At 41.9% G+C, this 70,242-nt stretch overlaps 4 protein-coding genes and 1 long non-coding RNA gene across 7 annotated transcripts in view; 4 read left to right on the top strand and 1 right to left on the bottom strand.

Moving 5' to 3' along the window:
• The first annotated feature begins 238 nt into the window (after positions 1-238).
• LOC121346504 (homeobox protein CDX-1-like) lies at positions 239-13,977 on the top strand. Its single transcript, XM_041424368.1, has 3 exons — positions 239-811; positions 10,392-10,537; positions 13,720-13,977. Exons 1-3 carry the CDS (start codon positions 385-387, stop codon positions 13,975-13,977), a joined length of 831 nt encoding a protein of 276 aa, XP_041280302.1. The 5' UTR covers positions 239-384.
• Positions 3,481-39,291, bottom strand: LOC121346507. Of its 2 annotated transcripts, none has more exons than XR_005954087.1 (4): positions 39,092-39,291; positions 37,991-38,133; positions 13,003-13,146; positions 3,481-3,611 (listed from the first exon to the last, which is right to left on the bottom strand). It is a non-coding gene; the product is annotated as an uncharacterized LOC121346507 (long non-coding RNA). The 2 variants fall into 2 exon arrangements; XR_005954088.1 differs by lacking the exon at positions 3,481-3,611 and adding an exon at positions 8,031-8,137.
• CDX4 (caudal type homeobox 4) lies at positions 22,918-31,490 on the top strand. The gene is made up of 3 exons (XM_041424370.1): positions 22,918-23,343; positions 28,295-28,440; positions 30,890-31,490. Exons 1-3 carry the CDS (start codon positions 22,920-22,922, stop codon positions 31,094-31,096), a joined length of 777 nt encoding a protein of 258 aa, XP_041280304.1. The 5' UTR covers positions 22,918-22,919; the 3' UTR covers positions 31,097-31,490.
• Positions 39,292-39,302: 11 nt separating the features above from the next.
• Positions 39,303-58,861, top strand: CHIC1 (cysteine rich hydrophobic domain 1). The gene is made up of 6 exons (XM_041424371.1): positions 39,303-39,516; positions 45,911-45,965; positions 52,337-52,492; positions 54,072-54,128; positions 54,318-54,377; positions 55,065-58,861. Exons 1-6 carry the CDS (start codon positions 39,347-39,349, stop codon positions 55,113-55,115), a joined length of 549 nt encoding a protein of 182 aa, XP_041280305.1. The 5' UTR covers positions 39,303-39,346; the 3' UTR covers positions 55,116-58,861.
• Positions 58,862-62,110: 3,249 nt separating this feature from the next.
• Positions 62,111-70,242, top strand: part of LOC121346518 (pre-mRNA 3'-end-processing factor FIP1-like) — a 21,175-nt gene continuing 13,043 nt past the window's right edge. The window contains exons 1-6 of one of the 2 annotated variants that reach the window (XM_041424387.1): positions 62,111-62,248; positions 63,030-63,069; positions 65,938-66,022; positions 67,157-67,263; positions 67,979-68,037; positions 69,069-69,179. In XM_041424387.1, the coding sequence (XP_041280321.1) occupies positions 62,155-62,248; positions 63,030-63,069; positions 65,938-66,022; positions 67,157-67,263; positions 67,979-68,037; positions 69,069-69,179 (496 nt within the window). In that variant the 5' untranslated portion in view covers positions 62,111-62,154. Of the gene's footprint in view, positions 62,249-63,029; positions 63,070-65,937; positions 66,023-67,156; positions 67,264-67,826; positions 67,870-67,978; positions 68,038-69,068; positions 69,180-70,242 lie in introns of those variants that run through there. The other variant, XM_041424388.1, reaches the window with a different exon arrangement.

The following is a 70,242-nucleotide window of genomic DNA, read 5'->3' on the forward strand; positions in this document are numbered from 1 at the left end:
CTGGAAGACCACGAGATTTCAAACCACATCCTCAAAGTAAAGAACGGGGCTGGCAATACATAAAGATCTGTGAGAAAGGAAGCACTGGAACTAGCAGCAAGGTGGGGTTGCCTGCATGGGCAGCCCTTCATTTGAATGCAAATGTAATTTTGGGGCAGGCAGTTATCTGTGACATCAGGCAGGACCTTAGTAAACTGTTACCACCAGCACCTGGTAAAACCATTGTTAATCATGTGTAGTAAAGGGACATCAGGGCTAGCAGGAGTCATTTATAGAGCCAGGCTGGGCTAGAAAAGAGAGAAAGAAAGAGGAGGGGAAGGGAGATCAAACAAACCCTGCGAGGAGCAGGATGTCCCAGCAAGACAAAGGCAGGCTGTGAGCATCATGTACGTGAGCTATCTGTTGGATAAAGACACCAGCATGTATCCGGGATCCGCAAGGTGCACCAGTAACACCCTGCCCGTGCAGAACTTCGTGTCTGCTCCAGCCTACTCCGAGTACATGGGATACCACCCTGTGCCAGCCCTGGACAGCCACGGGCAGCCGGCCTGGGGCTCCCACTACGGCCCCCAGCGCGAGGACTGGAGCGCCTACGGCCCAGGCCCTTCCAGCGCCGGGCCCGCTGCCCACATCAATGGCTCGTCCCCTGGCCAGGGCTCCTACAGCTCTGCTGACTACAGCTCCCTGCACCCCGCTGCTGCTGCGGCCTTACCTCCTGTAGATACAATCAATGCCCAGCAAATGTCTCCCAACAGCCAAAGGCACAGCTCTTATGAGTGGATGAGGAAAACGGTGCAATCCACTTCCACAGGTAGGAGGGCGCGGAGGTTTTGTGCTGAGAAGGGATTTTTATTTGTTGTTGTGTCATTGGGGGGGTTTTGCCAGGTTCCCTGTTCAGAGGAAGGATTCAGATTGATAAAGAAAGATCCCGATTGCTCTGAAGGATTCTCTTGCTAGCAGTTAAATATTGGTTTAATTACTGGATGCTGGGTTTGGTCAGTTGATTATTTCTTGGGTTTCTTGCTTGATCTTTAATCCTGTGGGAGATGGAAAGTAGTGTCCTTTCATTCCTCACTTCAGATATGTTTTTAAAGTTTGTGATATCCAATAGCTGCTTTTAATAGGAGTTCTATAGATTGGGATGACACAGGAAGTATTGTATTTACCCCCACCTATTCTTTGCTTACTTTCCTCAAGTTTTGGAGTACCTAGGAAAAGTTCAAGTAAAATATGCACAGCAGGGGGTTGGCAGTAAGGCTTTCTACCAGAAAGAACCCCTCCAAACCTCAGAACACTGAAATGAGATCTGCAAGATCAAACAATGAGTCAATGCTTCAAAAACAGGAATGATAAGGAAAGGCTTGCTTCACTTTGTAGTAGCAGCTCTCAGAATATGCAGGAATACAAAGATCCATGGTAACACAGCCTGGTAATACAGCCACAGATTAGGCTCTGCTGCAAGTCAAGGAGTACAAAACAATTCTTCAATTGTATTTAAGCAGCAAAAGTAAGCCATGAACCTTGAGGGAAAGGTTCTGTTTGATTGGGAGGAGGAACAAAAGAAAAATATTAACAGTGAGCATCCCTAAAACAAAAATCTGCACCCTGTATATGAAAAAAATATTAAACAAGAAAGGGGAGAAGAAAAAGAGGGGAAACTGCTTGAAAAAAAACAGAGGCATAATCTGCTGTATGAAAGTATTTGATTCTCTGAGGTGCTGAGCAGCTTTGACATGCACTGAGATCAGTAGAAATTAGGGATGCTCAATTCCTCCCCTAAAGAGATGATCCAGTATTTCAGTGCTGCATCCCAGGAAGGTTCTTTCCCTTTGCCTCCCACCCTCCACACCTGCCTGTAAATAAAAGTCTTCAAAGCAGGGACTGAATCAATCTCTGGTGGAAAAGCAATTACTTAAAACAGACATTAGAGAATTGAAAGCAACTGCATAGAAAACTTGTCTGTATTAAAATAATGCATCTAATTTGTATGGGCAGAGTCCTCCTCACTCATGGTGAGCACAACTTTAGTTCATGGAGAGTTCACAGAATTCAATAGAGCAATCAGAACAGGCTGTTGCTCTATGTGAATAAGAATTTGGAGGGACAAAAAAGTTTGTATTTTTAAAATCGTATTTGTCCTTCACTGAATATCATCCAAGAAAAAACAAAACAGGGCCTGTTTTGAAAAGACTTGCAGCTTACTTTTGAGGAATCCTACAAGGGCAACAAAATTGCTCATTAATTGTGGGATTTACAGATGGCAGAACCCTTGCTCAAAAAACCCACTGCCCCTCATCCCTCCCTGACCTGCTTTGTGCTCCTGTGGACCCCAGTCACACCAAGGGAGCAAAACCTGATTTGTTCTGTGCTGTCCCTTTGGTAGTGGAACACTGGGATAGATTGATACAGCACACACTCATACAGAGATATATATACATAATATAAAATACCACATTCTAACTGCTGCTCAAGAAGAACTTAGAGATTTCTAACTTTCCAAATTTCAAGCGTACAAAGGTCAGAGCATTCCCAGGAGAGCTGAGAGTGTCTCCTTTCTGGAGACACTTGTTCTGGTCTAACAAGACATTGAGCATATCTGTGTCCAGAACTGGAGAAATCAGCAGGCCATAGGAACAGACCCTCCCAAATGCCCATGGGCCAGTGGAAGGCTACATTTAAAAGCTGCTGAGTGCTGCTTTAGGGAAAAAATCCAGAGGAGGAATTCTCCTGCTGCTTCTTTCCCTCTTATCTATATATTAGTATTTCTGCTAGGCCAGGCAGTCTCAGTGCCAGCAGATCTGTTTCACTGGAGTTGGTTCCTTTCTCTCCCTTCACTCTTTATCCTCTGTCTTTTTCTGTTTAAAAGCAAGGGCACTGGTATCCTTCAGGGTTTCCCAAAAAATAAAATAATTTAAAATATTTTCTTGCAGCAGTGTCAGCTCTAGGAAAGCACCTGAGTGACTTTGGTTCTGTACATGCAGGTGTTGCAGTGATTTCAGGGGTGTGAGCAGGCTCACTGCAAATGTTGTTTGCTGCATCATGATCAAACCCCTCAGAATTTTCTTAGCTTTTTACATCCTTAAAGCTGTCTTTGTTCACTGAGAGTTATCCTTCTGTCTCTTTACAAAACCTTTGGGCATTTCAGTAAAGGTCTGGTGTTGCAAGAATGAAGGAATCACTCTTATTATTTATTAGCTTTCCTTATTCCCTGTGAGTGGATACAGACCACTGTTCTTAATGATGAAAAAAATGAGGCTCAGACTTACCTGAGGTGATCACAACAGTAATCATTTAGACAAAATAATTCTGCCATTTATTCATTACATTCTGCAAAGCACTAATTATCAATACTAATACTACCAATAATATTTCATTGTGAAAACAATAATTATTAAAGCAAGTAATTTTTGCAAGATATTCTCAGAAGTGTGCAAGAAATGTTCCTGTAGTCTTATCCCTTTAAGGCTGGGCGAAGTTCTTGCCAAAGGTTCACTCACTTTGAGTAGTCTGACTTGGAGCAGCTACAGAAACAAGGCCCTGAAACCGTGGCATTCCCATCTCCAGAGGTTTCATGCTTATCTTCTCTTACTGGTGCTTTGCAGCCTCATGTCCTGACAGATGACAAACAAAACACTTTATTGTAATTTCTACCACTGCCTCATGCCCTCCAGGTCTTTTGATACTGTTATCTACACAGCTAACCTGAAACAAAGGAACAAATTATTTCAAGTTTTACTCTGTACCTTTAAAAACAACATCGATGTAGAGCCATGTGTTCAACTGATGTAAAGTGAAATTTGTGAGGTTACCTGAAACCTCTGGAAGATCTCATTATTTAATGTGAGATTATCATCCTGATTTTATACTACTAGAACACATTTCCTGCAGGAAAGTCCTGCTGAGGCTTTCATGCATCCTTCTTTCTCTGACTGAAGCATGGCTGTCTGTCCCTGCCTTGGCACTGCAGGGATTGGATCCTCGATGCAGAGCATGTAGAATCCAGGGCCCTGTCTCTGCACTCCTCAGGAAAAAGCCAAAGTGTTTTGACTGAGAACACTTGAAGAGGAATCACTGAGTACTCGGGATTTTCAGCCACAAACACTGAGAGAAAAGACTCTGCTCCAACCCTTACACTGTGCCTGTCTTCTCTACCTCTCCTTAGAGAGGGTGAGCACAGCCCGGACAAGGAGCAGGCAGAAATGTGAGGTGGTAATTCCACACACACAAGACATAATTGCAGGCAAATTCTTTGATGGAAAGTAGAATAAAACCACCTTAGAAGAAGCTACAAATCTCATCCTGTTGATTTCAGGATTTTTATGGAGCTATGTCATCACTCACACAGGAGTAGACTTGACTTTATGACTGTGTGAGAAAACAACACACACCTGTTGTAAAAGTGTGCCCAAAACACTGAGTTTGGGCAGGGAACTCCCAAGAGAATTTGCTCACAAAGCTGAAAGTGCACTTTAAGATCTGCACTTATGTTACCATAAAATAGGGTGGGGACATGTTTTGAAACAGGTGAACTGATTCAGAGGAGAGATTTTTTCCTGTAGATGACAACTCTACTATCATTCTTCTTCAATAAAAATTTACTCTTCAGACACAAAAGACAGTTTTCTGCTGCTGATGACAGGAGAACTGAGAGCATCATGACTAAAAGCACTGCAAATGTATCACACTTAGTCTTTGAAGGAAGAAGTTCTATTCCCTCAAATGGAAGAGGAATAAGCCTCTTTAGAGGCCATTCCTGTAAAATGCTCAGTGCTAAAGAACATGCAACACTTGGGAAAAATCTCAGTAAATCACTTTCCTTTTAGTCTACAGTCATTGGCAATGGGCTTTCCCCTGGTTTGCCACTCAGAAATCCACTGACATTTTCTGCAGGTTGAGTGCAGTCATTGCTTAAAGATAATAAAAATTACTCTGCTTTGGATCCAATTCCTTCTCTAGATGAAGATGAATAGAAAAGTTGACACTAGCAAAGGGAAGAACAGAATTTGGCCAATGAGCTTTATTCCAGAATAGCAGAACATATTCAAAATTGAAAACAGAAGGGAAAATTCAAGTCTGTTGAAAGGTTTCAGTTCTATGATTCTATTCTGTTTTTTCAGCATGAACAATCTGAGCATGTATAAAAGAACAGATGACAAGATGTAGCAGAAAATACAAACAGAGAATTACACTGGGTTTCCCAAACCTTTAGCACCTAACTTTGCACTAATGCACAGGACCAGGACACCCACTCACCACACTAAGGTTTCTGGCAAGAACATTATATAAGATTGGATCTATGTCACATTTTTTAATACAGTGGCTGGTGGGGTTTTTTAAATTTAGCTTTACAGAACATCATGCGCAGCACAATGTTTGTCTTCAAAACTTGTTTAAAATTACTTTTGCTTCACAATTTCAATTAAGTCAGTGAAATTACTGACTTAATTCAGGGAGAATTTGTCCCTTACTTTTCCTATGCTTCTAAAGTACATAGGTAGTTAGAGTCCTAAACAAAACTGAGGCCTGATCTCTGTCAGTCTGTATCTTTATAAACTCAAAAATTAACATCAGTTTTTAATACTAAAGTAATAGAGATGCAAGTGGGAACAGAGCATATCCTCAGGCCAGAAGCTGTTTGACATTTCTGGGATAATTTAAGGTAACATCCAGCCACCAAGCACAGCAATAACTTCCTCTGAAACGCTGCTAAGCCCTGGGATCCAGGCTGCAATGCTTTGTCAGCAATCCCACAGAAATCCCACACTATCCTATCCTAGAACATCTTCAGGCAGCTTCTGATTTTATGAAAGATGCTGTTTCAGGGCCTGCAGAATATTCCTGAAAAGTGAAGACAGGAGGCTCTGAAAGAGGGCCCAGGGCTGGTTCTAATGCTAATTTATTTTGCTTTGTAAACAAGTTGTGAGGTCCGATGGTGGGTTTTTTCCCTTTCCTGGCCTACATTGTCTGAGGTTTTGAGGCCTATCTGTCATATTGAGGCAACAGACCCTTTTAACACTTCACTTTGCTTTGATATGCAGTCTTGTCTCTTCCTTCTCCCTCTTTTCTTCAGGAGTTATATTGCCGGAAAGGGTGATGATTTTCACAGCAAATAAAGAGGCCTTCTCCCAGCTTTATTGTCTTCAGAAGAAATACTCTGTGAATTTTATGACCAATGGGAAAGCTGTTCCCTTCCCCCAACTCAAAACTTGGCCAGTCAAAAATTGCCAGAGTGGGTGTGATGGAGCAGCATTGTTAAACTATATCCCACAAAAAGATTTCCAGCTCTGAAATGTCTGATTTCTTGTGGGTCCAAAGGCACTCCTCAGTAGTCACTAGAGCAAAAGAGGGTTTTGACAAAACTCCCTCTTCTTATACAGCTCATTGAACCCAGGAAACCCACTCCCCCAGCACAAAGGCAGGCAGGCTGCAAAGGTAGCTGCTTCAAAGCCCTTTTGTTTCATTTCTCTTCCACCCAGCACCAATAAGCTCTGCAACCACAATTCCATGGGAGAACTGTCCATGCCAGAACATATCCCATATAGAACTGACACAGTACTGCTGACTGTAATTGTAACCTGTCACTAACAACAGACAGATTAATTAAGATGGTACGAAGTCAAATGTGGGCTATTTCACTCACCTAAGTGAGGAAAATATGCAGGATTCCATTAAAGAATTGCATTAATACAAGGACTTTCATCATTGCATTATTAAATTTTGCCATTATGTCCTCAGAAGTGAAGAACATCCTCCCACTATCTGTGGGGTGAATCCACTAGTCCCACCTCAAATTCTACTCAGGTAATATTTCTCCTGGAAATAAAATGCAATTGAAATTAAAACCAGTAGTTCTGCAGAACTCAGTGGAGTGGATCTGCTCTGTGTAATAGAAGGAATTCAGAAGCTGAAGTCCCAGACTGTTTAGGGATGGGTTCTGTTGCTGCTGTTTGTTAATTCTGGCAAAGAAAAGTGTGCTTTGCCTTTGAAAGGAAATACCATGTGCAGACTAATTCCAGCCCAGCATCCAACAAAGGCAGTAGGAAGACTCTCAGTAACACCAAGGAGAGTAAAGGCCTAAAAAACTAAAATATGGCTCTGCCAGAGCTAAAAGTGTCTCTTGGAAGACTCTGGCAGATCTCAGCTACCACTGTCTCTTGTCTCTCACACACAGAATTACTCCACACATTAAAAAAAATCAAATTATTAAAGACAAGGTTTATTTGACACATCAGAGAATTTTTCTCAGAGCATTTCTCAGAATTTCCTTTTGCTTTTTACTTTCTAAATTATTTTCTTAACTTTAAGAAAGAAATTAGATGTCAAAGCTCCCAATCTTCCTTCAAAAAGAATCTAGATATTATCAGTTCCACTAAAAAAAAACCCGGAGAGCTACTCGTACAAAAATAAAATATCTTATGGGAGAAAATTCTGTTTTCCATGTACATTTAATTTCTTCTTCTAAAAAGAAAGAAAAAAACCCAAAAACAAACAAAAAACCCCACCAAAACAAACAAAACAAAAAAAAAAAACAACACACCACAACCCTCTCCTATTCAGGCAGTAAGGGTTTAAGAACTTAAAACCAGAAACAGGAAGGTTTTTCTTGAAGTTTACCACCTTGTTTTGGCAATAGAAGAACATTTGATATTTGTCTGTGCCTTCTGAATGAGAATAGAGGTCAAGATAAGATCACCTTGTTGCTCTTTTGTGTACTCCATCTTAACAACACAAAGGACACTAAGGAAACATGTTAAACATTTTGTCCCGTAGAATGACCCCAAATTCTCATTTGAAGAGGAAAAAAACCCTTAACCAAACTACCAGTTAAAGAGATCAAAAGTTAAAAAATATCAAGCGAGACATTAAAGCACCACAGGTTCCCATATGTTAAACAAACAATTTACACTTCCAGTGAAGGAAAACAAATGTCCTGGTATTTATGTGGACTGAACTGAATCACTGCTGTTCCTTAGAGACTCTACAATTCTTACCTTAGTGTTCTAAAATTAGCAGCACTTTTCACTGGATTATCAGTGTAAACGTCACTGGGCTAATTCTTGCTCCCACTGCAGTTTCCCAGAGGTGGAAATGCCAGCGAATGAGAATGTCCTGCACATCTTCCCCAGCCAGACAGCACCTTCACAGACAGGTAGCAGATTTGAGACAGGACTGAGCAGAACCCACAGCCTAAGGAGCAATCCCACATCTATTTTCCCTATTGAAATATTCCAAGTAATCAGGCTGATGGCCTTAAGAAGGGTTGGATGATGCCCAGAGCATTGTAAAGGCACTATTGATGCTCCCCCAGGCTTGGAACATGGGAGCTGAAGGACCAAATTCTGATGAAGATTTGGTTCTATAAGCCTGGGGAGAGTCCTAGAGAACCCCTGTCTTGTAGGGTGAACCAGAACCATCCCCATCCAGGTTATAAAGGGATTTATTTACAGCATTGCACTGCCCAGGACTTCCAGTGCTTACCACCTCTGGCTCTGGGATCTATACAAATAGTACAAAGAGGAGCAGAACCTGAAGAAACTTCTTATGCAAGCAATAGGTTGGTGAGCCAAAAATTCTTAGAAATAGCAAAGTCCTGACTGTCAAATACTGGAAGAGGCAAAAGTGACCCTATATAGTGTGTATGGCAAGTGGAAAGCAATGCTAACTTTAAATATGTTCCATAAAAAGCAAAGAAACACCACATCTCCCTCCACAGATGGGGGAAAAACACTAACCCAAGATTCTGCTGTAGTCCTGTACCCTGAATGCTGATCTTTGGGAGCTATGAAGGGGAGTGGGAAGGAGGGGCTGGGTAGGAATAGGCCTTTGGCAGCACTGAGAGATGGCCCCTCCTGCTCCTCTCTCCAGCCAGGGAAAGCTGGTGGCTCTGGGGCTCTGTCCCATTGGGATCTACTCAGACATGAAAATGTTACCAACTCCATGTCTGGGAATCCATTTCACCCCATTCCAAATTAACTGCTCCTATTAGAGTGTAATTATTAGGAGCTTGTGGCACCTGTTTTTTGAGGAGTTAGGCAGTCCTGTAACCTTGTCAGAAAAAGCTCTGTAAGCAAACAGGAGCTGCTGTGCAAAGCCACACGGCACCTGCAGCAACAGCAGGTACAGGTACAAACACCTGAGTTCTGTGCATCACCTGAGAGAACCTGAACCTGAGGGGGTTCTTCTGCTGCAGTGACCACTGAGGACACAGTTTCACGACCTCCAGCATCACAATGTGACACAGAGCAAAAAAATACTGAAAATATATTCCCTGTCCCAGACAATTCACTGGCTAAATATGCACATCTGAAGGAATGTCCATATAAATACAGGTAAACAAGGAAGCACAAAAAAATGGTAAGATTGTGGTCAGCAAAGATGAGAACACTGGTCTTAACACAACAATGATCCAATTTGTTAAAAATGTGGGAAGACCTCAGGCTTTGGCTTTAAGCAGGTGCTGATCTCCAATATATTGATTCTCTAAATCATAAAACACAGAGGAAGGGAGACAGCAGCAGCCTTTTCCATTCTCAGCTTTCTTTCAGAGCAGCCACACATTCTGTCCTCAGAAATGACCCCGTATGGAATCCATAAAATTTCAGCTCCTTGCATCTGTGTTCCCTGGCTCCTGTCATCTGCCACTGCCTTTTAATGCCCTGGATGCTGCTGAGCCGTGTCTGCTCCACTCAGCTGCACCCAGAGCTGAAGGGAGGCAGCAATGCTGCTCCCAAAGCAGCAGATGCTGCAGTTCCCTGCCCATTGTGAAGTATCATTGCTTGCCTTTTCTCTTTTTTATGAACTGTCATCTGAAAATCTATATTACTGTTCCCTGTGCTGTTATCGGGCCGTGGGCAGACTGTGCCAGACTTAATGGGAAAACACAACCTCCAAATTGCAGTAACAATCACAACGTTGTGGGAATTTTTCTAGCAACAAGAAGTGAGGAACTTTGGAAGCTCTCAATATTTTCTGTGCAGTAAAATGTCTGTGAGTTTTCTGTCAGGCAGGTAAGAGTGTCAGCTCTAGGGACAGAGACAAAAGCAATGCAACACCAGTCAGGATGTTTGCAGCAGAGCTGGGAACAGAACCCAGGTTTCCTGGCTCCTTATTCTTACCAGGAATGCCTTCCCTTTCCCAAATGATAACACAGGGGTGATAAAGAACACGAGAAGCAGTTTATTATCTATTTGCTAAGGAGCAAACCTAGTATCTGATGGTATGAACCTCTTGTGTTGTAAATCACGACCGAGTCAAGGGAGTTACTCTGGGTAAGTGCATAGAGAATCAGGCCTAAAATCCCCCCAGATATTTTCAAATGCAAAGCCAGATATTTTGTGGTGCTAAAGTGAAAAAATTCTAGCTTGAAGCAATGTGTTCTTCTTTCAAAACAGGTAAAACAAGAACGAGAGAGAAGTACCGAGTGGTTTACACAGATCATCAGAGATTAGAATTAGAGAAGGAGTTTCATTACAACAGATACATTACAATCAGGAGGAAGTCTGAACTTGCTGCAAACCTAAGACTTTCCGAGAGACAGGTAGAGTATGGATCAGCCATCCAGGCTTTCCTTTGGATTTATGACTGCTGCTGAGGAGATAACTGTATGGTAAATACAGAACACAGAAATGTTAATGCCTCAAGTAACCAAGCACTGGGTTCCCTGTGCAGCAGAACCTAAACTAGGGCTGTGCAATAACCCAGGAAATGCACACACCGTCTTTTTCCCATTCTGAGAAACACGAGCTAAACCACATCACCAAAATCCTGCCTGGATTTCTCTCTGGGCTGTGACAGCAAGGAGAATTTCATGCTTTCTAAAGCAGAAGTCCTGGTTCTGCTGGGAATTCAGTGGGAATTCCATAACCAAACGCAACAAGGTCGGTCTTAGCGGAGATGGAAGTGATGAGCTCAAGTATGGGCAGGACACTTAAAGGATTTTGTTTCCTTGGCTGCCTTGTACCTTTTGTTAAAGGTTTCCTACATACGTGCTACTCCTTTCTCCTGCCCCATTTCCTCCCCTCCAAATTCCACTTCTGTTCCCAGAAGATAAATCAAAACACAATCCCGTGATTAGGTCTGATTCACTATTGTTTTATGAGCTCTGCTGAGCAGGAATTGTCCAGAGCCCACCCATTGTAGCACTGTCCATCCAACCTGCCCCTGGGCTCACACAGCACATGCTGAGCTTACAGAAATGGAGAAGCAAACACCCATTTTGCATATATTCCTCAATCTGCTGCTGAATGCCAGGATTTAATTGTTGAAAATTAAAATTGTTGCAGCTAGGTATAAAAAATACACTATGTGTCTTTTTGCTGGCTGTTAAAACATTCATAATTTGACTTAATAATGGTGAATTTGAGTATTATGGCCCTGCTTCTGTTAACAACCAGTGATATTTACTTGAAACTTCCTAGATCAGTGATAACTCCTGATGAATGTTTTGTAAGTGTATTTGAAGAAGTGAAACAAAAATATGGGATCTATTTCTTTGTATATATTGGGGAAACATGGCAACAGCTTTTGCAGTATTTGTTCTTCACCATCATCAATATATCAAGAACAAAATTAATTCCAGTTCATACAACCTACATCTCTGAAGTGTTTTTTTAAAAATGGAAGATTAAGTAAGAAATACCTGATAGATTCTCACCACCACCCTTTTGTACAAATGAAAAAACTCCATCATATGAGCACAACTGAACACATACTGTTCTATCCCAAGTTTCTCTGCACACTACCTAAAACCTCAATTGATTTTCTGGACAAACTTTTTTCCTGCCTCTGCCAAAATCCGAAATTCCCTGGAAGGAACATCTCAAAAGAACAAAGAAAAATTGTTTAAACAAGGAAGGAAAGATGCAATATCTAATTAAGAAAAAAAAAAAGGCAAAGTGAAGCACTGTTAACATAGGAAGGATACAGAAATAAAGGACATGATGAGGATGAGAAAGAAGAGAGAAAATCAGACTTCAGGGGAAGAGAGATTTGCATGAAAAAAAGAATTGAAAGGAAGGAAGGCAACAGGTGAAGAACAAGTCAGACAGATGCAGCTGGCCCTGTCAGCTTTTAGTCTGACATTACCAACCTGCTCTAACTTAGACTTATTTGATAATTGGCACACGACCCTGCAGTGCCTACTAATTCCTCTCTGCAGATCTGCTTCCCTAGTTTAACAACAAACCAGAATAAAAACCTCAATTCACAGGCAGGCAAGAACATTGAAGCCAAAGGGTAATTCTGGAATGTTGGTTTAGTTTTTAGATGTTTAATCTTTTCATCCATTTTGGCACATATATGAGAGAAATTTAGAGATGAGAATGGATTATCTCTGCACAGTCAGAATGCAAGAGATCTGAGAGGGCTTGAGACTGGCTTAATAGCACATAATTTGGTACTGAAATGATATTCCAGAACTAAGACAACAAAAGGAACTGCCAAACATCTCAGATGGCAGCCTGGGACTTAAGAGACCTGGATTAAATTTACATGGGCTTTGCATGTATTTGAATCCTTCAACTGTAAAATGGAATGTAGTGCCTCTAGGAGAAGCACCCTGAGACTGTCACAGAGTCCTTAAGATGTTTTGTTGGGCTTCACCAGTGATCTTCTTTTAAAATGCAGCCTGGTAGCCACGGTGTTATCACCTCTCACTGTTTTACCTCCTTTCCAATCGTTCTCTTTCCCCTTCTAGTTTCTAGCAAAAAATAACTGAACAGACCAATATTTCTCAGCAAAATATTGATTTTTTCTCTTTGGGTTATAGAAAACGGTGACAGAAGTGTTCCCTTTGCTGCCTGCACAAAAAAACAACAACAAACCTGAATGAGGTAGCATGACTTATTACACCGACATGATCCAGAGCCACTTCCAAGGATAAATTGCTGGAGTGCACAGCTTTAAATCCAACCCTGGGGATTCACATCCAAAGCCAGTCCAGTTACCACAGAACATTTCACACCTCAGCAAGTTCTGCAGTGTTTTCAGCTGACCATTACTCACCTTCAGCTCACATCCTCACTTGTCCCACCCCGATGAAGATCCACCTTCAGCAGGTCCTCCATTCCTTCCCCAGGGTAGCTGGACAGGGCAGGGACACTGGTGCCACTGGATTGTGTGGGAAGCAGCAGCAGATTTTGGCTCCACCTACAAATGAAGTAGAAAGCACTCAGCTATTCAGGCACTGCTAAGACAATATTTTGAATTAACGTTGTGTATTGCTGGTGAAATTCTGTTCAGAAGTGAATTTCCACTGGTTTCCACACTGGAACTCGCTAATTAACATGCACCATCCAATCAGGAAAGCTTTTCTGCCTCAGTTTATAGGCCAGGAGCAGATCTTGGCTTGCCCTGACTAGGGCATACAGTTTTCAGTGTAACAATACTTTTGCATAATTTTGGCAATCACTAGGACACATGAGATTCTGTTGTGTTAGATTTTGTTTCAAAAAATTAAATAAATCAAAGCTCATCCATAAAGAAATAACTGAACTAACAACAAAACTCACTTTTTATCAAGCTATTATTAAACTTTTTTTACTAAATAGGAAAGATTACATGTATGAAAAGCAAACAGCTCTGTTATCTGAAATGTCTGTCAATGCGTTTCCCAGTGGTCCTCATGCAACTGATTTTCCCTACGATTCTGTGACAAAGCACACAAAGGACCACACTCAGTATGGCAGCAACTGAAAACAATTTTCCTCTGCTCCTCTGCAGGTGAAAATCTGGTTCCAGAATCGCCGAGCCAAAGAGAGAAAATTAATGAAGAAGAAAATGACTCACTTTGACGGCAGCAGCAGCCTGGGCTCTCTGCAGAGTGACTCCGGCTCGGTGAGCCCGATGCCGGGCCCCGAGGCACAGACCCACTCGGACCTGCCCGGCTCCCTGTTCCCCGCGCCGCCGCCGCCCGCCGCTCTGGCCATGGGCGGCTTGCAGCACGGAGGGAGCCTGCCGCAGGTGGTGGCCTCGCAGTGAGCCTGCCACGGCGGCACCGAGCCCACGGAGCGGCACCGCAGCACTGCAGGACCCGGGGGGAGTCCCCAGCGTGACACAGCCTGGGGCACACACGCTTCAAGGACACTAAACCAGAGCCACACTAAACCAGAGCCAGGCCTGCGGGGGAGCCACGGCGGCACCGAGCCCGCGGAGGGGCACCGCAGCACTGCAGGACCCGGGGGGGACCCCAGCGTCACACGGCCTGGGGCACACACGCTTCAAGGACATAAACCAGAGCCACCCGCCAGGCGTGCGGCACAGCACCAGCTCCCAAGGGCCAGGGAACTGCAGGAGTCCCTGGGGAAGGGGATGGATGCCTGTGCCTCAAGGCCAGGAGCCCTCCGGCCGGGGAGCAGCTGCAAGGCACGGCGAAGGAGAGCCCAGGAGCAGCCACCGCCACTCGTTCCACTGCAGACACAACAAAAGCACCAAACTTGGCCCAGGCAATCAGTCCCACTCTGCTGAGGCAGCTGTGCCCGAGAATATTCCTGCTCCTTTGATCTCCACAGTGCAGGTTCCATGTGCTGATCCCACTTGTGGCTTTACACGTGCATCTTGAGAAATGCAAACCTGGCTGACGCGTTTTGACCCGCTCGATGGAAAGCCTGGAGCCGGGTGGTGGCACTCACTGCATGTTAAGGGCAAAGGTCAGGGATGAGCTTTTTGGAATTTTGGGGGGTTTGACAGGTATGATTTCCAATGTTCCATACACTGGTGTAAACAGGCACTCTTCCATCTTACTATAAATGTTTTGAAAGCGTTCAGGAATTGTGAATCTTGGCCCAAGTTCATTTTTGGACAAAGAAAATTCATGTCAGAATCATTCTGGATCCTAAAAGAAAGAGCAAAGCAGGGCAGAAATCCTTTTAAAAAGTGTAAGTGTTTCAAAAAGTGACTGCATTTCATGAGACAGCAGAGCCCATGGATAAAGATGCAATAATAGCATTCAACCAATTTTAAATCTGATCCAGTTTTATGAGTGATTGTATAATAAAATTTGAGAAGCCAAATTAATAGAAGAAAAAGCAAACAAAATACTTCACTTAAAATAAAGCTCTCAGCATTTTTCATGTGGGTCTCAATTCCTGAAGGGCTGATCCCTTCCATACTAAGCAGAATTTTGTAGGTAATCAGTACTTAACAATAATCTGGATACTTATTTCCCCAATATGATTCCCAATTGCATGCACAAAACTTTTGTCTGCAAAGGGAAAATTTTTAGAGCACATGAGTGATTTGGGAAGTTATTCCCTCATTGTCTAAAAAGTTTAGAAATTTAGGATGCCTGTCCTCAGTAATTTCCATCAAGGTATCCCCTGAAACCTCTCTGTCACTGTTGCAAATGAGACTTAGGAGCATTAAGTCATTTAGGCACTACATTCTTGGGTTTGTTCTTTAATTATAACAAATAGTACTATTAGAGTATCAAAACGTTGGTGATGTGAAATTACTTTGTATATAAAGAGCATTAAAATAAATGCCTTTTTTCATAACCATTTTGCAATGTGTATCAGCTACTGCAGCAAGTGAACCTGCAGATTTTCATGATTAGTCTGTTCTTGAATTGCAATATCATGTTTAAAAGAAGAGTGATGGTGAAAGAGTTTAGAGAAATCAGACAAGCATGAGAAGAGCAGGATGGTTCAGGGAGCCAGCAGCTTTCACTACTTAGTAACTGGATTAATAATTTTGTTTGCGAGAAGGACAGTGCTAAACAAAGGCAGAGTTCAATGAAATGGAGAAGGTGCACTGTAAAATTGTAGAATTCCCACTCATTCCTGTGCTCCAGTGGTGCTCCATTTGCTGCCAAGAGCACAGGTAACACAGGGGAGAGGAAGAAGCTGCAACTCAAAGTTCAGCAACAGAAAGTCTCCAACTGATTTCTACATTGTAGGAAAAGAGGAACATGGCAAAGAGCACATGGGAACAAAAGGGATTTCCCATCCTCATCAATGAGCATTGCAACCAAACTGCTGTCCCAAGAAAGAGCCATTGGATCTATCCAAAAGAGCAGCCCACTGGAAATACACAACACAGCCATTGTGCTGGCAGAGGGAAATGTTAGAGATCTTATTCACATATACACAGATATTTAACTTAACAGAGACTGAAAAGCTTCACTAGGAAAAGCATCCTCACACTGGCCAATTAAATGGAATTGTGCTTGCAGACTAGAGAAAAAACAATTAAAAATCCAGATTTAGACTTTCAAAAGGTAAGAATACAGAGGGAAACTTTGTCTTTTGCACTGATATACTATAAATTAAGACCTAGTTCAAGCTAAGTGATCAGAAGCCTGGCCCCAGGGTTCTGCAGAATCAGGTCCACAGCTACCTATTTTAATCCCATTTTCATGACATAGCTTAATTTTGCATTAACAATTCTAAAAGGAAAAAAGTACTTCAAGGAAGAACTTTAAGAAATGTTTCTGAACACAACATCTTTCTCTTTAAAATTATTTAAACATCATTCAAAGAGAGTGGGATCTGGCAGAACGACCTGGTTTATCTTGTTTACATGTAGAAGAGTTATTGAGGAAGATAAGTGACCACTTTGAAGATCTGCTTCATTTCTGCTCCAGTTTGCTGAAAGCACGCTTGCTATAGGTTGCTATGTGTTTCCAATCAGAAGTTGTTAAGTACACAAAATAAGGCTGGATTTTATTTGCAGAAGCACATGTTCAAAGGTTAAAATTTATTGCTCCAAAAGCAGTATCTATAAACCAGGGCAATACCTTAGAGATTATTAACCTTCTAGTTATGCCAGTGGCTGTTTTAAGTAGTTCGATTTTTTTGTAAGAATTCCCAGCAATCTCTCCAGTTAAGTATTTCCAATGGGCTCTAATCCTTTAAACAGTTGCCCACCAAACCCCAAAGGAAGTGATTTTTCTCTAAGAAGCTTGTGCAGTGCTGTTAACTTGCTGTACTCTGTCCAAATAAAAATAAGAGAGACAGAAAATTGCAGACAAATCAGCTGAAATTATTTGGGTACATTTATTGTAGGTTATGAAATACTGGTGCCATCCTCAGGCTAATACTCACTTTCTTCCTGACTTTGGGTATATCAAATAACTCATCACTTTTATCACATCTGAAAACTCAGGACACTAAAGCAGAGTACTGTGAAGATTGATTGGTTGTTAAGGAAGTGCCTTGAAGAAGAAAAGCATACCTTAGGCTACATCACAGGAATATCTAAGCCCTTAATCCTAATTGTGATTAAAAGAACTATCAAGGAATATCCAATTTTCAGAGGAATTCACTAAAGTTTAAACCCTGTTTCCCAGCTAGAACTGTGATGGCACAAAAAAACCCAAGCAAACAGCACCTTCTACCAAATCTTCTTGCAATTAAGCAAAATATACAATTCAAAATGATATTTCTAAAAAAAAAAAATCTTCAATTCTTGCTTAGGGGTTATGCAATCATTAAGGGACATAGGAGAGAGCATCAAATATGTGTCACCTTCTACCCAAGGAGTTTCAAAAATACATTAATTGTGGATGTTACCATAAAAATTAAAAAGCAGATTTCTGCTTGAGCTCCCTTGTTTGGTTTGCTGGGGCGGTCCAGGGGCACTGAAATGACACATCCCTGAAAATGACTCACAGTCACATTTCAGATGGCACTGGATGTTAGTTGAACACAATATTGTGCAAAGCTTACCAGCTAAAGAAATAGGCACAGGTTTTATGATGAAAATGTTTGCCAGCTGCTTTCACACCCAAAGAGCACAAATTCTTTCAGTTCTCTAAAAAATAAAAAACTTGCTCATAAATGTCTGACAATAAATGGAGAGGATTAATTAAGATACACCCCTTGGTCATCCAAGCCTCAACAAACAGAGTCCCTCTGAGGCAGCAGAGACTCTACATGGACAGTAAGCCCAGAGTTAAACGTGTGGGGCAGAAATGCCAGGCTGCCAGCACCAGAAAGCTGCGGGTGGCAGGCAAACAGGGAAGGCAATGGATTCCTTTGTTAGCTCCTGCAGGAAAGCCAACACCAAATAATGCCTGCAGGATTCACAGGGAGCACCCAGCAGTCCCACCCAGCCACACCTGGGCAGGAGGGATCAGCTCAGTGCCCTGCACTGCTCGGGAAGGAACCAAATCAATGGCAATCGAGGAGTTGCTGCTCATTTTCATGGTTCTGCTGCTAAAGAATTGATTTACCCTGGGGTTCACACACAGGCTCTGTAATTCCTGCTGAATTCAAGCTGCTTGTGGAGCTGTAAGGAATGCTCTTATTTCCGTCAGTATTGATTTTGAAGCGGAAGTTAAATCATGTTGATTTCAGAACAGTAAGACCCTCCTTTAGCTTCAGACATTCCTTCCTGGCAAAACTGATGCAGTTTATCCATGAAATATATTAATAAAATACATTTTAACATTTAGAAATTAAAGATAAGCCATTAGCAGCAGTCAGAAAAACAGAAGTGGGGCAGACAGAAGGGTAAATGCAATCAGCTCTCTACCAGCCACTTTTCATCATTTTTTCAAAAGGATTTGTTAACCACCAAAACTTTAGAGCATGAAATTAAACCAAATACCACTGAGGAAGGCTTCACAGACAGCTGGCATCTTTATTTCTTCTGTTGCTCTCTTATGAAAAACAGATCCCCAGTAGGGATCAGAGACACAGGGCAGAACTGAAATTGTGCTATATCTCTTCCTCCTTTTCCCCAGAAGATTCAGTTCAGCAAGTGAGAACAGCTCAGTCAGCACTGCTCATTCAGCTCTCTGAGCTGTGCCACATCTGCCACGTGCACATGCTTGCATTTCAAGCCCTGAAAATGAGACCTAAGTAGGGCTCTGTATATTAAAAAAGCTCAATTTAAAAGGGCAAATAAAATCTTCAGAAGCTTTGTGTTTGTTGAACCTTCAATAAAAGCAAAAGCCACGTCTTTAGCTGTGTTTTAAGATTTTAAACCCAACTTCATCACTAGTTGGGTTTTTTCCCCAACAGATCTGCCCTCAGCTGACAAGAAACCATGTCCTGATTGACCTTTCCTCAAGATTCCTACTGCTGCCTAAGAATTTTAGGAGGAATGAATGTGCATGCAAACCCAGCTTGAATACGGGGTCAGTAACCCCTCCAAAAAACTGCATTAGAACAATCAGCAATACAGAGTTCCCTAACAAAGTCCTGAGCGTGAAATTCCAAGCATGCAGCTCTAAAAGCATGGGCTAGCAGCATTCCTGAGCCTGCAGTGTCACTGGAGTGGTCATCTGGAGGCAAGAAAACATCTATTCCTATCACCTGAGCCACAAAGGGACACGTTCAGCCCACCTGCTTTTTGATTCTCCAGACCAAGAGAGATTTCACATCATTTTCGTGCTTCAAAAACAGACAGATTATTGTCTTCTTATCTCCATATAAAAGGAAGAGTAATTTTATGAGTAAGAGTTCCTAATAAAAACTATCAGAGTTGTAAACACCTTTAATGTAAGTTATCGTTCTACAGGCAAGTTTTAAAGTAACAGTAGTCCTGAAATTGCAGTTTTAATAGCTGTCATTAAAACACTTAATTGCACGTTTGTGATTATGTTATTATTACTGGGGTGGAATTGCTCTCTAGAACAGCTCTTATACAATAGTGCACCATCTCCACTGCCTGTACAAACAAACCCTTTAGAGTTCCAGTGCTGAGCACCACACTTGTTATTATTGATAGTTTTTCATCAACCACTTGTTAGAAAATTAGAAAATTTTCTTCCCCAAAGATCTCAAAGTACGTTTGATTTAACACACATAAAACTTCACTTCAACAACCACTGAGACAACTCCCATGGCCACTGGTTTAGTAGATAAATTACACCTGGCATTTGAACAGGTGAAGAAAAAAAGCAACCTTGGAGTTCAGTTTTCCTGGCAATCCATCTCTCTGAATTCTGCCAAGGAGCACAGCACTGCTGCTGCTGGTGCCACACAGATCTATCCTGTTTCTGCAGAAAATGGTGCAAATGCAAGACTGCACATGGCAGAGCTTTCTGATATCCAGCCCGCTGCCTCAGAACTGTTTTCACTTCCCCACCACCCCAGAGAGGGCCCATGCTCCACCAGCACTTCCACAGGCAGCACACCAAACCCTCACTCCAGCCACTGCCAGCCCCACACAGTCCAAGGCAATGGCAGTTCACTTTTCCCCTTCTTTTTGGTACTCCCTGAAAGCCATGCCCACCAGAAACGTCCCTGAACTGCAGCCTAAGTTACTGCACTGAAGGGTCAGTGGTTTCTGTGGCTCTGAAGCTGCTGACATGCTGGGCCTGAGCATGGCCAAGAAACGATCCTTGGAAGGCAGGCTCAGATTAACAGTCAATTAGCTCTCAGAAAACAGAGAGCTACCCCAAAGTTTTGGTAGCCTCAAACTGCAAGACAACATGCAAAGGTACAGATCCTTTTTAGTATCTCCCCCCTGTTCTGTTACACAAAATAGGAGATATCAGACAGATCATTTGAACATTGCCATTTTAGCTATCTTATTCTCACTTTGGTGTTAAAAATCTGCAGTCCTCCTCAGCAATCTTATCCTGCTATGTAAATCTTTTTAAACAAAATGCCTTATTCAAAGCTTACTATTGTTAGCTGATATCAAATCAGTGTAGCAAATTGCCATCAGAGTATCTTGATCTAATTATGTTCTGGAAAGAATCGAAATAGAACTGAAGAAAATTCAGATAATGGAACAGGCAAAACAAGAAAGGGAAAGGAGAAGCATAAACAAAAGATAAAAGAAGAACAGAGAATAAAGGATAACGCTCTGAGATACAAAAATATGATTAAGTGATACTGAAATTGTGGGGGTATGTGCAGAGACATCCCAATAAAGCAAGAGGAACCCCAGGGATTTAAAATGTTCCCATCATCTACTGCAGAATATGAGATTACATCAGTCACAGGGATGTGAAAATGGTGTGCTTGGGGGAAGTCAAACAACGGGGCTGGGGCTGAGCTGAAATCTCTGAGCAGCCAATGTTCATGGATACCCCTGATGCAAACGGAGCCAATGGAGCCAAAACCTTCCCCTTCTGTGGATCTGCCTATGACTGACAGCCCTGCACAACACGCAGCAATGCAGGGGAATTTAACTGGGGGATAATGCTCACAAACAAGATAAATATACCAAGGATACAGGAAACAAATCTTCCTTAATTTGGATGGCATTCAGTACTAAAAATTCTGCTGGCTTTCAAAAATTGTGTTACAATTCCGTGTCTTTCAAGAGAAAGGGAATAAGAGCCTCTTTCAATTTATTTTTAATGCCTATTTTTTAAAGGTACACCAATTACAGAAGATCTTATTTTCATCATGCACTATCCCATGCAACTTGCTTCAACATTCTGAGGATCCCAATGATTAATGTAGAATTCTGTAAATATACCAAAATTAATTACAAAGATTTTGCTACACTTTTCAGTACAAATTCTTTCCCCAAAAAGCCCAGTCCTAAAAAGAAGAGGAATATCTTTCCTGTCTGTAAGTACACACTTAGAATCCTTTAGTGCTGGAATTAGAAGGGATGTGTGAATACGAGCAGTGTCAAAATACAAAGGATACTGAATGAAAACCCACACCTCTGTAAAGGGAAACAACTCATTGTAATTTGCACCTCTTTTGCAAGCATAGCCCTTACAAATAGCTCATTGCAAAGAAACCCATCCAAAATAAAAATACAGCGAATTCACTCCACAAATTGCAGCTACACAACGCAGAGAGGCAATTCTAAAGTCCTAGGGTGTGGTTTAGTTCTCCTGTTAACAACAAGCTGTTAGTAGCAGGATATAAAGTCACTTTTAGAATAATTCTTCTCAGAGGGACACGAACATTGACTCAGGGAGCACCCGTGTGTCACAGAGCAGCATCAGGGCACTTCTGATTCACAAACTCAACAACAACCCAGATGTCTCTCCCTGCTCATCTCCCTGGCCCAAGCTGCCAAGGAAAGCAGACTATAGCCAGCAGCCTCAGAGGAAGGAACCAGCCTCCTTTCAGGCAGATAAAGGTTGGCTTGAAACAGAAGCCAACAATATTCCTGGGCCTAATCAAAGACTTTTTTCACTACTTTTTACAGTCATTTTCTTTGTACTTCTGGCACCATCTTTGTTAGGAAGATTTATTGTCTGCTTTTTAAAATTTATCAGTTTGCAACGGCCACCAGATGAAGGGATCTCTTAAATCACTCTGTATGGGAAGAGTTTGAGTATGTATCTTACAGTCAGAGGTTTAAACTCAACTATTCTGGAAAACCTCTTTCAAACATCAACAATGTGAGGAACATTTTTTGAGACGTTTATACTCAAGACATGCTGTTTACAAGGTGCTCTATATTTTGAAGTTATTGAATTACAATTATTCAAATTGACTGTATCCATTAAAGACTAAAAAGGAGATTTTTTAATTATATGAGAAATTAAGAGAGTAACAGATTTATTTGTTGATTGATAATACCTGCCAAAGTAAAGGTTTCAGACAAGAAGAATGTTCAACATTGCTATTATAGTTACCACTCTAACTTCTTTTAAAAAGATAGATTTACTTAACTATTTAAGTTACAAATCTAAGCAACTGTTGCATCATCTTACAGGACTGGGATCACTGTTGAATATCAGGGCAGGATAATAGGATAGATAAAAGTTCTCTGAAAGAGAAAGCACCAGAACCAGCAGCAAGGTGGGGTTGGTCAGCCCTTCATTTGAATGTAAATGTAATTATGAGGCAGGCAGTTGGGCTGACGTCAGACAAGATCTTGGTAAACCATTACCACCAGCACCTGGTAACACAGTGGATAATAAAAGAGGATGAAGTAGAAGATACCAAGCAGAGTGGCATTATTAGAAAAACCAAACACAAATATTTTTGAGCAGTAAAAGAAGACACCGAGGACCAAGATGTTGTGACGCCGTGTTTACAGCCGGGACAGCCATGTACGTGAGCTCGCTCTTGGAGAAGGAAGGCAGCATGTACCCAGGACCCGGCAGGGCCAGCAACACCCTGCCCGTGCAGAACTTCGTGTCTGCTCCAGCCTACTCCGAGTACATGGGATACCACCCTGTGCCAGCCCTGGACAGCCACGGGCAGCCGGCCTGGGGCTCCCACTACGGCCCCCAGCGCGAGGACTGGAGCGCCTACGGCCCAGGCCCTTCCAGCGCCGGGCCCGCTGCCCACATCAATGGCTCGTCCCCTGGCCAGGGCTCCTACAGCTCTGCTGACTACAGCTCCCTGCACCCCGCTGCTGCTGCGGCCTTACCTCCTGTAGATACAATCAATGCCCAGCAAATGTCTCCCAACAGCCAAAGGCACAGCTCTTATGAGTGGATGAGGAAAACGGTGCAAACCAACACTGCTGGTGAGTGCAAATTCAACTTCCAACCTCAGAAAGCATCTTCTGCTATCACTGAGCTTAGAAATAATTAACTTTACTTGAAGCGCATAGGTTGGTGGGTCATTTATGACATTTATTTAACCTACTGCTGTTTAATGCAGTTTTAACTAAATTTGTGCTAGTTTCACTTTCTCCCATAAAGGCTTTCTGTGGTTGCTGTAGTGGAATGGCTGATGTGGTCACAGCTGGAGCTCAGCTCCAGGAATCCCCACTGGAACACTCCGTAAAGCATTTTTTGTGATAAACATAGAGGTGTTACGGAGCAATGCAGCAACATTTAACAGTTACAGACAGAAATACTACATAGTTATTTTGTGCTGCAGGGGAGATATCAATATAGAATCAGGTTGATCTTTTTAAAGCTTATGGATGTCTCAATAATTATAAAGAAAACCATGTGCTCTGATCTAACTGCAGTGATTATGCAATTTTCTGCAATTTTCCTGTGTCTCATATTTTTCTGCCCAGATTTATTAGGTGAGCACAAATATTCCTAGAGAAGCAATCTGACTCAAACAATCAGCACAGACTATTTTGTTTGCAGATCACATAATTCCTTGGTTAAGCTTCCTTTTAATTTAATTTCACATCATTTTTACTTTCCTTACATGTCAGAATTTTTCAGCTTCCACAATTACACAATTAAAAATCTCTTTTCTGGAAGTGGCACTCACTGGTGTGCCTGTTCTTGCCACAAGCTACCTGACAGATGAACCTTTCCATGTATATTCCCAAGGTAGAAACCGTGTGTAGCAAGGTTTGCTAAATCTGTGGCTCAGGTTAAAAGTAATAAGCGTGTGTTAGAGAGCAACAAAGAAATACTCAAAGCAGAGCAATTGCAATTGGAGCAATCTTAGAAAACACAGAAAATCGGCACTGCTGCTTCAGACAGAATCCTCCTTCAAATGGTTATTACTCAGGAGCAAAATTAGCCTGGTAATTGTTTCTTAATTATAAAGCAGGCACACATTGTTTTGCCCCTGTTACTAAATATAAAATGCCTGGTGAACATTAGGATATCACAATGCTCTCCTGCCACTTGGAGCCTCTACAAAGGCCTTCAAAGTCAGGCAGATTCAGTCTGCTTTCCCCCCTTCTGTATACTCATGTAAATTCCAGTAACTTCATTAACATCATTGGAGATTGCCAGGTGTAGAAGTGATGCAAGACTTGAGTGTAGATCAAATTCAGCTGAGACTACTGAATGTCAGTGAGGCAGCCCTGGCTGTGTCATGTTGGCACTGAATTTTCAATGTGTGGCATTGAAGAATATTCTTGAAGAATAACATTCTTAAAGTTTAACACACTTAAAAATCTACATCCTTGCTTTACATTTACTGAACAGTCTTGGAAGACCCTGAAAGGTTTCTCATGTGCTTGTCCAAAGTTATAAAATATATTTGCAATTCAGAGACACCGTTTTGGGCCTAAATTCATGTCTAGTCTCAAAAGTGCTCACACAGGATTTACACACATTCTGAAATACTTTATGAACCATTCGGGACAGGTGGAACAGAGCCCATCAATAGCTGCATGTCCTTAGGCTGTGCATTCCTAGAACCCAATCCTTTGAAGTGTTAAAAACAGCCAAGGACTTCACAGAAGTGAGCTCAAGGCATCAACCCACCTTAAAAAAAGAGATCGTGAGAGTGAAGCACAAATGTGGTAATTGTGCAAAACAAGAAAAGTTACCAAAGAGATTTAGCTTTTCATTGGTGTCAAAAAAAAAAAAAAAAAAAAACCCAAACCAAACCTGAAAATTTTAATCCTGACACAGAAAAAATTGTGAAAAATGGAAGAGAATTCAATTAAATTACAAGGCTAAAATTATGCAGCTAACTGCTCTATACCACCTTATCAGTGTTTTCTCTAGAAGAAAACTGACTTGATGCCATTATAACCCCTCTTTGAAACACACTTGCTGTTTTTCCTTATTGCCATAATATTATTTGGGTTATCAAAGTAGCTACTGGTTCCTCTCCTTCAATGTTATCACTGCTTAATAAAGTTCATTGCTTTAAAATCCCAGAATGACAGCCCTAAACTCCACGAATACATTTCCATGCAGAAACATGTGTATGTGCTTAAATCCACCAGTGTGTACACACGTCAGTGTACGTGAGCAGAACACAGTAACAGAAACAACAACACATCTAATTAGATGAGAGAGCCTCTTGAAATACTGTCCTAAAGACAGTGGGAATTGTTTTGAGTGAGGAGATGTCAGTGGGAATTGCTTCCTCTCTGTTTAGACTCTATTAAATACACTACTTTCTGATTCAATATTCTTATTTAGCATTTGATGCAAAACAAAATTCAATTGCAGGTAAAGTGAAATGAAAATTTACCTGATCAAGTCAATCTTCAGGATGAAACAAGATTCAAAGACAGAAGTACTCTGTCCTTTCAACAGATAAAATGTGATTTGAAATTAAATATCCTCTGACTAAAGGACCATAACTGTATATTCGGAACCAACCCTTGTTTTACTTCAAACACACAAACATGGCAAATATACAAAGCAATAAGAATTTGTTTAAAAAACCAGAAGTGGAAGAGACCTTCCCAGTCAGGCCCACCAAGTGAGGAAAAGAACATCTGAAGAATTCCTGACAGTCTGATCCTGGTTTTACTGAAAATCTATGATAAAATCTGCCATCCACTTCAGATATGCTGGAGCAGAACTTCCAATTATTTTCTCAACTCTGTGTAATCAACAGGGTAAGATGCATATTTTCTGAGAGCAAGAGAACCTTCAAGGTGTAAAACTTACTGAAAAGGTATCTAAAGGGCCTACAAAAAGGGTTTAAAACTTCATCTGAAACTTCATCTGGGAGTGACCCCTCTCAGAAAGAGAAGGGACTTTAACAGGACTAAACAAAAGATCAACATGATTTTCATATGTTACAAGCTCAGCCAAAGGATTTTTTTTTCAAACTCTATCCAACACACTTTATGTCTTTATTTAAACAAGCTGTGATGTACAATTAATTCAGATTACAGAACAGCAGAAACATGGCCAGAAAGCAAAACAGAATAGCAGGAAAAAAGGCCAGGCCCCTGCTTTAATGCTAATTTATTTTTCTTTGTAAATTAGTTGTGACATCTATTTTCCACTGGCCTACATTGTCTGAGGTTTTGAGGCCTATCTGTCATATTGAGGCAACAGACCCTTTTAACACTTCACTTTGCTTTGATATGCAGTCTTGTCTCTTCCTTCTCCCTCTTTTCTTCAGGAGTTATATTGCCGGAAAGGGTGATGATTTTCACAGCAAATAAAGAGGCCTTCTCCCAGCTTTATTGTCTTCAGAAGAAATACTCTGTGAATTTTATGACCAAGGGGAATGGGGAAAACGACTCCTTTTCTCCACCCCCTCAAATCATGGTTATATTTGCTGATTATAGTGAGGCCGGAATAACCTTGTTGAATTTTAACTTGTTTTCAAAGATTCCCTCTAAGCCCTCAGTTTACAAGGAACCTGAATATCTATACTATTGTTAGCATTAGAACTATCACCGAGGGCAAATATTTCAAAGCCAACAATTTGTACCATGCAAAAAGTAAACTTAGTTGAATGATTTAGTCCTGCAAATTTAGGTAGGAAAATCTTCTCTGCTGGAAAGTTGAAGTGGCATAGAATTTGGGAAAATATCCCTAATTATGCTTATTTCAGCTATGTCTACCTTCAGATAAAAATATCCCAGTCTGTCCTCGGTGTCGGTCCAAAATTAAAGAGAACTGAGGCAAAAATATTCCTTCATCTATTTCTGTCCCTTTTTCTTCTGCTAAGATGAAAGCGTCTGACATTTGTTTAGGGCTTGTAAATTCCAAACCAATTGGCTTGTGTTTCTGAATGTGAAAGGGGTTCTTGATAAGATCTCCTTGTCGCTCCTTTGTGTGGCGTGTGCTTCATCTTAACACCTCAATGGATTTTAGGGAACCACTTTAAAGGAGTCTTTGTCCCACAGTTTGTCCCAGAAAACTCACATCAAAAAAAACTGGGAAGATCAGAAGAGAAAAGGAAAACTATCTAGTTGGCTGTTGAAAGTGCAAAGGAGAACAAATAAATTGAAAACTGATCTCTCTGGATTATTATTACCTGAAGAATTGCTTAAAAATTATATTAAATGAGAGATACATTCTATACATTTAGTAATGCTTCTCTTAACAGTATTTATCCAGTATATCTAAGAATATTTCTTTTATACATTAGAGAGAGGATGATCCTGAAATCCTTTTACAAGATTTTATTGCCTCATCTTACAAATTGTCAAGTACCTCCAACTCTAAAGGGAAGTCCAGCACAGAGTACCCTCAGGAATATCCTACAGGCCCTCAGCACCTTGCAAGACTGGACCTTTTTGAGAAAGTACATTAAATTATTATTGAACTTTTAAGTTCATCCTATGGCCACAAAAGAAATGAAAAGTATTTCCAGTAGAACATACCTTTGTGCTAAAGAAGCAATCTTTAGAAACTCAGATAAAGAATTAGGCCACGGTGCAACTGCACAAATTGTGACTGAAGCTCAGTCTTGAAACCCTGGGTATTTATGCTCTCATAGACACAGAAGTCACTTCACTGAGCACTGAAATGAAACCCCTTTGAGATTAATATAGCCAGCACCAATTATGTACTGCTGTGAATTATTTAAGATGCTTCAGGGTGTTTATCACTTAAGAGCTTCCCATTTATATATATGTTTACAGAGAGAGGAAATAAAGAGGGAAGACAGTTATGGTAACCAATAGTCTGTTACTTCACCCTGCACCTCTATTCCTCCTCTGTACCACAGCAAACAATCTCATACAAGTATTCTGTAATTTAATTAATGTCTGGGAAATGCCCGAGATGTTTGCAAGCTGCTATGGAAAATCCAACTCAATGCATGAATAATCTTTCTTTTCTAACCAGGTAAAACAAGAACAAAAGAAAAGTACCGGGTTGTTTACACAGATCACCAGAGACTGGAATTAGAGAAGGAATTTCACTGCAACAGATACATCACAATCAGGAGGAAGTCAGAACTCGCGGCAAACCTGGGCCTCTCCGAAAGACAGGTACAGAGAGCACCCCTCAGGTGTGCCCGCAGTGGCCAGGCACTGCCAGGGGACACAGAGGCTGCCACCTCCTGCCTCTCTGCGTTTGACACACACAGAATCCACTGCACACCCCACAGCTATCAACAGGCTAATTTGACAGAACCCTCCAGTTACATGGAACTCGACATTAGGAGTTAACTCATACTTTTAGAAGTAGTTATTCCTATTTTATAGCTTGATAGCCAGCTGGAATTTAAACACTTCAGCTTAACAGGGTCTTAGCTATGGTCCAAAGAGTTACAACATTCATAATTTTATTTCTTCTTGAAATCACAAGTAATGGCCAGCAAAAAATCCAAAGCATTTGATATACTTCAGCTGGAAGACAGGAAAATTAGAACTCAATCCAATGAGATATCTATGGGGGCTTTTGTCACAAATATATTGCCACAATTTCCACAGGCCACATTCTTCCTCTGTCAGATTTCAGCATATTCAGGGGGGTTTTACAGCCTTGGATTTTCAAGTCAGGATCTCTTTTTGCCACTCATATGTGTAGCCAACACTATCCATCCAGGGAATGCTCAAGTGCATATTTGGATCGTTGCTCCCTTGGAGAGCAGCTCTGCCTTCACTCATGTCTAGTACATATTTAATCTCTGTCCTGGATAAAGCCAGGCTCCTGAGCAGGGCTCAGATATGTTAGCCATGTTCATAGAGACACTAGAGGAACTCGGGATGAGAATTCCCTAAAATCCCTGTGTTGGAGAGCATTTCTCCCAAGCACAGCTTTGCAATGTGTGGAAATAATAACTGCTGGATCCAAGCCTCCAGAATTTCAATGGTTCTGCTACAGCTAGAGGAGAAGGGCAGATTTGGTGACACTGAATTAGTCATCTCATTTAAAAAACAGAATATTGCCCTGAGGTAAGTATTAACTAGAGGTCTTTTTAGAATTTTTACAAGCTTTTGTTCTTTCTAAATATACACATTCAGGTCTCTTAAAATGTTTCCCTTTCAGTGGCCTCCTCTGATTCTGCACTCAATCTGTGGAAGAGCATGGAACAGAGAGGGACCAGTGGAGGCTGGAAGTGTAGGAATGCAGAGACAATCAATAGGATCAAGCACTGGGATTTTATAAACATATTTTAGTGCAGTCATATTAAGTCCCAGACCTATATAGTACTGAGTGCACTGCACAGACTGTGAGTGCTCCCAGGCAGGAGCAACAAAAACCAAGTTTATCATGGATGGACTAAGTTTGTCACACAGTAGGATAGAGCTGCACTGGAAAATTTCCAGAGAACTGCAATTCTGACATTTGCAACCTCCACCTAAATGTTCTGCAAGCTGGCTAATTTAGAACACAGACATGACTGCAGTCACCAGTGATCCTGCAGAAAATCAGCAGTTTTCTTTCTTTCACAGAGCTGCTGCTCCTAATGCCACCCCATTTTTACCTGGAAAAGTTCCTTCAAGTATAATACAGACAAAATACATAACTGATCAGCATTTCCACAGGACAGACAAAGCTAATGCTTCTTCATGCCAATAACAGCAAGATAGTAAAAATAAATGTAAAACACTGAGATTTTTAATACAAAGCAAGGGTACAACTTTCTATATTGTATTGTATTCAACACATCTTAAAGGGTGTAACAAATACTGTGAATTAAGAACACAGTTAGCAAGCAGGAAAATGCAAACAAAGTTCCTCCTCATTCACACTTTCACGTAAGGAAAGAAAATAGAGATACTTAAAGTAGATTTTAAACAGATAAGTCTTTCACCTGCACAATGAAGCCCGGGAAATTGACTGTCTTAATGCTGATATATCTATTCACACATATAACAGTACGTATGTATCTGTAAAATACATGTTTAAATATATATTCCAGTAATAAAAACAGTCAAAACTTTTAAATACATAAGAATATAAGCACACACAAAAATCACTCACAACATAAATTAAGAAAAAGAACCCTCACTACTAGGCTTTGAATTAATCTGTAGCATAGATAATAAAGAAATCTTCACAATTAATCCCATAATTGCATCTTTCTAAATTATGACAATGGCAAAGCTGAAATGATGAACTCTGTGGCCTGAGTCTCAATGAGTTCATTGACTTCTGTGTTCCTAAATATAACACAGTGTGTTCACTTTACACCAAAGGCCCAAGAAAAAAAAGGAAATCAAGAAAAATCAATTTTCCATTGGTTATTATGCCAAAAGTTAATACAGAATAATGCAAAAACTTTTCACTGCACAAATTCAGTATTTTGTTTGTGGAGGGTTTCTTGGTTTGGTTTTAGCTTTGGGGCTTTTTTTGCTCATGGCTTTTTGTTTGTTTGTTTTGGGTTTTTTAAATAGTGTTTTTGAACCTACCTACATTTCCATTGCTATGATTACTGTAAAAGGTTGAGCAGCACTTTGAATTAATCAGGTATCATTTATAATGCTCCAGGTGAAAATCTGGTTCCAGAATCGCCGAGCAAAAGAGAGAAAAATGATCAAGAAGAAAATCTCGCAGTTTGACGGCAGCGGGGGCTCAGCTCAGAGCGACTCTGGCTCACTCAGTCCAAACGAACTGTCAAATTCTCTGTTCCCACCACCACATGCAATCAATGGATTACAGCCTAATGACATTCATCAAGTCATAGTTTCAGAATGAACAGAGGGGAAAAACCAAAACAGGAAAAAAGAAAAAGCAAGAATGGATTTCACCACCACTGCCACCCCCCACCTTGGAAACTCAGCTTCCCAAGGGACCATTTTCATTTATCTGCCTTCAGAGTGCTGATTTCTAAGCAGGAAATCTGAGCCTATAACCAAACTATTTTAATTATTGCAAAAATCTCAGGGACTTTGTGCTGCTAAGATTCATCTCTCAGTATCTTTGCTAGCAGGTAATTTGCTTCAGACACTGCCACAAAGAATGATACAGCTGGAGATTCAGTACAGGTAGTTCTAGTCTGATCATCCATATACACAGCAAACTAAGAGAACTGATTATAAAATAGAGTTCTATTGCAGAAAATATAACCATCTGGGTGTGTTGGGTTTGTTCCATTTATATGATTAGAGGAAACCGTAGATGTTAATAAATATTTACACTTAAAAGGACTGAAAAGGATGCTACTTTTTGAAAATGGCAAAACCATTTAAAACACTTTTAAATGCTCAAGGAACATGATAATGTTGCTATACCAACATATTGCATTTAATTAAATAACACATATCTCTGTCCTATGGGATTGTATTCAAGCAATAGTTACAGATACAGAATATACCAAACTTGCCAAAATTTCTTCCACTGTAAGAAATACAGCAATTTCTCATATACATTAGGAAATGCTAGAAAATTTGGAAGACAAGTATTACCTCAGTCTTCTAGGACTGCACATACTATTACTCAAAAATCCGAGCACAAATGGAATGGAAACAGAACTGTTACTACAAGCAAACCACCAAAGAGCAAATAAAGAATTTGCTTGATGTCTGTAGACATTGGAAGTGAAACAGGAACAGTCTCAGGCCACTGATTTTATCCCTGACACTTATCTGGGGCTGAAGGCAACAACTCTCCCAAAGTAGCTGAGGGGGTATTTTGAAGCTGTCACCTGCAGCTGAGCAATCACAAAAGAAATGTTCACTTCATGGGCACTCCTGAAAGAGCACAAATTAAGGACATGATCACAGTGGGGTTTGCTTTAATTACTCCTCCATGTTGGCAGGTGAGAAGGTAGCAATGGTATCTCAGAGACAAGTGATGAGTCTGGCAAAAGCAGAAAGAAAACCCAAAGCACTAAAAAAATCCCCAAGCCCTTCAGTAGTACTGTTCTTTGGAATTTCTTTAAATGACCTTTTTCCTAGTATAGAAGTAAACAGCTCTATTGGGAAGATTTAATATTCCTGAAAATGTCAAGGGGAGCAAAGGTAATAAAAATGGAAAAAAGCAGAACACAAACAGAAAACAGCTTTATGAAAATCATGCATCACTTATTTCAGCAACATCAAACTCTTGCTCTCAGAAACAGCAGAATAAATTCTGCTTTTTTTTTGTGTCAGTGAGCATCGATAATGCGCTGGACTCCACGGACAGGACTTGTCAAAGCTCTCAGCATCTGGATTCAAAACACTAGATAACAGATTTGAGGATATGCCACACGATTCCCCGTTTATTTTAAAATAACTCTGTGAGAGTAACTCCATGAAAGCAGTTCTGTTGGAAGTTACAGCAGTAACACTCATCAGAACTAAATTTTGAATTTTATCTGTCTAGACATAAATGTCTCAAACTAAACTAGGAAGAAATCCTGTATCTTACTCACTGTAAACATTTTGTGGGTGGTTCCCTAATATATTTTCTAGTCATCTCCTATCATATGGCTCAAAGAAATGGGTGTATTCTAATGCAAACAAACTGTAAACAGAAAATCTTGTGTACATAAATAGTTATAAAACTCAGCCCGATGAGAAATTGAGACATCTGCATGGCTTTAACTCAGGATCTCCTAAATTTGCTCAATGATCTTCCAGTGGGATCACAGGGACAGCAAGAGCACATTGTGGGACGTGCACACACAGAGCTGGTTCTGTTCACATTCACAGAAATGCACATGACACACACAAGCCTTTTTTCATCTGTTCTTCAGTCAAATAAATTCTTTTTTTTTTTTTTTCCTTGGGAGAGGAAGTTTCTCCAGTTTCATCAAGTCCTCTACCTGGGTTGCCCTTCTATACATGAAGGATGTAGAGGATAAAATAATCTCTCAGGAAACCCAGACTTTAGATATACAAGAAAAAAGGGAAGTGAACCTTTACCTCAAATCAGGGGCCATTTCTATGGAAACCAGGAGAGGGCTTTTGTGAGGCTTAGCAGTGGCACAGAAATGGAGAGAGAGAAAACTTCTAGTTCTGATTTTTTTTTTCTCTGATCAGTTTTCATATCAACAAGGAGGAATGGCAAGTACAGCTATAACACACAACACACCATTCATTATATTTGTGTATTAGAAATGCATTGCTTCAGATTTCCCTCCTCATTTATGACAAAATTGAAATGAAACACAGTTATTTACCAGCTTCACATTCAACATATTCAAATCATCATCTTGCAGACTTTTAACCAAGCTGCAGGCAGTCAGGAAACACCATCCTCCCCTGACAAACAGCTCAGAGGAGCCACTGAAGCCACTGACTGCACCCAGAAGAACCACAGTTGCTAAAGGAACCACTCTAAATGAGCCCACTTTAGAAGATTTTGATTTTAGAATGGGATACAAAGTACCTCCTCTGGCATGTTTAATATCAGTTTTGTCAATAAAAACTGTTTCTCTTTTTCATAATCTTAATCCCGGATTTTATCCATCAGATGTGTTTTAAGTGTATCCCAAGCATATGTTAATAAATATTTAGGGGAGAATCTCTTTCATCTACTAGAAAATTATCTCTAAGCCTACAGAGTAGATCAGATTATCTTCTCTGACTACAGTTAAGTCAAGTAAGAAGTCATTCCCCTTCTCTGTTGCTGTGCATACCTACCCCCAATATGGATCATAGTGCCCCTTTCAACCTAAGGGCAGTGGCACAGCTGCTTCTCGAAATAATCTAAGGAAAAAATTACTAAACTCTTTTAGACTAATCAGGATATTTTTTAGTAAACTCCATCAGAGAGTGATTAACTGCAGTCAGCATATCAGCTTGGGAGGCTGAGAAGCCAGTGTCTTGGCTTAGGGCAAATTTTGGAGGAAACTTTTGAATTGGGGTATTTTAGAAAGCAAATATAAGTTCTTTTAATTGGTTTTGGAAAAGATTTCTTTGGAGAAAAGCAGGAAAACCCCTGTTTATTTAATACATATAATATTTACTAGCATAAAAAATGAACAATACAAAACAACCAAAGTTTGTCATGTTTTGAAGACATGACAAATGTAGAAAGTATTTTTTGTGAGGTGTAGCTCAGCTCACTCTGTTTGTTATCAGTCCCTCTGGTGCTGGAATGAAGCATCTCGGGCCTGGTGAGCTACAGGTGTGAGCTTTTGGTGTTTTTCTGGGGTTTTAGTCTAGAGCAGCTTTGAACAGTTCTAAGAAAAAATAAAAACCATAGTTTGGGGAATTTCTCTGCCTTAGCTAGCAAAAAAAACTAACTAAAAAGCAAAGGAGGGCTCTCTCCTGCTGTCCACTGCAGCCAGCACAGTCTAGGAGAAGCATGCTGGGGAGCAAGTGCAGCTTCTGATAACAAACTCCACGGTTCTTCTTCTTCCCTTTTCTCTCAGAACAAGTCTTAAAGGTGCAGAACTTGATATCAGCATAAACAGAACAGACAACTGGGGATACCAGCATCACAAAGTCACCTCAGGACAGCCAGAGAGAGGGAAAATGGCAAGCAGCTCAAAGAAAATCCTTACCCTGCTTCTTGCAGGCCTTAGACACTTTATCAGACTGCAGCTATGCCATGAGCCAGAAAACATCATCCCAAACCAAAATATAAATTGAGCACTTCATGCTGGCACACTTCAAAGGGCCATTAAGGACCCCAGGTCAGCCTGGCAGGAGCCCATCCCTGGTCATGCTCTGCCAGGATGGGAACACGAGATCAGGATGGAGGCACCACAAAGTCCTTGCATTCCAGCATTTTCTGGGCAGCTGTGTTTGACTCTTCAGCAGTGCTTTTGTGAAGGAGAAACTTCAGCAGATGTGATCAATCCCTGTATTTAAATTTGTATTTACATGGATGAAACACTAAAGGCTGTAAATAACATTTTTCAATATTTATCTTTCTTCCTTTGAAGACTGCTCCAGGGACTTTAGTTATACTCTCCCTTAGCACTGTAAAGCAATTAAAATAATAATAAATCAAATGCCATTCTTTGCACCCAGTGGGTCTCTTCCCCAGGGTCTCCAAATTTCCTGGTTTTCAGTGAATGTGAACAGAAAACCATCAGTGTTTGAATTCAGCTGATTGACTGGTGGTTCCAGTTTGCAAGGCAGTGAGCCCCTTTAACACCATGCTGATATCAAAAGAAAACCCTGCATCACACAACTGTCTAATTCCAGCAGCCAGCAAATCCCTTCAGACATTTATCTGAATCATCTCAATTCTTATGAGAATCCTGAGAGGTGCCAAAGCTTTGGCAGAACTGCCCTCCTCAGTCCCACTGTCAGAAATACTTCATCAAGAAGTATCTGGCACAAACTGCTCCTGCTGACACTCAGTGTAGCACCACAGTAAATTTGCTTTAGTAATTAACTCCTAAATATTGATCAGTGGGAGAAAATAAAAGAAAAATACAGATGTGCCCTTAGTTACAGATAGCTTAGACTAGAAATGGGAAAGTACCTCATTATAAGATATTTACAATATCAGTTTACAAAATCACTATAATTTAAACATCTAATTGGCTGTTTGTAGTAGTCATCCTGCTGAAAAAAATCCTGCATCAGAAACTTGACAACCTCTTGAAACTTAGATAATTTTTGAAAATTGATCTACATCAGGCATTTTCAGTATAGGCAGCACAGAGCTGCAGACCTCTGCACAAAGCCAAAACCCTTCCAGACGTTAGAAAATCAGTTTCATGGAACCTCACACCCAACTCTTGACTTGCCTTCCTTCAACAAATGAGCATATCCACATCTGCCTGATGAGTTCCACATTTCTACTTCTGAACAAAATAATGGGAGCTTGCAGTGAGATGCAAATCACCTTAGAAAAAGGGTTTGCATTAGCTGGTCAAGAAGCAAGAGGGTTTGTCCACCAGCCTTATAATACATTCTCCAAACTCCAAGAGTATATTCCCATTATCCAACAACCTCTTCCTGTCTGAAATGAGGGAATTCTGAGAGCCAACCTGACATCACTTGTTGTATATTCCTCCTCCTGAAGAATGCCTGTGTGGAACAAACAGGGGAAAAGGGCATTGCAAGAAGACTCAATCTCTCAGGCCCACATTAACATGCTCTTTCCATGTTCTCCCAACAGTGCCTTTATTTAATACTGTGCTTTGGTTTAACTCCTGGATTTCTGCTCTTTGTGTTTCATGCTTCATATAAAACACTTCTGATTCTAAGAAAGGAAGTGATTTATGTGGATAAACATTGCCAGAGACCATCATCCTTCCACAAATCTTTCAGTTTTTATGGCATAATAGTTTCATCAAATAAATAGCATCCTAAAGAAGTACTGAAAATGAAGCTTCTCTTTCTTCCTTTGACACCATAAAGTTTGATAAGTCATGCTGAAAAAATTCCCTGTGGTAATGACTTGTCAAACCCAATACTCAACAGGCATTCTTTAAATACAGACATGGGACACAAAAGGTATTTTTTTCTAAAATAGTCTATTTTCACCCAGATGGTCATTGCTCCTAAGTGAGAGAACACATACACATTAAAAAAAAATCTAGTGCAACTTCAGCTGATCTTTGACTTCAATCTATTATTTAAAAGCACAAGCTGTTAAATATGACCTGCTATAGCACAATACCTTTTCCAATTAAAAACACTTCTTTTCTTGGTTTGTTAACACCTCAGACCCTTGCTATAAAGAGGTGACACAGTAAGCTATGCTTCATTTTACACTCAATTCAGCAAATTATTGTACCACCTGCTTTGGAGCTTAATGCCACATCACACGTGTCCTTCTGGCACAAGGTCATTTAAATGTAACATTGGCTTGTTTACTAAATCAAAACCCAGGTTGCATTAAACAGAGGTTTTTCAGTTAAACACGAGACTGTGCTGAATGTGTTCCTGTTTGCCACACCTTGCCCTAACATCTGAGTGTCACTGTCACATTGAATGTGACACTGTACAACCCTGCAGACAGGTCCATGGCATTTATTTCACTTTCCAGCGCGCATTCTGCTTGTCCCTTGCTCTTTTCATCCTTGAGAAGTTTTCAAGACATTTTTATTGGAAAAACACTGAACACATGCAAGCCCTGCAGTGTCCAAGGCCAGGCTGGACGGGGCTTGGAGCACCTTGGAGAGTGGAAGGTGTCCCTGCCCGTGGCTTTCAGTCCCCTCTCAATCCAGACCATTCTGTGCTTGCATGGCCTTTCCCACAGACAGGTCACCAAAGCAGCCATCAACCAGGACAACCACAACTGAATATTAAAGCCCACAGTGTAAATGCACAGCATCAGAACTATCATTTCCTCCAGTGCTCTCAGTTACAACACTCACTTTTTTGGTTTTCACACCAGTTAAAGCAAACATCCAGAATTTAAATGAGAGTAAAATAAAGACCACTAGGTTATTAATACCCCTATACATAACTTTGAGTTGTTTCAACACTTTCTTTCCATTGCTTATGAATCTACATAAAGATGAAGAGCAGTAGGAAAAATATCAGATCCTTAAGTATAGAGTAACTTTCTCTTTTTTTATCATGTTTCTAAACAGGCTGTATTTTCAGTATTTGGTCAATTACCTTCTCTACAATTTACTGCAACCTTCACTAAATAAGAAAAAAGTATTTTGACAAAAATAGGAGAACAAAATTTCATTTTATAACAATTTGCCCCTTAATTTTATTTCTCTAGCTTAAGAGTGTGATTTACCTGCAGCTCCACATAAGATGGATAATGTGCTGAAGTAAGAGCACGCAGCACTGATAAAACTGTAGCTCATAAAATATTACTTTCAGAGACGACAAAAGTTTTCACGGTCAAGTCATCTGCATTTTGCTGCAGTCTAAAAACTCCTGAAAAACAAGAAAGGTGATTTATGAGGGAAGTATTTTCCTGGAAACAACAGACAGGGATGGAGACACGTTTTTACCTCATGCAGGAGGAGGTGAGCTCATTCCTTAGAGTACCTGAAGGTCAGGAATTCTGAACTGTACACATACCAGAGCCAACATTTTATAGGAGCTATGCTAACACTAGGAAGGACCACCACTCCCCTCATCATTTTGTTTTTCATTTTTCTATTGCAATTACAAACACCAATAGTTTTTGGATTATTTTCCATTTGCAGTAGGTAAGTAATTAAGTGCTTATTACCTCAATAATAGCTGACACCTGATGGGGGCATTCCCCTGAAGTATTCTTAGAAAATTTTTTTACCCCAGTTTTGCTGTCCCTATGTGGATTTTCTTCCGTCTCACCACTCCATTACACTGCACATAACTCACTTTCCAAACCCACCAACAAACCCCAAAACTCCGGGGAAACTCCACAACCCCCGCCCTCCCTCATCTTCACCTCAGGCGCCCGGCGGAGCAACACAGCGGGCAAAAACAGGAGGGGAAGGGCGGAAAGCGCTACGCGGCTGTTTTTATTAAAACCGTCACCGAAACACACTTGGAAAAGAGGTTAAAATAAAGGAGGATCAGCACCTGCCTCCGCCTTCCCTCAGGAGCAGCCCCTCGCACACCTGAGGGGCGGGAAGGGGCGCGCGCGCACCCGAGGGAGGCGCGCGCAGGAGTTGTAAGTGCGGTTACAAGAGTACGGATATTCAGGCCCCTTGTCCGCTGAAGGCTCAGGGGTGATTTTTTTTTTTTTTTTTTAAGCAAATTAAAATCTAGTGAGGTTTTTTCCCGGCTTGCCTGTAACCAGAAAATTAATGCTCCGCCCGGCAGCCGCTCGCGACCTTCGCGCACCCGAGGCGGGGGCGGCGGTACGGGAAGGGAGGTGGGTGCAGTTATAAATTCTACTAACGGTAGCAGAGATATTCCGCTTCCTCGTGCACGGAGGGCTTAGAGCGAGTTTCTGAAAACAAGAGTTCAACAAGGTTATTCCGCCTTCGCTGCAACCACCAACGCTAACTCCTCTCAGCAGCTCCCCGTGCCGGCTCGTTAGAGCGGCGAGGGGCGGGCGCGCGCGCACCTGAGCGGCCGCCTCCGGCCAGCAACAGCGGCCACAGGCGGCCCCGCCCCCGTCGCGCGCTGCGCAGGCGCGGCGGGAGGGCCGGCGATGAGCGTCCTGCTGCCCAATATGGCGGACTTCGACACGATCTACGAGCTGGAGGAGGAGGACGAGGAGGAGCAGGATGAGCCCGAGCCCGTGGTGCGGAGCCAGGAGCTGCCCCGGCCCCGCGACGCGCCCGATCCCGTAGCGGTACGGGGCGCCGGGCACATCACCGTGTAAGGAAGGAGCGGGGGCAGCGTGAGGGGCCGGTGTGGCGGGGCGGTGGAGCCGGGCGGGAGCGCCGGGAGGGGTGAGGGCAGCGGGAGCACCGTGCCCCGGCCCTGTCGGCCCCGGGCTCCCGCCCCGCGGGGCCGAGAGCCGCAGCCCTGCGCCCCTCTCCCCTCTCCGTGAGGGGAGCTGTGCTGTGAACGTGGTATTTTCCGGTAGCTCGAGGAAACCCCCAGCCGTGAATGAACAGCCGGAGTTGGCTGTCGGGTGCAGAGGCTGCAGCGCAGCCCTGGCAGCCCTCCCTGGTTGCTTCTTTTTATCCAAACAATTTGTTAGATAAAAAGCAAAGTCCACGCGATGCGAGGACGAACAGCCTGTTCAAACCATCTCGCTGTGACCCTTGTGTGCCACAGCTGAGCCACGCTGCACTGCAGAGGAGGCTCCTGCCCGTGCTGTACTTTATCTGCCCCGAACTTAGTTGGGAGTTTGGTTTAGATTGAGTGTTTTTATCACTGGAACACAGCGTGAGCCAGAATGTTTGCTGCTCATTTAAACAGTTGAACAGAAGACGAGCAAGCTGTGTTTCCTTATATGTAATGTTTACTCATAGGGATTTTCTTAGTATTCCTGCTCCAGCAAGCTGAAGAATTAATAGAAGCAAGTGCATCCTTAACAAGTTGTTGGTTGTCATGTTAATTTTCGTGGCAGGGAGGGAGGTATTGAAATTTATGAATTGCAGAGACCCACCAAGCTTGTGTTGCTTTGGCTGTCTTTGGATTGCCTAAAATTCCCATTTCTCTCTGTAAATAGGTGCAGTGTGATCTAAGCCCCTGCAGCAAAAGCACTGGGTGGGGAAGGCTCTGCCATGCCATGGGAAGTGGGGCTGGATCTGTGTGCTCCTGGAAGCCTGGATCAGGGTTGCATTGAGCTGGTGCCAGTGGGCAGTTGCTGTGCTGCACCACAGTGCATTTGCTCGTGCAGATGGAATTTCTTTGTGTCCTCACCCCAAATAGCTGCTGGCTTGACTGAAGGAGAGGTGCAACACAAGCAAGATGCTCAGAATACCAAGTACCCATCTTAGGAGTTACCTGATTTGAAGTGCTGAACTGGAAAAAAAACATTACACACTTATCTGCTTTGCTTTCTGTGACGCTTTTTGTGTGTTAGTGATGTTACTTACAGTTCCTTCTTGGCTCCAGCATCTTTTTGGGATGAGCAGGAGCATCTCCAAGAACTAGGGATGTCTACATCCAAAAAAGGGCTCTTGTCAGTGAAGTGGAAATCCTTAGCTAGCTACATGCCCTTGTAACCACCTGAGCTGAATCCCCATCCAACTTACTTTCCCTTTCTCCCACCCCTCTCAGCTTTCTTCCTGTAACAGGACCTACCTGCATGGTAGGAGGCAGCTTTAATCAGCTCATACTGTATTTTTAAATCTCCTTATACTGATGCAAACAGTTCTTGGGTGTTACCAATAAAATGCAAGTAAACCCTGGACACTGGAGTACACAATCCTAACCTCCTGTTAAATGGGAACTGGTTTGCTTCCCAAAGAGTCTGTGTGTTGGAGCTCTGTCACTTTTTGATCACACAGATGCTGCTGCTTTTGAAATCAGTTGGCTGCAGAAGCAGCCTGCTCCAGTTACTGAAGGGAGAGACGTCATCCAGGAAAACCTGGGTTTGCTGAGCCTGTCTGGAGTACTGCTAGTGAAAATGTCTGTCCTGACAAGACATTATTAAAAAAGCAAACCAGTTATCTTTATAAAGCCATTGTTTTCCTTGGATTTTTGTTTTAGATGTCTCCTGTTCCTCAGCTGACACTGGCTTTCTTGAATACTTCTGGTGTATAGGGAAGGGATAATTCTCAAATTCCAGGGTCATCTGCTTCAGCTTTTCATGTCCAGTTCTCTTATGAAACTCCCAAGCTGGTAGATTCAGACACTCTGAGTTTCTTGCAAGAGACTTTTTATTCTTATGACCTTGTCAGTGAGCTGCTTGCTCTAACAGAGTAGCTATTCTGCAGTATCCAACTGTACTAAACAAATTCCAAGAGTTTTCTGAGGTTACTTAGCAGGATCTTGCTTTTCCCACTTCACTTTTTGCTAGCCCTTCTGCCCCTGTGTGTGGTAAAAATGACCATGTAAAGTGTATTTGTTTCATTTTAGTTACAAATTCCAGGAGTTTTCTGAGGTTATTTAGCAGGATCTTGCTTTTCCCCCTTCACTTTTGCTAGCCCTTCTGCCCCTATGTGTGGTAAAAATGACCATGTAAAGTGTATTTGTTTCATTTTAGTTAGAGAGGATGTGTGTAAAAATGGTTGGCAAGATCTTGTTCATCTTGTCCAGGATTCTTTGAAAAAATTCTGTCATATTTATTGGTTTTGAAAGCTTTTGAATTTTAGCACAGATAAATTACTAGGTCCTAGTAAATGCCTTTTCTTCTGCAATTCCATTTTGATGAGTTACAAGCACCTTGTCTGCTGTTTCTCCCATAGTGTGGCTGCTTGGTGTATCCAAGTATCTCCACACAGACATTTGTAGTGAAGACTGAGTCATTGCCTAGCAAAGCAAAGGCAATAACTTCCAAAAACAGAGCAGTAAGCAAACTGTAACTTGGCTGTAGGGTTGTATTTATCTGCTATAATTTTTCCGTATCATTAAGTCCATTTGGATGGATGGTAATGAGGTAATGAAATAGCAATTAAACATATTTTTGCCATTAGTATGCAGCTTCCTGCTGAAGTCTGAAAACCTCCTAGTCTGGCTAGAAGTTAACTTTTGGTGTTCTATCCTGTTTTTGTAGGAGTGCCCCAGGGACCAGGGTCCAGGTGCTGATGAAAAGTTTATTTTCATCAGCTGGGGAAGGGAGGGAAGAGCCAGTTGAGATAACATTTGAGTATTATCTGGTATTGTTCCACCTTCCATGTATTTGAAACAGCAAATGACCTCAGCCTTCCACTCATTACCAAAAACTTCATTTTCCAAAACATCATCTGTGAATAAGGATTCTTGGATAGTTCTGTTGGCTGCACAGGAAAATGTTCTGAACTTCAAGGAGATTTCATCTCAGGGCTCTTGAGGTATGTCACCTTTACTCTCTAATGTTGGCCAAAGCTCAGCTGATGCCTCATAAAGAGCACTGTGGGATCTGAGCTCCACTCTTGCAGCGAGGTTAAACACAACCTGGATTAGGTGTGGGGAAAGGAGCTGTGCTAGAAGGGGCTTGGAGAGCTTCACTGAACAGGTTTAACTTGTCCAGTCTAGTAAGGCTGATTACTATCTGTAAATACAGGAGTGGGAGAACTGAGAATGAGGTGAGGTTTAAGTCAAACAAAATAAAAAGGCAAAGCACCTTAAAATTTTTCTCTTCTAAATGTAAGAAAGTGTTTCCAAACTCTTCTTGTTTCAGTTCTGGGGACAGAAAACCTGATCTCCTACTTTGTAAACCAGTAACCATTATCTTGTGGTACCTGTTGCAGATGAGGTTTGCAACTGGTGGTTCAAGATGTTCACTTCAACCTTTAACTGAGGGATTGATGCATTTCTCTTACAGCTCCCGAGGACAAGTTGTGTTCTCACCACTCTACAGATGGGGGAAAAGGAGGTGATGGGATTTGCCTGATGCCATCCATGAAAACAGGCAGAGAGGGCCAGAGCTGGCAAGTGAGGTCATCCTGGGTCTGTTGCAGCCTCTAGGAAACAGTGCCTGGCTCTTAGAGGTACTTGTCATGCAGTGAGAAAAGTGCAACAAAGAACGTGGGTGACTGATCTGAATTTCTAAATGTTACACTTCGGGCAGCTTGCACTGAGGAGTCACAGAACTGGCCCAGAAATAAATCACCACCAACTGCTCTTCTAAATGACTTAAGGGACAGCTGCTGAATTTTAGAAGATTTCGTAGGCCTGCTCATGCTAGATCACTAGTCTGTTGTAGGAAGTCTAATTAAGTTAATTACCTCTTGATCAATACTTTAGATTTTAGCTTCTTTACATGAAAGGTTCTAATAACACTTCAGTACTTTCACAAAGTTGTAAAGCTGTACAACTGTATAGCACCCTGCTTCAATCTTTTTATTTTATTTGGTTGTTGAGTCATCCCTCTGCTCCATTTAACAGGAGTTTTAATATTTCTAAGCCCTGTAGCAAATAATCACAGAATAGTCTGTAAAACTTCCCAGAGATATTTCAGCAAAACTGTGCTAAAGGCCATCAGTGATTCTGACTAAATATAGTATTTAAAGTATAGTTAAAACATGAAGTTATATTCTTTAGCCACTCACATGTGTCAGTGTGAGAGATGCCATCCTGTAACTCAGGCTTCCTGGATGTGCTGCAGCTGAAGGGAATGTTTTGGCAACTAATAAAAATAAGTTATTTGGGGGTTTTAATATGTGTCATGACATCAGCTTTGAAACTTAACCCAAAACACATTGTGATCTTGCATTCCTAATCAGCTTTATTAATCAGAAAGCACTATTTTATCTTGTTCTTTATGGAAATTGGGGTGCAGTGGGAATTTTCATGAGTGTATTTGATCAGTGAGATAAAAGACACAACCTGTGGCTTAGGAGGTGTTTGAACTCTAAACTGTTGAAGGTCAGAGGAGGGTTCTGAGGAGCAGCTGCTATATGTTTGCTCTTTTTTTCAATTTCTTTTGCTGTATCCTAAACTGCTGCTCCTGGCCACTGTAAGAATCAGTGTTGTGGACAAGATGGACCTTTGGCATGATTTAGTGGAATTGGTCTGTTAGATGGGTAGAGTAAATAATTCTTGAATTTCCCAGTAATTCTTTTATTGTGTTGTCTGATTGCTCCTACTTTGTGATCATTTCAGGTTGTTCTGTTGCTGATGCACTGAAAAGTCTGGGTTCCTCAAAGGCAGCTTGTGAATGTGCTTTATAATTTTAGTCTTTTTTTTTTTTTAAAGACTGGAAAGACTACTTCATTGCTCTCCAAGCTTCCTTAAAACTAAATATATAACATTACAAAACCTGGAAGATTTCAGCTTGAAAAGGTACAAAATGTGGAGGCTGACGTGCCAGATTAAAAAGAGAATGGAAATGTGCTATGTTAGTAACCTTTGTGCTTGCCTAAAATGCTACTGGTTTTTTTGGGGGTTTTTTGTAACGTTTTACACAGCTACTGCTCTTTACAAGAGGCTGTAACTTAAATCATTCATTGAAGGACTGGATTGAACTTCACCAGTGTTGTTGCCAAACATTTCAGTTACTGGATTTCTAGAGCCAGCACAAGTTCTTCTGTCCTGCCTCTCCCTTCTTTAAGGTTGATTTGATTTTTTTGTTGCTTGGGAGCAATTTCCATTGTCAGTTTTGGGTATGTGGGGTATCACCCAGTGCACAGGAGTGTGTGTGAGCTAATGATGGGCACTGATGTCCAGGGAAAGGTGTTGGGATCTTTAAGGTGCCTTCCAACCCAAACCATTCCACAAGTCTGTGATGTTTCAGCCATACTGGTATTGGTACCAGGGACCACTTTGGAGTATGGCAGGTGTCAGTTTGACTCAAAGCAAAGTTTGTTTCTTCAATAACTCCTACAATACAAATGCATTTCTGCTCTTCTTTTTGGCAGTGATTCTTTCAGGTATTTTGATTTTTTTGAACGCATATACTCAGGAGATAGTTTAGCAGAGCTGATTTGATGTACAATATATTTAACTTTCATCAAACATACAGATTGTAGCTGAGGGCCAGCTGCTGCTATATTTTGTTAAATTACTGATTTTAAAGGTTCAGGAGTTTTGGAATAAGTGTAACAGGTTTACAAGCCAAATCCAGCTCCTTGGAGCTTTCACTGGTTATAATAACAACCTTTTGCTCAAACCCCAAAACACTTCAGTGAAGAGTAATCACAGTGGTACCCAAAACTTAATTTTCTTGAATTTCATAGTTGCTGTAAAACTGTCCTTTGTGTAGGCTCTTATGAGGTACCTTAAGTCAGCCCAAAGGAAGTTTTTAAAACCACATGGTTATAAATTTCTAAGATGATGATGAGTGTGTTCCTTGAAACAAACTTCATCTGCTGCATGTGGAACAACTGCATGTGTATGAAAGTAAAAGGGTCGTTGAACCTGTGATTTCATAGCTGGAGGGTTTTTTCTTACAGAAATCAAAGATTGAGGCTTGCTGCCATCCAATTGAAAAGGATTTCTGCACTTCTGGAGGTACCGAAGTAAGGCAGAGCTGTGTTTCTGTCTGGAAATGACTGAATGGTACACGAGACCTTGTATTAACTTAGATCAAAGCTCGTGAAATAATGCAAATGTAAGGACAAAAGAAATTAATAGTGGTTTCTTTTTAAAGTAAAAACTCTACTTACATTTTTTTATTAAGGGAAACAAAGTAAGTTAGGTGGAATATATTTTGTTTGTCTCTTTTGTTTTCAAGGTTTGGCTTGAGCAACAAGTTTGATACAGAATTTCCTTCTGTTCTGACAGGGAAGGTAAGTGTGAGATTAAACTGTTCTTTTCAATGGGAGGAGCCAGTGCATCCAGTGGTTTCTGTGTTGGACACCTGAGCATGAACCCACTAAAAACTGTTACCTGTGGCCTGTGTGACCCAGCTGCTCACTGCCCAGTCCCTCAGTGTAGCTGGAAACAAGGAGAATTTGCAGTGATTGTTATCATTATTGACATTCCAACCACAGCAAAGCTCACCATGGATCCGACTGTTTCCATGCAGACATGAAAGCAGCATGCACTTAACCTTGCTTTTCAAATACTCAGAGTGTTTGTGCTCCCTCCTGGGTGAATTAAATCAGTACAAATACTAGACCTCTCTTTTGAGTAAGCCTGACAAGCCCTTGAGTGTGTTTAGACAAATCTCTGGAAGTGAATCTGTTTTATCTGGAGCTTTACAGGACAAAACATAGTGTTAAATCTACAAATTAAATAGGTTTTGAGTACATTTTCACAAATACCATTTAGTTCTGAAAAATAGTGGTGACAAGTCTCTTGCTTTCTCTGGAGTCCTGTCATCTTACTTAATGCAAGTGTAAGAAACTGTAATTTGTAGCTATTAATTCAGTCTTCACTAAATTCTTAGTTAATTTAAAATCATTTTTGTAATGGTATTTTTTTATCTTTTATTTGCTTAATGCTTTTTCTCTTAAAATTTTTTCATCCTGCTGTTTCATTCTCTAGTGCTTTGTTTTTACTTTGATTTATATCCTCCTCGTGTATCTTTTCAGAATTTGGGAAGAAAAAAGTTTATTTGGCTCTTTCTGCTTTGTCTCATGTCATCCTATAGAGCTGCACTCCCTCTGCAGCCCCTTGCAGAGGTTGAGTCATACCAACAATCCACCAAATACAGCTGGGTGGTTGTTCCTGCTTCTGCCAGATCCATCTGGGCTTTCTCCTCCTGCATTTTCACACCAGAGTACAATGAATAAAACCCTTGTGCTGAGGGTGTCCAGCTGTTCTGACAGCAGTACCCCTGAAAAGCAGGTTCTGCTTGGAGTTTTTGGGTGCTGAAAATCAGCCTGGGACTTTTAGGATCTCACTGAGCTCAGAAAGATAAATCCTACTGATTCCAGTGTGAGGACTGCTGACAGCACTTTGCATTTCACCACTTTGTCTGAGGCTTATTCTTTTCTGGGAAGCTCTTTCTGATCACTGAACAGCCACAATACATTTTGGAAAAAACGATTTTTGTGTTCTTTTGCTCAAGTTGTAGTTTATTATAAATAAGCCTGTGGAAAATTCCAGGCAAGAAACATTAAAACTAAATTTAATTATATCATTTCATCTCTTTCTCTCTAAAATTTATTTGGGTTATTAAAAAAAAAACAACCTACAACCAAGTCTACACTTTTTAATAGCAGCATCAGTGGCTGTCACATTTTCCACTTGACTGTCCTCCTGTTGTTAAATAGACAATGAACAAAAGTTTAATTTAAAGTTGACTTGAGTGCTTGGACTTAATTTAGCAAAGAAAGAAAAGAGGAATTTCTTCTGTTGGTATTTACCCTTCTTGTTCTGTGATGTAATCGGTGCTACAGGAGTGGCTGGGCAGGGATTTGCTGTGTGTAGGGATGCTCCTCTGCTGAGAATCTTGGTATTCTGTTACCTTGTGGATTTGTGGGGCTTTCTGAGAAAGGAAATGAATTCCCTTTTGTCAGGGGAGAATACCAATCAAACAAGATAGTAAACAGATTTTTCTTCCTGCCTGCCACCACTGCCATGAAAGACATTAAAAACCACAGTTGTGGGTCTTTTGGTTTTTAATACTTCAGTCAATTGCAAGAAATAAAGAATCTGCTTCTTCCTCTGGTTGAAGCAGTCAATCATTTTAATCCCTATTGAAAATGAAAATTCAGTCATTTTTTTCCAGTAAGAAGTTTTTCTTCAAATACCCTGTTAAATAATTCACAATAATCAGCACCATAGTCAACTGAGACCCCACTTTAAGATTCTGTTGTCAAAATGGGGTTTTTTTTTTGCTTTTTATGAAATCAAAATTTATGAATAGCAGTGATTGTTTCTATTTACAAATTTGGATTAAAATGTTTATTCTGAACTTGAATTGGTCCTCAGCTACTCTAAGAAAGTGTCATTGTTTATTCATATTGCCTGTGTTACATTAAGTTCAATGGCTTTGCTGTCCCCTGTGATCTGATATTAATGATAAATCCCATCTGCTAATGGAGTGTAAGAGATGAAGCCATTAGATGGTCTTGGTGGAGTTCTTAGTGGTACTGGTTTTCTTTTGAGTAAATACATTTGTAAAAAATGCAGGTTTTTAAAGCAGGACGAAAATTAGAGCAAACTCTGTAGCTACACCTTTCTCCCAGAAGCACAAACTTTTGGGATTTATGCCACGTTCTCGTGTTAGTAATTTCCTTAAGCTTCCTGCCCTCAGCCCATCTGCGTCGTGATGGCAGCAAACGTTCTGATTTTCTTTTTCTGAAATCTGGAATCCCCTCCTCCTTCACCCATTTTCCCAGTCCCCCGTTTTTACAGAGCCTGCATAGCTGTAGGTTGTAGGTTAGCCTAGAGCTACATGCTGGTAATTACATCTTCAGTGTTTAATTGAGACTTCATTTGTTGCTTTCCTTGGGAGAGGTGAATGTGTACATTTGAGGGTAAAGCATGGACAATAAAATAATAAAGGAAAGGAGAATCCCAGGTACATCAGATGTTTGGCGTAGCTAATTCGGCTGGATTAATATTTGTCTTGCAGGATGAGACAGAAACTCACCTGGTTTGTAAATCCCAAGCCAGGCTTCTTTTCAGAGGAACATTATAAGAGAAGATTTGACTGCACTTAATACAGAGGCAATATTTAACTTTTAATAATGTAATTAGACCTTGGCCTAAATTGGAATGCTGGTTAAATTTAAATTCTGTGTGCTACAGGTTTACAGGATTATTAATTCTCTTTAACAGCTTTTAACAAAATATTCTCTGTGATATGGAGCACAATAGCACACATTGCTCCAGGTGACCAGAAAACGATGGAGGCAGTGGTCCTGAAGGGGAAGAGTGGAATTTCCTGCTCTGATCTGGAAACAAAAGGGGTCCTGCCCAGCGAGGAGTGTGCAGTGCAGGGCTGGGTGAGCCATAAAGTGAGGGCTGGGCATTGTGGTGCCGTTGTGCTGTGTGATTGATAGGGCTGCTGATCAGGATGATGGAAGGACAGAGATCAGGCCTGCTGGGCCTTGCTGGCTCCCTTCCTGTGTTTGGAGATCCTCTGCATCCTGTTGTAAAATATTATGACACCCCTTCCTTTCCTTTTATGTTTTTTTTGTTTTGTTTTTTCCCCTCCCTAAAAGGAGCTAATGTCCCTTCCCAAGGTGTACAGCACAGCCAGGAGCAAAGTGCTTATCTCATTCTTTTCAAGAGCCAGACATAAACTCTCCAAGAGATTTCCAGAATTACTCAAAACTGAGCTTTCTTAGGGAGCTGTCTTTCTGCAGGAGGAGCTGTTAATTCTCTTTGTTTGAAATACATCAGCTCCTTCACATACACCTTTCAAAAGCTGTACCTGCAAGAAGGCAAGAGTTAAAATTGTGTCAGAAAATCAACATTTCTGTGGTGACTTTCATTTCAATTCTATTTCATTATTAGATTAGAATAATTACTTACAGGTATTTTGTTCTTAATCACTGTGTAATAATGCTTAATTGTCACTGAGCTGTAAACTGAGCAACAAAATTGTGGTTTCTTCTGTTTATCACAACATGAGGCTCATCTTGCTGTCCAGTTCCTTTAGTTTCAGATGAAATGTGTCATTAGTGACAGAAATATTTCTTGTGATTCCATTTCCTAAAGGCAGAAAAAATCCAATAGTTGGGGTTAGTCAAAAGCATCTTAAGTAATGTCATCTTATGTTGTAGCCAAGAGTTTCACCTTTACATGAAAATATTTGGTGAGTTAGCAGGTAGTGGTGCTTTCATGGTACTATATTAAGGTAAACATCAGACCAAAACTCCTGAAATGGGAATTTTCTGTTGCTTAGTGGCATCCAGAGTTAGTTTCTGGTTTAGCCACTTGCTCTGCAGGAACGAGAGTACCTCAACTTTCATCTTAAAATGTAGGAACATGTTACCCTGGTGTGAATAGTGAGTCCCTAAAAATTATCACAGGAAGAGGGAATTTACCTGGGCTTTCTTCTTTCTAGATCCCAAATTTTTCTGCCAGCTGTGATCTGAGAATCTGGTTGAGTTCTCTTCGTGTTGGATGTTACCACTGATAAGGGTTATTCTTGTTAAATTAAATTCTGGGCTGTGCCATTCCATTGTCTTTGGCAAGTTTGTTCAGCTGGATTTGGAGGTTGGGCTGTGTTGTTGTCAAGGTCCAGTAAACTTTGTGTCTGAAGGAAAAGGAAACGTTCTCTTTTCTTAGGAAGTCTCATTACAAAAGTATGAATGGGTTCTAGGAAAAAAACTACTTATTTTTATATTTCACATAAACAGAATATAACATTCTAAAAGATTTATCAAAGGAAGTGCCATTTGTAGATATCTAAATACGAGGCCCATGGAAACTTCCTTAGGAGTTGAGAATGCCAATTAGTGTAGGAATCTCAGTTTACTTTGAGGCAGTGACTGCAGCAGCTGCCTGAGGTTACTGCAAACCACCAGCCCAGATGTTCTTTTCTACAAAACACTCTCCCACGTTGAAGATGAAATGGTTTTGCTCATGTGCATCTGGTATTTGTTATATCCCAATACAAGATCTGGCACTGGCAAAGAAATCCATAAAACTTTGTTCCAGAGACATGCAAGTACAGGATAGTTTGCCACATTACAATGAGATTTTTTTTTTTCACTGCAGATGTCCCAGTACAAAGGATCTCAGGGGTTTCTTTGACCATTTTCTTTTTTTTTCCCTGAACTGTCTCTTGTAAAACAAACAATTTTTTTTAGTTGCTCCATTTGTAGATGTAAAACAAAACAGTCTATTTAATGTGGGAGGGGGACAAAATAATTACTTTCTATATATTTATTAATTCCTGCTATAAAATAATCACAAATTATGTTCTCCTGTTATTAACTGTAGGCCTGGCTGGTGTGCAAGCCCAGCTGCCCCCTGACTCTGTAGTGCCTGGTGACCTGAATGGCCAGGAAACAGATGTTACATTTATTTACTCCCTTCCCTGCAATGCTTTAAAGAATTCAGCTCAATAGCAGAGGCTGCAGCATCAGATCCTCTCAATTTCCTGCCCTGTGGCTTTGCTCCTGCTGAAAAGGATCTTTGTCATTAAATGAACTTTTGTTGGTGTTGCTGCCCTTGTTTGCAGAGTCAGATGAGCAGAGCTGGGCTGGCTTGGGTGGGGGTTGTGGAGCACTTGCACAGCTTTGTGTACAGACCCACACTGGGGATTTGCATCAGCATGGCAAGGAGGTAGGAAAGATGGGGGTTTTAATTGCTCTGAGTTGTGCCTGCCTGGTCAAGTCTCTTGTTGGTCCTGATTTATTCTGCTTTGTGTATTTGAATGCTGGACTGCATTAGAGTCAAGGGTGTCATCTTGGAGTCACTGCCTCAAATCCTTTTTGACTTGTCAGATGGAGTGACTGGGATTCTGTAGGGAGATGAGGGATTTGGGGTATGTGAGTAGGTGAGAAATGCAGTTATTGGAGAAAAGAGCTTCTTTCTGATAAAAATGTGTAATGCCACCGTGACTCTGCAGTGGTAGTACAGGTGTAAAACGTTTATTCCTTCATTTCAAAAAGCTAGTTTTCAATAAGTAGGTTTTACTCCTAACCCTGTACAAGGTGCACTGCTCTGCCTTAAACACAATCCAGTGTATTTCTTTCTAGGCTTCCCTGTTTAAGGAAGCAGCCACGAGGGAAGTTGTGGCTTTATTATGGGCCGCGTCAGGAAGTTGTTTGTGGACAGAGCCTTCACCCAGGCACAGCGTAGACTTGGATTGGTGTGACACTAATTTAGACAATATTCTCCCTTTCTGTGGTACCTATTTTTACTACAGTGCTCCCACGTTCCCTTGGAAAGCTGACATCTGTCATTCTTCTGTGGTTTTGCTCAGTGTAGCCAGTGCATGTATTGCCCAGCTGTGTCCCAATTCTGATTTTGTCTGGGCCCGTTGTTTTTTCAGACCCATTTATTAATTACTGGTGCAATAAATACAGATGAGCTGCTCATCTAAAAGATGTTTGGCTTTTGAACTCAGGTTTGTGCAGTGCACGCACCAGAACTGAATTTGTTGCAGGAAAATGACTTTTCATGCTCACTGGGTGACCAGTGCTTTAGAAGATTGTGTCATTTCCTGTTTAATTTTAACCTGTAGAGGCAATTTCTGACAAAATACACCTGTGCTGGCTCTCCCTGAAGTTGAGGCCTTCTGTTGCAGGTGGCCCCTGAGGAATTCAAGACCAGCATCAGCCGAGTGAACGCCTGCCTGAGGAAGAACCTCCCTGTCAATGTGAAGTGGCTGCTCTGTGGCTGCCTGTGCTGCTGCTGCACTCTGGGCTGCAGCCTGTGGCCTGTGGTCTGTCTTAACAAAAGAGTGAGTCCATGTTTCATCACATTCTGTGGATTTTTAAATTATTGGTAGGATTAAATAACTTTTCATAATATCTTCCCCATTTTAAAACCCTGGTTTGGCCTCACGTTCAAAAGGTTATTGTGGTTTCCATCTTAGAAAATAGAAAAAATTTGAAATTACATCAAATTACCAGTTGAATCAATAGTTTTAAGAATAGCTGATCTCATCTCAGTTCAAACAGGATGGAGTATATGATACTCTAATTTTCCAGGATTTTTCAAGGTCTAAGAATTGAGTGCAGAACTGAACCTTCATGACCTTCAGAGAGTGGCAGAATGAGACTGAAAAATCACTTCTCTTCACACCCCCCATCCCCACTCCTCCACCCCCAAATAAATATTTTTCAAATTTAAAAATCACTTTTTTGTATGGAATAGACACCGTAACATTTCAGAGCTATGGTGTATTTGCCATATTTTACTGTGCTGTTTCTGTTAGGAACAAGTGCAAATTTATTTTTTAAACACTTCCCCCCCAAACAGAGTAGACCACTCCTGTAATCAGGTCCAAAGTAATAATTTTGGAAAGCACTTCAGTCAATTACCTCTGTGGTTTATGTTTAGAATTGAATTATCACAGCAGTAAATATTGAGGAAGTACATTAATGTGTTAACTTGAAGTGCTCATCACTGAAGCTGCATCACTAAAAAGTTACAGGACTTTTTTTACTTCATTTTAACTGCGTTTATAAACTTATTTATTGCAGAAGTTTATGCCTGAGAGATACAAAAGGAGTATTTGCAGTTTTAAAGCCATTTTTAATATCCCTGTACCAGTGAAAATCTAAATAAATGCCCACGTGGTGGTGTAGTATTAATTACATGAAATTCTCAAGGCTACAGAGAATATGCACCAAGTAGGGCAAATGATGGCACTTCCATGGCGGTGTGAGGGTGATAACAGCCATGCAGTGATTAAAATTAAATGTATGCCATGCAGGGTCATCACAGTTTCCTTTTTGTGACCTTCAAAATCACTGAAACTTGAGAAATCCTCTCCTCTCCACAGTCGTGGAAAGAGCAGGACATGAAGGACACATTTGGTAGCCAAGAGTTGAAAATAATTTGTTGTGAATTGCAGTTTGGTGGTGAGGGTTTTTTCAAGATCCAGATCACAATTCCCTTAGCAAAATCTGGACATTAAATGTATGGAAATCTGTGTTTTCAGCAGAACACCTGCAGTGAGTGCAGGATTTGGCCAGGAGACTGTTTTGTTGGCTGTAGGAGTTAAACACCAAATTCAAAAGGATCTCTTACTAACTAAATGAACTCTGGAAAAGCCACAGGCCTAAGTTGGACTTGATCTTGGAAATTTTTCCAGTGATTCTAAGCTAACAAAAAACCCATGAGTGTTTTCCTTTTTTGAAAAAAGGGGAAGTGGGGGGTTGAAGTGATAACATTTCCATGTATTTCTTCTGTTGTTTGTTCTACTTTTATAAACTTAATATAAATTCAGCTTAGCCAGACATGCAGCAGTGAGATCCTGCTGGATGAGACCAGCTCCTGAACCATTTCTGATACACTTCTGACTTCCTTTCTAGACTAGAAGATCAATTCAGAAGTTATTAGAATGGGAAAATAACAGACTATATCATAAGGTAAGAATAAGAGTGTTTGTTTTTTTCATCTTTAAGAATATTGGCAATGAAGGATATTACAATCTTGTCATGATTCCACACTTAATACTGATCCTAAGTAATAGAGCCTAATAATTCAGTATTGCTAATGCTTGTTACATTACCCATCCAAACAAGGCTGAGCTAATCCTTTGTTAATTATTTCCTTAGCTTGGTTTGCACTGGAAGCTGAGTAAAAGGAAATGTGAAACTAGCAATATGATGGAATATGTGAGTATTGCTTGTTACTTATTGCTATCCAACAGAACTATGATTTAATAGAGAAAGTCCTTCACTTAGTGACCCTATGCAAAAAGATCTCCCAGACAAATGTGCACTTTGGTCTGTAACTTGGAATGAGGGAGACCCACTGGGACTTTCTGCATTGGAGTGATTCCCACACCAGCACCAGTCCATAGTTCCTTAACACTTACCCACCTTTTCCAGTGGTGTTCATAACTCCTTTGATTCAAATAATTTTGCAGAAATACTGCATTTTTACAGTAATGTTGTTTTTTGGTGGAACCTTTTCTTTTGTGTTTTTGGTTTTGGTTTGTTTTGGTGGGGTTTTTTTTCTGCCAGCTCTAAATTTCATATGGTTGTAAACAAGACAGACCTTGTAGGAAAGCAGAATTTCAAATATTTCTGTGGTTCTACCACTCTCCTATCCACTTGAACATGTAGCTGTGAAGATTGTGTAGGGAAAGAGATCCACCACAAAAAAAAGCCAAGCACCCAGCATCCCTCTATTTCAGAATGACTGCAATCTCTGCTTTGTTACCCTGGGGAACATTCCCTCCTCACTATCTCAGATATATTTAGTCTTATGAATTAGCTAATGTTCATGGAAACTGTGCTGAAGCTTTGAACTTTTTGGTTACTGTCTTCTGTTCTTGTCTTTTTTCCCTTCTTCAACAGGTAATATTAATAGAGTTCTTACCAAAATACCCCATATTTCGACCTGACTGAGGAACAACATTGGTCTTTCATGTTACCTGTCATTTTCTACCCTTAGTGCCTTGTAGATGATTTTGGAAAGAAGATGGTCTACTTTGGTGTGACTTAAAAATGTTCTTCAGTAGAAATCTTCCTTGCTGTTACTTTCTTTTGTTAAGAAGAGAACAATTTGCACATTTTTTTATGTTCAACGAGGCTTCTATGTTGCACTCTGAATTTTTAACATTACCAATAACTGATAGAGTTGCCACTAGGGATCTTAACATCAGTGCTGCTTAAACTTGTTCTGAGCATGCTGCCTTATTAATTTCTCTCTTTGCTGTCCTCCAATGTGCATCCTAAAGCTGTGTCATCCTATATTCATCCTAAGTGTTGCAATCCTAGAAACCCTCAGTAGGAATGCCCAGGTAAACCTCAGTAGTAATGATTTTAGTAGAACCTGCTTGCATAGGACTTGCAATCAACAGCACTGGTTTTGTCCTGCACTTTGCAAAATCATCACTTACGTTTAGGGGGTTCTTTAGTTTACCCACTATGGATTTGTAAATATTGACTCTTTGCATAATGTAAAGTGTGGTATGCCAAGGTTTACAGAATGTATTATAGCTCTTACTCTATTGCCAACAGTCCCCAGCATCTGTTCCATGTGCTCGTTCCCCTGGGATTGTACAGCCCCACCCACACTGGTTTTATGGGAAAGCCATAAAGAGTTTGTACATATGTCAGATGTGTAGGGCTCAGTTGCACTTTGTTTAGTAAATGGATGAAAAATGCGTAGCATTTCTGTCTTTATTTTGAAGAGTATTTCAGGTGGTGTTTGCAGCACCTGAAATACGAAGCTGAAATCTTCACCTCTGCAAAAGCTGTTTGTGGGGTAGATGGCAGCTGCTATTAACAAAATACCCTAAAGTCTCTTTTGAAGTGAGGAATATATATGGATGTTAAGTTCTATTTTGTTTTGAAGTCAGGAAAAATTAGCCTCAAAGCAGAGATCTTCGTTACAGAAGAGAGAAATTAGGAACAGCCAAATCCAAGCTGAAGCAGCACCTTTGTTATTGTTGTGGTGTGGTTGTACTTCAGCATTTTCACAGTTAAGTGACATAAAGTCCCTTCCAGTGGAAAGAGGTTTTATCTCAGTCAGAGTGGAGTTTCCATACATGCTGAGGGGAGTGAGTGCAGCAGTTGAAAGGGCTCCTGAATATGTTTTGGCAGTCAGGCACTGTCTGGAGAGCCAGGAAAGCCTTGTGGAATTCAGTATAATTCTGGATTCTTCCCTGTTTGCCTGATCTCAGGAAGGGAAGTCGTTGTAGAAAAACTTCCTCTAATGGCTGATCTAAGCAAGAGCACTTGATAAAAGAAAGCAAATGGAAATTGGTCCAAGTTCCCTGCCTTTCCTAACTAGAAATAACAAAGCCCAGCAGATAACTGAGCATCTGCAAGTTGTGGTGGATTTCATTATCAGTGTCCAGGCATTTCTTTGCAGCATCTTGACTCCCTGCAACATCATCCCAAGTTGCTTTTTAGTTTCAGGGTGGCTTTGGGTTTCCTCTGAATGTATTTGCATCTCTCCAGTTTGCAATATGCTATTAAAATACAGTGTTTGTAAGACCATTGCATCCTAATACCTGTAGTAGGTCAGATTCCTTGTACACAGTGTTTACAGAAGGCCAGTTTTATGCAAGTTGTTACTCAAAGGGAAGTTTGTGCTCTTTCCTGTCCCAGACTGATGGTTCACAGTTTGAAATCTGCATCTTTCATGCAGAAACTTTGTTTGACTGGTAGATTGGTGACACTAAATGTGTAATTGCATTTGTAATATGAATAAAAACCTCCTGTGTTATTTGAAATTATCATTAGCTACACCTTGCAATTCAGATTTCCATTGCACAACCAAGCAAAGTGTTGTCTCCAGTTTATTTCTTTTTTGGGGGGGATGTGTGTTAACTGGAAGCAGAGAAAATAATGGCAGAAAAGGCAGAGTAAACCAAAACTGAAATGGCACACTCAGTTCTTTCTTTGGGTTTTACTGACAAATGAGTTTCTGGAGTAATTAACAGAAAAATTGAAGTTTCTTACTGTTCTGCCAGAACTTTGTTGTGCAAAATACTCAAGAAATCTCAGCAGGTTCTGTTTTTCTTCTTCATGCAACTCTGTTTTCTCCCTGTACTTGTCCAAATTGGGAGAACAGGCACTTCCCATGGAACCACAGAATGGGTTGGGTGGAAGGGACCCCAAAGCTCCTCTCATTCCACCCCCTCCTTCCACTATCCCAGGTTGCTCAGAGCTCCATCCAAACTGGCCTTGAACACTTAAGCACATAATATTAATTTGTAAAGTTTACATTTTAAGTACATAAATCCTATACATTTTAATTTGTCCTTAATTATTACTTGTGAAGTCTTCAAACTATGAATGGGTCTTGTCTTTGTGTTTTAATTGACATTTAATTATGTGGCCATAACATAAAGAACCAGAGCCAAACCTGTCATTTACAATAAGCTCCGTGTTTTAATAAGTAGATAGATTTGCATTGAAATGCAAAACCAGCAGCAGTATTATATTTGCATGTGAAAGCTCACTGGAAGGTGAAGGCAGCTGGCAGTACTGCTGTGAGCTCTGCACAGGTTCTTTTTGCTTGGGCTGTCCTTTAATACCAAAACATCACAGGTAATTCTGTCTCCCAAGACTGGAAATCTCATTTTTGACAGTAAATGATGTTGGTGAACTGTTCATGGAGGGTATCTGTCAGAATTTGTAGCAATGTAACAGATTCATGTCAGCAGAGTGAGTGGAAGTGGTACAGAAAGTGCCTTGGGTGGTTCCAACACCGCTGTGCAGAGAAGGAGAAAAGGGAGCTAATGGTCCCTCTCAGGAGTGGGAGCTTGCAGCAGATTTCTAAAAGCAGCTACTGCCTACCAAATCAGTGTTTATTTCTTCACATCAACATGTTGACACTCATTTTGTTTCTAGATTTTATCCAGGAAATCTTTGGGTTTGTATCTAGAAAGTTTTGTATCTGGAGAGTACTGAAGGAGTGCAGAACTCTGGCAGAGCATCAAAGCTCCTCCTTAGTGATTCCCCACTGCTCCTGCAAAGGTGTTTTCCCAGAGGAGGAACACAGAAGTGTTCAAACATGCATACCCAAGTCTAGGCAGTGTGGGTTCAGTTGTAAATGGGTGACTTTTAAACAGAGGGAAAAAAAATTTATTAAATCTGGTGTGGTTTCGATAAATAAAAAAAAAAGTTCCTATGCTCTTCTTGATAGGTACAAAACTCCATATGCAAAACCATAAATTGAAGTTTATTATTGTCCCACTGACAGTTTACTACATTTTCTTGTCAACACACTACCATTGGAGCAATAAAAATGTCAAGCTATTAACATTCACCATCAATTATTTATCACTTTAGTAAGCAATGTTATGTGATTCTTCTGCCATTCTTTTGTTTTCTGCTTTTGGTGTTCTTACAGTGTTGTAACATACTTGTATTGCTTCTGAAAAGTGGTTTTGTTTAAGCTGTATGAAACTGTGTTCTTAACACTTCTATTCTGTTTACAAGTGAACAGCCACTTTTTTAACAGGACCTCACGTCTGGAGAGTTTTCTCTCCATTTTTTATTTTGAATGAAAATAAAATTCTAACTGAGCTTGCTTTCTATAATTTACTGCACTGGCTTGTGCCGTTGAAAGAAGCTGGAAGTCAGACATGCTTCATCACTTTGAGACATTTTTCTTTAATTAAATTCAAAGATGAAAACCTTGAGTAGTGCAATGTGTTTATGAAAAAAACCCTGGAATTCCCTGCGTCTTTCCCTGTAGAGGTGTTGCAGTGGGATGGCAGCAGTGGTGGGGTGTGTCTAAATGAGACACACCTGACACAGCCAGGCCAGGGCCTTAGCTCGTTTAACAACAAGGCTTGGAAAGCTTAGGAAGGAGTTCCAAAGGTGAAAACTGCAGAATGATCATTAATCTGATTTTCCTGGTGATCCACCTTCCTGCCAGGACAGTCTCCATCCCTGGAAGTGTTGGAAAAGGTGTGGATGTGGCCCTGGAGGATGTGGTGTAGTGGTGACCGTGGTGGTGCTGCTGGTTGATGGTTGCACTTGGTGATCTCCAAAGTCTTTGCCAGCCTTAACAATTCCATTATTTCTTGGTGGGCTCACAGACCCTCCCTGGTAAGGGAGGAAGGAATCTCTCTCTGCAGCATTCCTCTCCAAAAGCAGAGGTTTTCTCACACCTCCCAGGGAGCCGGCCTGAGCAGGGATGGTGTGTGAGGGTGAACAAATGCTGGCTCCCAGAGGAGTTTGTGCCCAGCACAACGCAGCCCTTTGTGTGTGTGACCAGCCTGGCTTTGGAGCTGTGAAAGCAGGACTTAAAACTAAAGCCTTTGCCTCGTCCCTGATGGGAAAGCACGCATTCCTGAAAGGGGCACGTGCAGTGTTTTTGTTGGAAGTTGCTCTGGGCAAACCCAGGGCTGCTGGAGCATGGAGCTGATCCTGGATGTTGGCTGAGAAACGCAGGGAATGTTTCTGGGACGTTCAGCCAAAAGGAGGATGAGGGGCTGAGTCAGGAGTTAATTCCCTGGGGGCTTTAGGAGATGTAATTGCCCAGACTTAGCAGCAAAGGCCTGTGTTAAGGGTATTTGGGATTTGGCCCTGACTCTATTGGAAGGCAGTCTCAGACCTGTTGGTAGAGCAGCTTGCTGTGGTGTCTGTGCCAGTGTATTTATAATGCTGTGTCTGTCATCACTTGAACTGTTCTAGCTGAGTTTATTTTTTCTAGTGAAACTTGGAGAGACTTCAACCCTTCATTTCTTAGACCAAATTAAATGTTAGCCTCCTCTCAAAAGCAAAGTTCTGTTTCTGTTCATCCTGCTTGCATTCATTTGAATTAATTTTCCTTGAGTAGGAGTGACCAGGAACAATATTCCAGTTAGTGGCTCATGGCCAAGGCACCAGGTATTTATTTCAGTGCTGACAGTTCCCTCTCTTGTGTGAAAAGAATGCGATCCATTACATTTAAAGGGTCACATTTGTCTCCTCAGTGGCTGTATTGTATTTTTGATCCATAGCTGTTCTGTGATAAATCTGGGGCTATTTCTCTTCAGCCACTTGTAGTTTATACAAGTTCCCTGCAGACACTCATCGGTCCAGACTCAGCATCTGACACTTTGTACTGGTGAATCTCTCAATATTTCCATTACTGTGTCCTCCCAGTCCTCCAGTTCTCTTTGTATTTGTGCTCCCAGTCTTCCTGTAAAAAGTGTTTAGCACAGGCTGATTCAGTTTGCAAAATTAACACAAATGAGTTTACTAAAAAGATTAGTTCCCAGATTGATGCCTGAATTTTGCTTATGATTTTCTAAATGCCCTTTTACTTACTTAGTCCCTGACCTGCTTTAAATATTTCTGTTATTTCTACATCTGACTGAATCAGTAATTTCCTTGTTGTGGTTTATCTGGGAGATCGAATCCACCTGCACTTGGCTGATTTACATCTGGTTATTTTATAAACATGCAAACAGCAGATTTGGGTCTGGGCTAACCTGCTGAATTCCACATTTTCCCTAATCACTTGAATGTGTTTAGGTAATGATCCTTTCAATATATTCACATTTTATTTCACATTCTTTATGTGAAAGACCTAAAGTAGCCTTTTTTAAGCAGTAAATTAAAATTTCTGCAGGAAATAGGCTTGTATGTTTGTATTCAGTGATAAATATAACCTGAGATTTTGGCTAGAAAAGAAACACTTCTCACAACAGTGCTGGTCCCACGGGATAGGTAATAAAATTGGAAAGAGGAATTACAGTAGCTCTCAGACTAATAAGAATTTAAAAGGCAAATATTAATCAAAAGGTGATGACTGATCTGTATTTACTGTAAATTATACGGTGTGCAAGCCTGGAGGGGTAATTGAAAACTACTGGTTCTCCAGAGTTTCTACAACAATCTCCTTGGACATTTTTGACAGTGAAGTGTCGGAACAGAGCAGCAAAAGGAATTCTGGGTTTTGTTGTAAATGGAAAAGAGTGGAAAATGGAAAGGCAGTGCTGAGCCTGTTGGTGAGCAGCACTTTCCCACCTCTGTAGAGTTAACCTGGGTACATCGGTATTACCAGGGATCTCATCAGTACAACCAGGGATCTCATCAACTCCGTGACTTTTGGATGTCCAATTGCCATCCCAGTTCCTACGGTGAGTACTCGTTCAGCATTCCCAGTGCAGGGTGCAGCAAGGCACAAGGAGCAGGAATGCACCACAGCCCCACCGGAACCGAAGGGCAGACAGCAGGAGCACTTTCATCTGGGATTTTTCTGGAACTGTTAGTGCATGGAAAACGTAACTTGCTTCAGGGTTCTCTATAGTTTTTGTGAGAATTAGTGCTGAAAATCAGCTTGCTCTAAGTTTCCCTGTGATACTGATGGAGGTAAGGGCTCTGGAAGAGGAGAGGGTGATGCCCAAACCGGAGCTCCCAGGTGGAGCTGCAGAAGGAGCCTCAGGCGCTGCATCTCCAGGCCGAGAAGTTCAGCATTCCAGAGGAGCTGCACGGCCAGGCCTGGGAGGTGCAAACCCCACCAGAGAGACCCGAGCGCGTCCGCAGCCGTTCGGGAGCAGCGCCGCGCTCACAGCAGTGACACGGAGCGGCGCGCTGTGCTTCCCGGCGCCTCCTCGGCAATCCTGCGGGACTCCTCACGTCCTTCCCGGGCGGCTCCGAGCGAGAGGGGCCACAGCGGCCGTTCGGGCTCTGCTCCGCACGCCGCGCTCCTTTCCGCGGCGCCTCAGGCCCGCGGGACCCGCGGCGAGGGCCGAAAGCTCCGACTCCCCCTCGCCGGAGAGCTCCGCGGGCAGGGCCGCGCTCCCCGTACCGCGCATGCGCGCGCAGGGTTGGCGGGGCGGGCTTGGCGGGCGAGCGGCGCCGGGGCCCGGCGGGGCTCTGAGGGCGGCGGTAGGGCCCGGCGGGGCCGTGAGCGCGGCTCCGTGCGGCCGGCGGCACTGGGTCCCCTCCTCCTCCTCCTCCCGCCGCCGCTCCCCGCAGCCCCGCGGCCGCCATGGCGACCGAGCTGGAGCCGCCGGCCGCCGGCGCCGTGTCGGGCGCGGCGCCGCTGGAGGCGGAGGAGGACGAGGAGCACTGGCTGTACGGGGGTAGGTACCGCCGGCCGCGGGGACAGCGCGGGGCCCCGGCCGGCAGCGGGCCCGGCCCCGCCTCAGGGCCGCCCCCGGCTGCGGGGCCGTGCGGGACCGGGGGCGGCCCCGCGGGAGCGAGGGAGGGACCGGCATCTCTCCCTGGGCCCGCTCAGGGACCGGCTCTGCCCCGGGCCCAGAGAGGGACCCGCGTCCGCCCCCGGCCTCCCCTCAGCAGCGCTTGAGCCGCTCTTTCTGGGCGGGTGGCGGCGTGTTATTGTCCTCTTATCAACAACACTGGTGCAGGGAGGTTAACGAGATGCTTTGTTAAGAGTTTCAGTTAGCTAATCACCCAAACCGTGTGAACCCCTGGGCTAACGGGACTGGGATGTGGCCGGTATAAGCCACAGGACTTCATTGAAACGTCTTTGTCCTCCCCATAGGCTTTCCACATGAATGCTTTTATGTTTCTTCTTCCCTGGCACGTCAAAATTCTATATAAAGACCTTGATAGGTGACTTAAGTTCCTATTTGATAGTTGTCTCTGTTCTCTGAGACTTAGAATATACATTTTGAACTTGGTTTGGTGTGAGACACCACCTCTGCAGATGGATGGCATTTGCTGGGTTGGGTTGATTTTTAGTTGTTCCATTTCTAGTTGAGCTTTGTTAAAAACAGAGCATAGGGGTTACAGTGCCTTTGCACCAATGGGGATTTCTGTACCTGTGATGTCTTTTGTGCTTGAATTTAGCTTTTTCCTTTTACTTGAATAATTTCTTTGTTCTTACTGTTGTTTTTGCAGATGACACCACTGGCAAGCAAGAAGATGGACCGATTTCTGGGTGAGTCCTGAGGCTGTTTATTCATTGTACTTATACATGGTGTAAAGATTGAGCCTTGTTGAGCAGAGCTTCGTGGGTGCTTTAGAGCAGTGCTGTTGCCAGGAACAGCAGCCTGTCCTTTCCCCATCCCATGGGATCATCCCCAGCTGCCCCCGTGGGGGTGGCAGGCATTTATGGATGTGGAAGCTGAACTGGATGAGTGCACTGGTTTGATTTAGAACTAACTTTTAGCCCTTTTTTCCTCTCAGCAATTAGCTTCAAACCAGAACTCTTTTCCAGTCAAATTCCATGGGAAAAATGATGCCCTGAGGACTGGCTTTGTGCTAGCTTGGCATTGGTAAAACTGGCCTGTGCTTTAGTCTGGGAAAGGTAAAAACCTTAAGCTTGGGTTAAAATCTTGAGCTGCTCAAGCCAGCATATTCTGTGAGATCTCTCAAGTGGTGTGGGTAAGACTTGGAGAGAAACCAATCATCATTTTGGCTTTCTGTGTGAGGAAGGGATTGTCTGTCCTGGGTTATATTTCCTCTCTATTTGTAGCTGTGTGTTTTGCACCAGCAGAGCTTGGTCTCGGCACAGGATTACCTGTTTGCCATTTTAAATGTAACATTTTTCAGAAGGCTTGGTGTTCACTGGGCTTGTGTGTGTTGAGCCCCTTCCAAAGTTCAGCTTGGGGTTTATTGTCATTGTAGGTTCAGTGTCTGGAGTGTTGAGGTTGTTACAGATACTGTCCTGCTTCTGTGCTTAAGGAGTATGAAAGCCTGTTCAAATAAACAAGTGATGAAAAACATGGTAAATTGTTACCTAAAAACATCAAATGAGCTTTGTGAGGAGGAACAACTTTTAGACAGAAATTTACAGCTGCTTTACATAAATCTGCCGTTCCTTGTCACATTCATCTGAATGTGATTTTACTTTACAAGCAGGAATAAAAATCTGAATTTCCAGCAACTGTCTCCAATAACTGCAAAATGCAGTAAGGAAGGATATTAGTGGCCATGCTGGCTGTCCTTTTTTTCCCCTCTTTTTACTTCCCCCCCCCCAATATTTCTTTACTACACTATGAGAATTTACCTAAAAGAAGAACTGTGGGGTGTTTTAAGAAAAATGACTCTTTGTTGGCTGTGCTGTCAGCAGCTGCAGCTCCAGGGATGCACTGCTGGCTTGTCTGGAGTGTTTGTCCCCAGGCAGGGAGCAGAAATCTGCAGAGTTTGGGATGCAGCATCACTGCCATTCCCTAGCCTAAGGCATGTGTTAGAGGCCAGCAGGGTGCTGTGCTGTCAACAGTGCCCAGGATTATGTTGGCATTCTGGGCAGGTGAAATCTCTGCCACAATTTTCTGTGCCCAGACAGTGCTGGGGACCTGTCAGCTGATTCAGTCCTGGGAAGCAGAGAGGTTAGGGAAAGGCTCCTGGTTCCCAAGTGTCTCTCTGAACTCCAGTTCATACATTTTAATGCACACCCACAGATGCTTCATGTGACTTTGGAGCTGAAGGTAAAACCTGCCACTCTTCCTGAGCTCAGAATCTCAGAGTTTTAAGGAGATTCAGGGTGGAGGTCAATGCCGAGTTGCTCAGATTGGGCAAAAAGTTTTCGAATCCATCAGAGATATTTTCTCCAGTGGTCCCTGCTTTGGTCCTCGTGTCACAGCCTGTGTCTGCAGCATGGAAATACCTGGAGGCTGATTTTCCCTTGGACATCTTGGCTGCCTTATATACCTGACAGTGTGTGCAGGTGTCACATCAGGGACATCACCTCTGGGACCTGTGCTTGGTCAGCTGCCCAACCTTCAGCCCTCCTTTTGATCTTGGCCTGAGGAATTTCTTTGTGTATGGGACTTTCCCAAAATGGGGCTTCAGTTATGCTCAGATTGTTTGTTCTTTGCTTTACATTCAGTAACTGTTGAGTTGTGTTATTTTGCCTTTCTTGTGTGGTGTCTCGTGTCATTCTGAAGTGGCTTTAATGTGACCAGTGTTTGGATTCTATGAGGTGCTGCCTGTTCATTTTTGAAAACAATCCTGTGGATGTTTGTTGTCTGACATGGGATTTTAAATTAACAGCAACATCTCCACAAAGCACTGGTGGAGAATTGGGTTTCTTTGGCCTGGGCTGTTCTGATTGTTTCTCTTGAAAAAACTCAGAATTATTTTGAAGTTCTGTGAAGCTTTACCTGTGACATTAGAGACAGATGAGCTCTCTGTATTTCAGTTCTGTAACACCTGGCTCTTTTCTAGCGTGTGTACATCAATTCCACTTTGTTGCTTGGCCAGTGCAATACACAATGTTAACATTTGTACAAACTCTTAAACTGGAGGTAAATCCAAACCTGACTGTTGTTTCATCAGGTCTCATTTGTAATGAGTGAGAAGAATGGGAGCATAATTTTTCCCATAACTTTTCCTTTTGGAATTTTAATTACTTCCTGTAAACTATTTGTAGAAACACTAAAATCACTTTTTCCTTAATTTCTCTGAGGCAGATGCCTTTGCTGCTGACTAAATGCATGTGTAATTATTAGCATCCTTAAGGAGGAGGTGAAATTTTGCTTATTATGGTCTTATTCTTATCAGTTGTGATTGTGCCAAACCGAGCTGAGCCAGCTGCCACTGAGCTGTTGAGTGCTGTCAGGTGCTCTCTGGATGTGTGAAACTGAATCTTCCCAGCAAAAGCAAAGCCAAGGCAGGAGGATGGATTTTTTTGTCAGGTAGTTGAGCAAATGCCAGCAGAACAAACACACAAGAAGAATAAAGCACTGTGTGAAAGTCACCTGCGCAAAGGCTTTAGAACTCCTTGTAGTGACCCTCTAGGCTGGGCTTGTGCACTTTCTCTTCTGTGTCACGGTCACTTTGTTTTCTCTGTCCCCACCACCAGACACACAGAGTCTGCTCACCCTCTGCAGGACGCTCCCCAGGAGAGCCGGCCCGTCAACAACGAGGACCGAGAGATGGCCCAGCACGTACGTGTCCCACTGCCCGCGGTGCCATGGGGATCTCTGTGCGACAAGCAGGGAGTGTAAAGATCCTGGTGCTGCCTAATACCTAGATCTGCAGTGTTGGGATGAACTGCCAGCCATTCCCAAAGCTAGAGCCAGAAACAGCCTTGTCTTGTCATCCTGCTGGGGTGGTGCGGAGGGGAACCCCGGTGCACGCTCTGCTTATTCCCTCTCAGGAGGCAGATCAGGGTCTCTGATGCTGCAGTCTGGTAGGAAAAGCAGAGCACGATGTGTTCCAGCTCAGTATTGTGACTTCTCAAGGACCTGTAAAACATGGCTGGGATAGAAAGCCCCCAAGATGCTGGGAATCAGTTTTGGTTCAGGCTCAGACCTGTGAGAATGCAATCTGGTAGCTTGGTGCTGGAAGAGGAGGAGGAGGGTTGCTTCTCCCCACCCATCTCTCCTGGACTCTTTGATGGGTTTGTTTTCTGCCACATCAAGGAGGGTTCATTCAGGGTTCTGGCAGACCCACGTGCTGTGGAAAAGGAGGGAGGGGGAGGGACATCTTCCTCATGTAGGGTGAGATGCTAATTCAGCTCATGCTTCTCAGAAAACTGCACTTGCTGGATATCTGGAAGATTTCTTTTTCTATTCCTTTACTTTTGTGCCCAGCACTGGGGTAGCACTGGAGTCAAATCTGTACAGTGAAGTGACTTGGGGGCTGACTGTGCTCAATCAGCCAAACCAAACTCCTCAGCAGCTCGCTGCCACAGAAGTTGTGGTGAGAGAATATTTGCCTTGAGGTTCTTAGGTGAAGCCTGGTGAATGTATTTTGGTGGTTCTCATTTGTGGTTGTGTACTTGGACCATGGCCCTTGTGAAGGAGATGTGTCAGAAAAGCCCCAGTTCTCAAAAAGAGTGGGGCAAAGGAGCTGAGGGACGAGGTGAAATTCTTAGAACTGGGCTAAACCTTCCCCAGGTTCAAAAATATTACTCCAAATTTCATGTAGGGCCAAATCTTCAAAGGATGCAGGAGTGTCTCCGTTAGCAGCTGCCCATTGTTGTTGAAGGATGTTCAGGAAGCTTCCTGAGCTTTGGCTGTGCTGGAGAATTCTCAAGTTGTGCGTATTGATGAGCTGCTGTGTGACTGCTGTTGCAGGCCCTTCCCAGTGGTGAGGATGATGAGGATGACAGTGACAGTGACAGCGATGACGATGATGTGAAGGTCACAATTGGCAACATCAAAACGGGAGCGCCGTCCTACATGTGGGTACTGCTGGCTGTGGGGTTTGGGGCTGAGGGATCCCAGCATGTGGGGATGGAAAGGGATGAGCTGAGAGCTGCTCTGGCTCCTGGGAGCGGTGGCCAGATCACCACAATGGCTCAGGAGCTGATGGGCAGCTCTGCCCTGCAATTGCTTGTTGGAGAATCCATCTATAAAACGGGAATGATAATCCGTGGGGCTGCTGCTGGAAAATTAACTTACTAATTCCTGGGCTCCCTGGGGCAGAATCAAAGGTGGGAAGTTCTGTTTAAGTAATCTGTGAAAACTTCCAGAACTAAAATCTGTACTGCTAAGAATTTGCATAAGCTGTGAATTCACTAATTTCTAGCTGTCTGATTTTCTGTGGCTCAGAAATGGCAAGGCAGGATTTGAGAAGCAGGAAATTATACTTTCTACAACTCTGCCTAATGTGCATTGAATAAAAATAATGAGAGAGCATTTTGCTTGCTGCTAGCAGCCTTCCTCTTACACAAATGACTTACCTGTGCTTTGCTGCATATTCTAATTTTTCCACTTTATGGATAATTTCCTTCTCTTGTTGTAGAGGTGGTTTCACTCTGATGGATGACTCTGAATAGCAAACCCAGGTGAACTATAGCATCTCCTGAAGGGTGTCAGGCCTTGAATATATTTTGCATGGGAATCTTTAGCCAAGTAATTTGTTCAAATGCCAACGTAGTGATTCTTTTCCAATAGGGGAACTCCTATGAATCTAAACTTAAAAACGGGTAGAGGCTATGGCGCATCAGCTTCAGGTACTGCTGTTCTTTTTATCCTTCACCTTTCCAGTGTTTCACCTACCTGGCACTGACAGCTGCAGCAGCTGCAAATTTTGCTCTATTTAAATGAATATAGAATTAGTGTAAACCAGCAATAGGAAGTGCATTTCCTAAAAAATCAGTGCTCCCAGCATAGTCTGAGGGGGCAGGATGCAGTGGAGTAATTTAATTACTCATCACTGAGCAAGGTGATTATAATTTTATTTAAACTAGGAAAAAAATTATTGATTGATACTTTTATAGTAAAACCCCAGAATATTTCTAAAATATATTGTTGCACTGGGGCTGAGCATTGCAGCTCTGGAGAAGGACTGCAACTCAGTGTCCTGAGCTACTTGAAGTGTAAGATACTGAAAGAAACAAACTCTGGCCTTGAGTAATAGCTGTGGTTATTTGGCTGCTGAAATTTTCCACACCATTCAGTTTAGTTTCTACTGTAAGTTGAGTCTTGGATTCTGTCCTTCTGCGTATGTGAGACTGTCCTTTCATGGGCTTCATTTACTCCCTTCCACTAATTGCTTTATCCAAATGAATTCTCTTCTGATTGAGAAAATAAGAACAAATTCCCCTTGTAGGTTCTGTACCTGACAGATTTTTGCAAACTCCTGTTAGTCCACTGAAGGCTGATCCTGAGAAAGTCTCTTGTTATGAGAAAATGTGTCTGTCTTGGGAGGGGAAAATAGATACTTTGCCTGGGGAGAAAAATAATTTCATTTTATTTTCATTTGGGATAAATTTCATGCATGTCCTAATGACTTACTCTGTCTGTAGTACCAATCTGGGTTGAATTTGCTTCTCTGCTGTTCAGCTGCAGGTGCTGCACACCCTGTTTGTTTATGGAGTGACTGGAGTCCTTTTTATTAAAAAGCTGATTGTGGTTACCTGCGTGCTGTAAACCTGGTGATTAATTCACTGCAGTGCTTTGTTTTTCTGCAATAATTTGCTGAGCAAATGAGTGGATTAAAGGCATTGCATTAAAAGTTGTAACAGTCCCTCTCTTCCCAAAGCCAAGTTGCAGCCCAAAGGTATTGACTTGGATGCCGCAGGGAATATAAATGGATTGCCTGTGATAGAAGTGGATTTGGATTCATTTGAAGACAAACCGTGGAGGAAACCAGGTGAGGCCTCACAGTTCCTTGTGGTAAATATTTTCTGCAGTTCTAGTTGTGTCTCTTGATTTCCACATGTAATTTCTGTCCATTTGTTGTTGCCAGGGAACAGGGAAGCTGGAACAATGTGTGTTGCTCAGTCTCTGCTGCCTGGCTAGACAGTCAATGGCATTTACTGATTGAACAAGCCATGCTCTATGTAAAATTGGGTTGCATTTATTCTGGTAATTGAAGTTCCCTAAAGGGAACAGTATTTTTTTAAATGGTCTATTTCATTAATTCCCTACTTCCTGAGAACATTGCACTGATACCAATCCAATAATGTTTGGCCTTAAAGGCAGCTGAGTGGGGTCAGGATTTGGTGTTGATATTTGTTTTCCTCTTCCTGTGCAGGAGCTTGTTCTGTGTCCCCAGGCCAAGCACAGAGTTGTCCCTATGGTCCCTCCTCATTTGGGTCCTGGGGCTGCCCACACTTATTTGTATGAGGGAGATTTCTCCTCCTACAGCTGTAGGATGCTACAAATCAGCTGCTCTTTTTCTTCTGATACTGGAACTAGACATGCAGATTTTTGCTGTGCTACTCTCATAAAATGTGCTCTGATGAAATGTCAACTGAAACAAAAAGTCCACTTGCCTTTTCCCAGCCATCGTGATTCTCCCTGTCAGCCCCTGTATTTTATTTATCTTTCAGCAATATTGCTGTGCTGAGTAAGTAGAGCTTTCCTGAGGTTGCCTGTGGTGTGGCCTGGGTACCTCCTGCCCACATGAAGGGCACTCCAGTGCTGAAAGCTCCATGGGCATGTCCAGGTATCAAAGCAGCACCGAAGCACCCTGCAGATGGTGCAGGCAGAATGGAACAGAAGCTTTTCTTCTGCAGGGATTTCTCCTTGATTGCGAAGTGAGACAGAGGGGAATGGGAAGAAAATGAGTTAGAAAGAATGCAGTGAAGTTCAAAGATAAGCGTGGACATGGTTGTGGCCATGCTGACATCCCTGGACCAAAGTAGAGCCAGCTGGCCCTAAAACAGTGTTGGAATGCAATAGAGGGAAGATTTCTGCAGAGCTGTGTGGTC

The sequence above is a fragment of the Onychostruthus taczanowskii genome, unplaced genomic scaffold (assembly GCF_017590055.1).
Source record: "Onychostruthus taczanowskii isolate IOZ18803 unplaced genomic scaffold, ASM1759005v1 scaffold81, whole genome shotgun sequence".
NCBI classification, from domain to species: Eukaryota; Metazoa; Chordata; class Aves; order Passeriformes; family Passeridae; genus Onychostruthus; species Onychostruthus taczanowskii.

What these genes read in the sequence shown, in the direction of transcription:
- LOC121346504 (XM_041424368.1), top strand. Translation starts at nt 385, where the DNA reads ATGTACGTGAGCTATCTGTTGGATAAAGACACCAGCATGTATCCGGGA. An exon ending in GGTGCAATCCACTTCCACAG is followed by an intron (nt 812 to 10,391) that starts GTAGGAGGGCGC and finishes CTTTCAAAACAG; the next exon opens with GTAAAACAAGAACGAGAGAG. An exon ending in TAAGACTTTCCGAGAGACAG is followed by an intron (nt 10,538 to 13,719) that starts GTAGAGTATGGA and finishes GCTCCTCTGCAG; the next exon opens with GTGAAAATCTGGTTCCAGAA.
- CDX4 (XM_041424370.1), top strand. Translation starts at nt 22,920, where the DNA reads ATGTACGTGAGCTCGCTCTTGGAGAAGGAAGGCAGCATGTACCCAGGA. An exon ending in GGTGCAAACCAACACTGCTG is followed by an intron (nt 23,344 to 28,294) that starts GTGAGTGCAAAT and finishes TTTTCTAACCAG; the next exon opens with GTAAAACAAGAACAAAAGAA. An exon ending in TGGGCCTCTCCGAAAGACAG is followed by an intron (nt 28,441 to 30,889) that starts GTACAGAGAGCA and finishes ATAATGCTCCAG; the next exon opens with GTGAAAATCTGGTTCCAGAA.
- CHIC1 (XM_041424371.1), top strand. Translation starts at nt 39,347, where the DNA reads ATGAGCGTCCTGCTGCCCAATATGGCGGACTTCGACACGATCTACGAG. An exon ending in CTTCTGTTCTGACAGGGAAG is followed by an intron (nt 45,966 to 52,336) that starts GTAAGTGTGAGA and finishes CTTCTGTTGCAG; the next exon opens with GTGGCCCCTGAGGAATTCAA. An exon ending in CTAGCAATATGATGGAATAT is followed by an intron (nt 54,378 to 55,064) that starts GTGAGTATTGCT and finishes CTTCTTCAACAG; the next exon opens with GTAATATTAATAGAGTTCTT.